We start from the raw sequence: 71,551 nt of genomic DNA on the forward strand, positions 1-71,551 counted from the left end.
TCCTCTCTCCTCCACTCCTCTCTCCTCCACTCCTCCACTCCTCTCTCTCCTCTCTCCTTCACTCCTCTCTCTCCTCCACTTCTCTCTCCTCTCTCCTTCACTCCTCTCTCCTCCACTCCTCTCTCCTCCACTCCTCTCTCCTCCACTCCTCTCTCCTCCACTCCTTCACTCCTCTCTCCTTCACTCCTCCACTCCTCTCTCTCCTCTCTCCTTTACTCCTCTCTCCTCCACTCCTCTCTCCTCCACTCCTCTCTCTCCTCTCTCCTTCACTCCTCTCTCCTTCACTCCTCTCTCCTCCACTCCTCTCTCCTCCACTCCTCTCTCCTTCACTCCTCTCTCCTCCACTCCTCTCTCCTCCACTCCTCCACTCCTCTCTCTCCTCCACTCCTCTCTCTCCTCTCTCCTTTACTCCTCTCTCCTCCACTCCTCTCTCTCCTCTCTCCTTCACTCCTCTCTCCTTCACTCCTCTCTCCTCCACTCCTCTCTCCTCCACTCCTCTCTCCTCCACTCCTCTCTCTCCTCCACTCTCCTCTCTCCTTTACGCCTCTCCCCTCCACTCCTCTCTCTCCTTCACTCCTCTCTCTCCTCCACTCCTCACTCCTTCACTCCTCTCTCCACTCCTCACTCCTCCACTCCTCTCTCCTTCACTCCTCTCTCTCCTCCACTCTCCTCTCTCCTTTACGCCTCTCTCCTCCACTCCTCTCTCCTTCACTCCTCTCTCTCCTCCACTCCTCACTCCTCCACTCCTCTCTCCTCCACTCCTCACTCCTCCACTCCTCTCTCTCCTCTCTCCTTCACTCCTCTCTCCTCCACTCCTCTCTCCTCCACTCCTCTCTCCTTCACTCCTCTCTCCTCCACTCCTCTCTCCTCCACTCCTCACTCCTCCACTCCTCTCTCCTCCACTCCTCTCTCCTCCACTCCTCTCTCTCCTCCACTCCTCTCTCCTCCACTTCTCACTCTCCTTCACTCCTCTCTCCTCCACTCCTCTCTCTCCTCCACTCTCCTCTCTCCTTTACGCCTCTCTCTCCTTCACTCCTCTCTCTCCTCCACTCCTCTCTCTCCTCCACTCTCCTCTCTCTCCTCCACTCCTCTCTCCTTTACTCCTTTCTGTATTCTACATGCTTTCCCTTTACATTAGTATGCTACCCCCATCTGAATGGTTTTTACATTAGTATGCTACCCCATCTGAATGGTTTTTACATTAGTATGCTACCCCATCTGAATGGTTTTTACATTAGTATGCTACCCCCATCTGAATGGTTTTTACATTAGTATGCTACCCCCATCTGAATGGTTTTTACATTAGTATGCTACCCCATCTGAATGGTTTTTACATTAGTATGCTACCCCATCTGAATGGTTTTTACATTAGTATGCTACCCCATCTGAATGGTTTTTACATTAGTATGCTACCCCATCTGAATGGTTTTTACATTAGTATGCTACCCCATCTGAATGGTTTTTACATTAGTATGCTACCCCATCTGAATGGTTTTTACATTAGTATGCTACCCCATCTGAATGGTTTTTACATTAGTATGCTACCCCATCTGAATGGTTTTTACATTAGTATGCTACCCCATCTGAATGGTTTTTACATTAGTATGCTACCCCATCTGAATGGTTTTTACATTAGTATGCTACCCCATCTGAATGGTTTTTACATTAGTATGCTACCCCATCTGAATGGTTTTTTCATTAGTATGCTACCCCATCTGAATGGTTTTTACATTAGTATGCTACCCCCATCTGAATGGTTTTTACATTAGTATGCTACCCCCATCTGAATGGTTTTTACATTAGTATGCTACCCCATCTGAATGGTTTTTACATTAGTATGCTACCCCATCTGAATGGTTTTTACATTAGTATGCTACTCCATCTGAATGGTTTTTACATTAGTATGCTACCCCATCTGAATGGTTTTTACATTAGTATGCTACCCCATCTGAATGGTTTTTACATTAGTATGCTACCCCATCTGAATGGTTTTTACATTAGTATGCTACCCCATCTGAATGGTTTTTACAAGATTTTATTGTGAAGCGACTGCTAGTTAGTCAAGTAAACAGAAGTGTCTGTAGGATGTCCAGTCTCAAACAGGACTGTGGATCCTCTACATCAGGATGTGCTGTGTAACCCGGGTTTCAAACACTGTAGCTACTGTGTGTCTCTGCTGTCTAATCAGACTCTTATGTCAACTGGATTGTTATGCAGCATTCAGTATCCTAGTAGTTCCTAGAACTGTTGGTTGGGACCCACTTATGGGTCACGGGAGGACTACGAATTTGTTTTGCTTCATTCATCTGCTGCTAGTTAATTCTTTAAAATTGGCCCAAAGAGCTCATTCCCACATCAATGTGTGGAATTCAGTAGCTTTATCAAGAGACTATGAGACCAGGCCTCTTCCGCTGCTACAAATCAGTCATGTATCGAGACCTGAATAGGACTCAAGTCAAAACGGGCAACAAGATTCTGTACTGGACTTTGAAGTATGTTTAAGTTTCTAAATATGTAAAGGTGAAGTGCTGTCGGGTTATGACGGGCATCTCCCTTACCTACAGCTGTGAACGGACAAGAGCATACGTTAAGAAACCCCGAGTACTGTCTGTGAACGGATAAGAGCATACGTTAAGAAACCCTGAGTACTGTCTGTGAACGGACAAGAGCATACGTTAAGAAACCCTGAGTACTGTCTGTGAACGGATAAGAGCATTCGTTAAGAAACCCTGAGTACTGTCTGTGAACAAACAAGAGCATACGTTAAGAAACCCTGAGTACTGTCTGTGAACGGATGAGACCATACGTTAAGAAACCCTGAGTACTGTCTGTGAACGGATAAGACCATACGTTAAGAAACCCTGAGTACTGTCTGTGAACGGATAAGAGCATACGTTAAGAAACCCTGAGTACTGTCTGTGAACGGATAAGAGCATACGTTAAGAAACCCTGAGTACTGTCTGTGAACGGATAAGAGCATACGTTAAGAAACCCTGAGTACTGTCTGTGAACGGATAAGAGCATACGTTAAGAAACCCTGAGTACTGTCTGTGAACGGATAAGAGCATACGTTAAGAAACCCTGAGTACTGTCTGTGAACGGATAAGAGCATACGTTAAGAAACCCTGAGTACTCTCTGTGAACGGATAAGAGCATACGTTAAGAAACCCTGAGTACTGTCTGTGAACGGATAAGAGCATACGTTAAGAAACCCTGAGTACTGTCTGTGAACGGATAAGAGCATACGTTAAGAAACCCTGAGTACTGTCTGTGAACGGATAAGACCATCCGTTGAGAAACCCTGAGTACTGTCTGCGAACGGACAAGACCATCCATTGAGAAACCCTGAGTACTGTCTGTGAACGGATAAGAGCATACGTTAAGAAACCCTGAGTACTGTCTGTGAACGGATAAGAGCATACGTTAAGAAACCCTGAGTACTGTCTGTGAACGGATAAGAGCATACGTTAAGAAACCCTGAGTACTGTCTGTGAACAGATAAGAGCATACGTTAAGAAACCCTGAGTACTGTCTGTGAACGGATAAGAGCATACGTTAAGAAACCCTGAGTACTGTCTGTGAACGGACAAGAGCATACGTTAAGAAACCCTGAGTACTGTCTGTGAACGGATAAGAGCATACGTTAAGAAACCCTGAGTACTGTCTGTGAACAGACAAGAGCATACGTTAAGAAACCCTGAGTACTGTCTGTGAACGGATGAGACCATACGTTAAGAAACCCTGAGTACTGTCTGTGAACGGATAAGAGCATACGTTAAGAAACCCTGAGTACTGTCTGTGAACGGATAAGAGCATACGTTAAGAAACCCTGAGTACTGTCTGTGAACGGATAAGAGCATACGTTAAGAAACCCTGAGTACTGTCTGTGAACGGATAAGAGCATACGTTAAGAAACCCTGAGTACTGTCTGTGAACGGACAAGACCATCCATTGAGAAACCCTGAGTACTGTCTGTGAACAGACAAGACCATCCATTGAGAAACCCTGAGTACTGTCTGTGAACGGACAAGACCATCCATTGAGAAACCCTGAGTACTGTCTGTGGGCTGGGAAGGTCTTGTCAGATTCCTCACTTCACTAGACACAGTGATGGACACCAACATTATATCCTTTCCTCAAAATCTGGTGAATGTCCAATTTATAAAAGTAATACTTCAACAGCAGGTAACACAAGTATTGGTAACTTAACCTAAATGAATACTGTGTGGACTGGGAATTTCTTGTCAGGTTCCTCATTTCACTAAGAATACTGATGACACAGACATTTTGCAGTTTTCCTAGAACTCTGGGTAATGACCAGTTCAGCCAGTAATGTGTCGAAATGTGTAAATACAGTTATTGGTAACCTAAATGAACTTAGTGAGATGCGGTTAGGGACCCTGAAAACTGTGACAAGCACTTTCCTGATCTAGTAGGCTAAACTAGGCCATTAAGTCACATCAGTATCACAGAACCTGTTTAACCAATTAGGCGTCCCTATACTGATTGACTATCTTTCTCCTGAAGCCAAGTTGTTGCTGCCTTGACAAACAAGATGTTGACGTAGCGTTGGGGAATGCAGGCTAAGAAGTCTGTCTTCTCTGGGACAATATGGGATATGGAAACCCAGAGAATGAATGAGTCTAGGTATGCAACTGTCAGCTGTTGAGTAACAATAGTCTCTCTATTGCTGAGGCAGCTACTCTGTTGGTTGAGCTACAGAGACCAGAAAGAACTCGAGGGATGGTATGAATATGGATATGAATTTCAATGAATGTTTACAACAGTGGGAAAAGAAATAGGACTCAAATTTGTGGATTTCAAATTTCCTCCGGCCTGATCTCAGTCTCTGGACATTGTTATACTTTGAATGATATTGTGTGAGCAAACCACATGACAGCGTGGACTAGACTGGACGGCCTCACGTCAGCCTATTCTGAAACCCTTCATCTTTATTCCCCACACCATCTCCGTATTGTGTAACCACAGAGAAAGAATACATTCATTGAAACAGGATACGCAGAACGCATTCTGACCTTCTCCCAAAGTGGCAGCAGACCCGGGGTTTTGTTGAGGAATAGAACACTAGAAGCCATGTGCATCTGTCACACTATTAGTTCTCAATAACACTTTTTGTTCAGCCTGTTTCCAAAGGAACCGGATAAATGTCAAATAATATCTATTATATTTGACAGACACTTGTAGTCTCTAAACGGTGTATTTAAATTATATTTCTGGGAAGTTGTCTAGGACTGTAATTTTCTAAATGGTTGAATGTCCCAATTGCACTGGAAGACAGGACAAATGGGTTCATTTCTTTCTGAGACAATCTCTACTTCATAAGGCTGACATCCAATTTGAACATGAAATTCTATTATCAAAATGTCATCAGAGATGATTGGCCCTGTCAAAAGAAGAGAATTCCACATTATCTTATAAAAACAATTCTCACATTTTATTAAAGCTTTCACATTCAACTCTTCACATGAGTGAAGTAAATACAATCTATTAGTACACTGCATTTTTACAACATTTACATCACCTTTGTCTTTTTTTATTTTTTACAAATAATACATTAGTTATTCACTTAAATATCACCCTAGTTAGCTACAGATCATCACTTGACAATCTGCTTCCAAAGTACTGGACAAAGATCTCAGGATGCCCCTTGTAGAACTGTCCCAGCAAGCGTCTCTTCTCTTTGTTAGACAGTTTGGGGTTCTCGTGGATTGTCTTCAGTAGAGCCCATAGTTCCTCTTTGGTGGTCTTCTGTTTACTCTCCACGTACGCTCTTCCATTGACTCGCCTGCAATATGTAGAGGCTGAGTGAAGAGAAAGATAGAAGGCATTACGTCTTCATTCACCACACAAAACACAGAAGGTAGGTAAAGCTTTGTCATATATTAGTACAGATAGACAGACATATAATCAAACAAAACAGACACCAAAAGCTCCCATACCTGTTAAGACTTGTGGGTCTTTCCCCTTCACAATGTTGGTCAGTCTATCGCTCACAAGTTTGTGCAACGACACTGGAATCTGAAAGGAGACGATCATATAAGTTAAACCATGTGATCAGTGCTGCATCATCTGTTTAATCTCACACACACAACTCTGTTTACAAACTGTACTCACTGTTGGAGCTCGACTCCAATATTAAAGCTATCAGAGATATGGTAGACTGGCTAGGCATTACACACTTTACACACCAAAAAAGGGTTCCAAAAGGGTTCTTCGGCTGTCCCCATAGGAGAACACTTTTTGGTTCCAGGTAGAACCCTTTCCACAGAGGGTTCTACATGGAACCCGAAAGGGTTCTACCTGGAACCAAGAAGGGTTCTTCAAAGGGTTCTCCTATGGGGACATCCAAAGAACCCCTTTAGGTTCTAGATAGCACCTTTTTTTCTAAGAGTGTTCAGATCAGTGTCTTTCATGAAGTCCTATTCAAAGTTCATCCCACTGTTTGAGTAGTAAACAGTCTATGAACAGACAGTTTGAGTAGTAAACAGTCTATGAACAGACAGTTTGAGTAGTAAACAGTCTTAACAGACAGTTTGAGTAGTAAACAGTCTAAGAACAGACAGTTTGAGTAGTAAACAGTCTATGAACAGACAGTTTGAGTAGTAAACAGTCTATGAACAGACAGTTTGAGTAGTAAACAGTCTATGAACAGACAGTTTGAGTAGTAAACAGTCTATGAACAGACAGTTTGAGTAGTAAACAGTCTATTAACAGACAGTTTGAGTAGTAAACAGTCTTAACAGACAGTTTGAGTAGTAAACAGTCTAACAGACAGTTTGAGTAATAAACAGTCTATGAACAGACAGTTTGAGTAGTAAACAGTCTATGAACAGACAGTTTGAGTAGTAAACAGTCTATGAACAGACAGTTTGAGTAGTAAACAGTCTATGAACAGACAGTTTGAGTAGTAAACAGTCTATGAACAGACAGTTTGAGTAGTAAACAGTCTATGAACAGACAGTTTGAGTAGTAAACAGTCTATGAACAGACAGTTTGAGTAGTAAACAGTCTATGAACAGACAGTTTGAGTAGTAAACAGTCTATGAACAGACAGTTTGAGTAGTAAACAGTCTATGAACAGACAGTTTGAGTAGTAAACAGTCTATGAACAGACAGTTTGAGTAGTAAACAGTCTATGAACAGGCAGTTTGAGTAGTAAACAGTCTATGAACAGGCAGTTTGAGTAGTAAACAGTCTATGAACAGACAGTTTGAGTAATAAACAGTCTATGAACAGACAGTTTGAGTAGTAAACAGTCTATTAACAGACCGTTTGAGTAGTAAACAGTCTATGAACAGACAGTTTGAGTAGTAAACAGTCTATGAACAGGCAGTTTGAGTAGTAAACAGTCTATGAACAGGCAGTTTGAGTAGTAAACAGTCTATGAACAGACAGTTTGAGTAGTAAACAGTCTATGAACAGACAGTTTGAGTAGTAAACAGTCTATGAACAGACAGTTTGAGTAGTAAACAGTCTATGAACAGACAGTTTGAGTAGTAAACAGTCTTAACAGACAGTTTGAGTAGTAAACAGTCTAACAGACAGTTTGAGTAGTAAACAGTCTATGAACAGACAGTTTGAGTAGTAAACAGTCTTAACAGACAGTTTGAGTAGTAAACAGTCTAACAGACAGTTTGAGTAGTAAACAGTCTAACAGACAGTTTGAGTAGTAAACAGTCTATGAACAGACAGTTTGAGTAGTAAACAGTCTTAACAGACAGTTTGAGTAGTAAACAGTCTATGAACAGACAGTTTGAGTAGTAAACAGTCTATGAACAGGCAGTTTGAGTAGTAAACAGTCTATGAACAGACAGTTTGAGTAGTAAACAGTCTATGAACAGACAGTTTGAGTAATAAACAGCCTATTAACAGACAGTTTGAGTAGTAAACAGTCTTAACAGACAGTTTGAGTAGTAAACAGTCTTAACAGACAGTTTGAGTAATAAACAGTCTATGAACAGGCAGTTTGAGTAGTAAACAGTCTATGAACAGACAGTTTGAGTAGTAAACAGTCTATGAACAGACAGTTTGAGTAATAAACAGCCTATTAACAGACAGTTTGAGTAGTAAACAGTCTTAACAGACAGTTTGAGTAGTAAACAGTCTTAACAGACAGTTTGAGTAATAAACAGTCTATTAACAGACAGTTTGAGTAGTAAACAGTCTATGAACAGACAGTTTGAGTAGTAAACAGTCTTAACAGACAGTTTGAGTAGTAAACAGTCTATGAACAGACAGTTTGAGTAGTAAACAGTCTATTAACAGACAGTTTGAGTAGTAAACAGTCTTAACAGACAGTTTGAGTAGTAAACAGTCTAACAGACAGTTTGAGTAATAAACAGTCTATGAACAGACAGTTTGAGTAGTAAACAGTCTATGAACAGACAGTTTGAGTAGTAAACAGTCTATGAACAGACAGTTTGAGTAGTAAACAGTCTATGAACAGACAGTTTGAGTAGTAAACAGTCTATGAACAGACAGTTTGAGTAGTAAACAGTCTATGAACAGACAGTTTGAGTAGTAAACAGTCTATGAACAGACAGTTTGAGTAGTAAACAGTCTATGAACAGACAGTTTGAGTAGTAAACAGTCTATGAACAGACAGTTTGAGTAGTAAACAGTCTATGAACAGACAGTTTGAGTAGTAAACAGTCTATGAACAGACAGTTTGAGTAGTAAACAGTCTATGAACAGGCAGTTTGAGTAGTAAACAGTCTATGAACAGGCAGTTTGAGTAGTAAACAGTCTATGAACAGACAGTTTGAGTAATAAACAGTCTATGAACAGACAGTTTGAGTAGTAAACAGTCTATTAACAGACCGTTTGAGTAGTAAACAGTCTATGAACAGACAGTTTGAGTAGTAAACAGTCTATGAACAGGCAGTTTGAGTAGTAAACAGTCTATGAACAGGCAGTTTGAGTAGTAAACAGTCTATGAACAGACAGTTTGAGTAATAAACAGTCTATGAACAGACAGTTTGAGTAGTAAACAGTCTATTAACAGACAGTTTGAGTAGTAAACAGTCTATGAACAGACAGTTTGAGTAGTAAACAGTCTTAACAGACAGTTTGAGTAGTAAACAGTCTAACAGACAGTTTGAGTAGTAAACAGTCTATGAACAGACAGTTTGAGTAGTAAACAGTCTTAACAGACAGTTTGAGTAGTAAACAGTCTAACAGACAGTTTGAGTAGTAAACAGTCTAACAGACAGTTTGAGTAGTAAACAGTCTATGAACAGACAGTTTGAGTAGTAAACAGTCTTAACAGACAGTTTGAGTAGTAAACAGTCTATGAACAGACAGTTTGAGTAGTAAACAGTCTATGAACAGGCAGTTTGAGTAGTAAACAGTCTATGAACAGACAGTTTGAGTAGTAAACAGTCTATGAACAGACAGTTTGAGTAATAAACAGCCTATTAACAGACAGTTTGAGTAGTAAACAGTCTTAACAGACAGTTTGAGTAGTAAACAGTCTTAACAGACAGTTTGAGTAATAAACAGTCTATGAACAGGCAGTTTGAGTAGTAAACAGTCTATGAACAGACAGTTTGAGTAGTAAACAGTCTATGAACAGACAGTTTGAGTAATAAACAGCCTATTAACAGACAGTTTGAGTAGTAAACAGTCTTAACAGACAGTTTGAGTAGTAAACAGTCTTAACAGACAGTTTGAGTAATAAACAGTCTATTAACAGACAGTTTGAGTAGTAAACAGTCTATGAACAGACAGTTTGAGTAGTAAACAGTCTTAACAGACAGTTTGAGTAGTAAACAGTCTTAACAGACAGTTTGAGTAGTAAACAGTCTAACAGACAGTTTGAGTAATAAACAGTCTATGAACAGACAGTTTGAGTAGTAAACAGTCTATGAACAGACAGTTTGAGTAGTAAACAGTCTATGAACAGACAGTTTGAGTAGTAAACAGTCTATTAACAGACAGTTTGAGTAGTAAACAGTCTTAACAGACAGTTTGAGTAGTAAACAGTCTAACAGACAGTTTGAGTAATAAACAGTCTATGAACAGACAGTTTGAGTAGTAAACAGTCTATGAACAGACAGTTTGAGTAGTAAACAGTCTATGAACAGACAGTTTGAGTAGTAAACAGTCTATGAACAGACAGTTTGAGTAGTAAACAGTCTATGAACAGACAGTTTGAGTAGTAAACAGTCTATGAACAGACAGTTTGAGTAGTAAACAGTCTATGAACAGACAGTTTGAGTAGTAAACAGTCTATGAACAGACAGTTTGAGTAGTAAACAGTCTATGAACAGACAGTTTGAGTAGTAAACAGTCTATGAACAGACAGTTTGAGTAGTAAACAGTCTATGAACAGGCAGTTTGAGTAGTAAACAGTCTATGAACAGGCAGTTTGAGTAGTAAACAGTCTATGAACAGACAGTTTGAGTAATAAACAGTCTATGAACAGACAGTTTGAGTAGTAAACAGTCTATTAACAGACCGTTTGAGTAGTAAACAGTCTATGAACAGACAGTTTGAGTAGTAAACAGTCTATGAACAGGCAGTTTGAGTAGTAAACAGTCTATGAACAGGCAGTTTGAGTAGTAAACAGTCTATGAACAGACAGTTTGAGTAGTAAACAGTCTATGAACAGACAGTTTGAGTAGTAAACAGTCTATGAACAGACAGTTTGAGTAGTAAACAGTCTATGAACAGACAGTTTGAGTAGTAAACAGTCTTAACAGACAGTTTGAGTAGTAAACAGTCTAACAGACAGTTTGAGTAGTAAACAGTCTATGAACAGACAGTTTGAGTAGTAAACAGTCTTAACAGACAGTTTGAGTAGTAAACAGTCTAACAGACAGTTTGAGTAGTAAACAGTCTAACAGACAGTTTGAGTAGTAAACAGTCTATGAACAGACAGTTTGAGTAGTAAACAGTCTTAACAGACAGTTTGAGTAGTAAACAGTCTATGAACAGACAGTTTGAGTAGTAAACAGTCTATGAACAGGCAGTTTGAGTAGTAAACAGTCTATGAACAGACAGTTTGAGTAGTAAACAGTCTATGAACAGACAGTTTGAGTAATAAACAGCCTATTAACAGACAGTTTGAGTAGTAAACAGTCTTAACAGACAGTTTGAGTAGTAAACAGTCTTAACAGACAGTTTGAGTAATAAACAGTCTATGAACAGGCAGTTTGAGTAGTAAACAGTCTATGAACAGACAGTTTGAGTAGTAAACAGTCTATGAACAGACAGTTTGAGTAATAAACAGCCTATTAACAGACAGTTTGAGTAGTAAACAGTCTTAACAGACAGTTTGAGTAGTAAACAGTCTTAACAGACAGTTTGAGTAATAAACAGTCTATTAACAGACAGTTTGAGTAGTAAACAGTCTATGAACAGACAGTTTGAGTAGTAAACAGTCTTAACAGACAGTTTGAGTAGTAAACAGTCTTAACAGACAGTTTGAGTAATAAACAGTCTATTAACAGACAGTTTGAGTAGTAAACAGTCTATGAACAGACAGTTTGAGTAGTAAACAGTCTTAACAGACAGTTTGAGTAGTAAACAGTCTATGAACAGACAGTTTGAGTAGTAAACAGTCAGTTTGAGTAGTAAACAGATCTATAACAGACAGTTTGAGTAGTAAACAGTCTTAACAGACAGTTTGAGTAGTAAACAGTCTAACAGACAGTTTGAGTAATAAACAGTCTATGAACAGACAGTTTGAGTAGTAAACAGTCTATGAACAGACAGTTTGAGTAGTAAACAGTCTATGAACAGACAGTTTGAGTAGTAAACAGTCTATGAACAGACAGTTTGAGTAGTAAACAGTCTATGAACAGACAGTTTGAGTAGTAAACAGTCTATGAACAGACAGTTTGAGTAGTAAACAGTCTATGAACAGACAGTTTGAGTAGTAAACAGTCTATGAACAGACAGTTTGAGTAGTAAACAGTCTATGAACAGACAGTTTGAGTAGTAAACAGTCTATGAACAGACAGTTTGAGTAGTAAACAGTCTATGAACAGACAGTTTGAGTAGTAAACAGTCTATGAACAGACAGTTTGAGTAGTAAACAGTCTATGAACAGACAGTTTGAGTAGTAAACAGTCTATGAACAGGCAGTTTGAGTAGTAAACAGTCTATGAACAGACAGTTTGAGTAATAAACAGTCTATGAACAGACAGTTTGAGTAGTAAACAGTCTATTAACAGACCAGTTTGAGTAGTAAACAGTCTATGAACAGACAGTTTGAGTAGTAAACAGTCTATGAACAGGCAGTTTGAGTAGTAAACAGTCTATGAACAGGCAGTTTGAGTAGTAAACAGTCTATGAACAGACAGTTTGAGTAATAAACAGTCTATGAACAGACACAGTTTGAGTAGTAAACAGTCTATTAACAGACAGTTTGAGTAGTAAACAGTAAACAGTCTTAGTAAACACAGACAGTTTGAGTTTGAGTAGTAAACAGTAACAGACAGTTTGAGTAGTGAACAGACAGTTTGAAAACAACACAACGTTCACAATAAACAGTCTATGAACAGACAGTTTGAGTAGTAAACAGTCTATAGTAAACAGTCTAGAACACAGTTTGAGTAGTAAAAGTTTGAGTAGTAAACAGTCTATGAACAGACAGTTTGAGTAGTAAACAGTCTTAACAGACAGTTTGAGTAGTAAACAGTCTAACAGACAGTTTGAGTAGTAAACAGTCTAACAGACAGTTTGAGTAGTAAACAGTCTATGAACAGACAGTTTGAGTAGTAAACAGTCTTAACAGACAGTTTGAGTAGTAAACAGTCTATGAACAGACAGTTTGAGTAGTAAACAGTCTATGAACAGGCAGTTTGAGTAGTAAACAGTCTATGAACAGACAGTTTGAGTAGTAAACAGTCTATGAACAGACAGTTTGAGTAATAAACAGCCTATTAACAGACAGTTTGAGTAGTAAACAGTCTTAACAGACAGTTTGAGTAGTAAACAGTCTTAACAGACAGTTTGAGTAATAAACAGTCTATGAACAGGCAGTTTGAGTAGTAAACAGTCTATGAACAGACAGTTTGAGTAGTAAACAGTCTATGAACAGACAGTTTGAGTAATAAACAGCCTATTAACAGACAGTTTGAGTAGTAAACAGTCTTAACAGACAGTTTGAGTAGTAAACAGTCTTAACAGACAGTTTGAGTAATAAACAGTCTATTAACAGACAGTTTGAGTAGTAAACAGTCTATGAACAGACAGTTTGAGTAGTAAACAGTCTTAACAGACAGTTTGAGTAGTAAACAGTCTTAACAGACAGTTTGAGTAGTAAACAGTCTAACAGACAGTTTGAGTAATAAACAGTCTATGAACAGACAGTTTGAGTAGTAAACAGTCTTAACAGACAGTTTGAGTAGTAAACAGTCTATGAACAGACAGTTTGAGTAGTAAACAGTCTATGAACAGGCAGTTTGAGTAGTAAACAGTCTATGAACAGACAGTTTGAGTAGTAAACAGTCTATGAACAGACAGTTTGAGTAATAAACAGCCTATTAACAGACAGTTTGAGTAGTAAACAGTCTTAACAGACAGTTTGAGTAGTAAACAGTCTTAACAGACAGTTTGAGTAATAAACAGTCTATTAACAGACAGTTTGAGTAGTAAACAGTCTATGAACAGACAGTTTGAGTAGTAAACAGTCTTAACAGACAGTTTGAGTAGTAAACAGTCTTAACAGACAGTTTGAGTAGTAAACAGTCTAACAGACAGTTTGAGTAATAAACAGTCTATGAACAGACAGTTTGAGTAGTAAACAGTCTATGAACAGACAGTTTGAGTAATAAACAGTCTATGAACAGACAGTTTGAGTAGTAAACAGTCTATGAACAGACAGTTTGAGTAGTAAACAGTCTATGAACAGACAGTTTGAGTAGTAAACAGTCTATGAACAGACAGTTTGAGTAGTAAACAGTCTTAACAGACAGTTTGAGTAGTAAACAGTCTAACAGACAGTTTGAGTAGTAAACAGTCTATTAACAGACTGTGTCAACAGTCTCAGCACACTGACCCAGATGTCTTTAGTCTATATAGTTCAGACAAGTGCAAAACATCATATTAATCCCCCACCTACCCACACACATGCACACACACACCCACGCCTACCTGTTCACCTATTCACACACAGTCTGATAAAAGATGAGTGCACACACACCTTAAAGACGTCACAGTGGTTTTCCACCATAAACAGCACCAGCAGGTCAACCTTCCCCTTGGCCAGTCTCATGCTGTAGACGATGGCACTAGAGAAAGATCTCTTCACCGCCATCCTGTTCTCTACCTGGAAAACAACACAACGTTCACATCTTCATACATACAGAATATAGAGAGTGGCTGCTAGATATGAACCTTGACCTCTTGGAGTAGTTTGGAAGACACAAACACACACACAAACAGTCAGGGAGGGCTATAGTAGTATATGCACACACACACACAAACAGTCAGGGAGAGCTATAGCAGTATACACACACACACACACCCCCCCCCTCACCTCTTTGTGCAGTTTGACCTCCTGCGGTTTGGCAGCGACGGCCATGAATCGCAGCAGTCTGCGTAGCTCCTCTTTACTGCGAGAGTCCTGTAGTTTCAGACACAGCTGTAGGGCCTCCAGAGCCTGCTCCCTCTTCCCATTCACTATGGACACACAGAGAGGACAGGATAGCTGTTACCGTCCCTGACAGGCTGGGAGGAATCACAGGTGTGTGAATTCATGAGAGAGGATCTTAGCCAAACTAGTTGATAAATCCAGGTGTGGCTTCAGGGTCCTCGCTGAGAGTCAGCAGAGAAATCTGCTGGCTCTCTCTCATACACCAGGCTCTTACACTGGCCCCCCCTCTCTGTCCCCAGTCATGACGTTTGGGCTTTCACGTACTGGTTTAATCAGCTGAATGAATCCCTTGCATAATACTTGTTATTAAAAAGTCTAAACCCATTTAGACAGGGGAAATGCCCTAGACCACATAGACCATGTATATGGCTGTCTTACCCAGTAGTTCAGAGATGCTGGAGTGGATGTCGAAGACGTGGTTGCTGAGTAGTGGAGGGTGCTGTGTCTCTCCGTAGTGCTGGACCAGGATCCCATACACCAGGCTCTTACACTGGCCCTGGTCCTCACCGCAGCGGGGCAGACCCCTGCTCACCTCAACCACCAAGTCATCTGGCAGGAACTCCAAACAGTCCACCGCCGCCGACAACCACTCATCAGCCCTGAGAGAGGGAGGGAGGAGATTATAAGTGATGAAGTAAATGAAACTCATCTAAAGAGGAGAGAGAAGAAGAGAGAGAGATATCAGAGAGAGATAGTGAGAGAAAGAGCGAGAGATCGGCGAGAGAGAAAGAGATCAGAGAGATGGAGAGAGAGAGAGATCAGAGAGAGATATCAGAGAGAGATAGTGAGAGAAAGAGCGAGAGATCAGCGAGAGAGAGAGATCAGAGAGAAAGACAGAAAGAGAGCTAGATCAGAGCGATAGAGAAAGAGAAGAGGAGAGGAGAGGGTATTTGGCTTATGTTTATTATCTATTTCACTTGCTTTGGCAATGTAAACATACGTTTCCCATGCCAATAAAGAGAGAGAGGGGAAAGGAGAGAGAAAGATCAGAGAGAGACAGACAGGTTTAATCAAGCTGCTCTTGACTGTCAGACAACCACAGCCCAGTGACTGCAGTCAGTTGGCCATTTGTCCCTGAGTGCCCGAGAGCCCTGGGGGCAGCATCAACACAGAGAGAGGCCCTCACTGACACGCACACAAACACCAGCTCCATTACATAACCCTGCCCTGCTGTGACAGAGGCTACGCTAGGCGTCTGGCTGCAACATGTTGAAAGGCTGGACATACAATACACACGCCAACCAAAGCTTAACAAGTCTACCGGCCATACATTTCTGCAAGTCAGATAAATATGTAGACTATGATTCACAGGGAGTGGGAGAGAATGGAGATGTCACTTTATTAGAGACAGGCCTTCTGTGATCAAAATCGTCTGCTTTATGTATAACATGAACGTTATTGAATGTGCTCAGCCAGCTTTAACTGTAGCTAGTCAGTCAATCAGCCTTATGCCTGTGAATGTCCTTTCACTGTCCTTACCCATGCCTGGAACAAACAATTACATGGAAGAGGGTGGGGAGATGAGGAAGGAAAGAGAGACGGAGAAATAGGAGTACTAGAAATAGGACTAGTAGTAGTAGTACTAACACTAGTAGTAGTAGTAGTACTACTTGCTGTCCCCAGTCCACCTGACTGTGCTGCTGCTCCTGTTTCAACTGTTCTGCCTTATTATTATTCGACCATGCTGGTCATTTATGAACATTTGAACATCTTGACCATGTTCTGTTATAATCTCCACCCGGTACAGCCAGAAGAGGACTGGCCACCCCACATAGCCTGGTTCCTCTCTAGGTTTCTTCCTAGGTTTTGGCCTTTCTAGGGAGTTTTTCCTAGCCACCGTGCTTCTACACCTGCATTGCTTGCTGTTTGGGGTTTTAGGCTGGGTTTCTGTACAGCACTTTGAGATATCAGCTGATGTACGAAGGGCTATATAAATAAATTTGATTTGATTTGATTTAGTAATAGTAGTAGTAGCAGGACTAATATTAGTACTAGAAATAGGACTAGTAGTAGTAGTAGTAGTAGTAGCAGTAGTAGGACTAATATTAGTAGTAGTAATAGTAGTAGTAGTAGCAGCAGTAGTAGGACTAATATTAGTAGTAGTAGTAGTAGTAGTAGCAGCAGTAGTAGGACTAATATTAGTAGTACTAATAGTAGTAGTAGTAGTAGGACTAAGAGTAGTAGTAGTAGGACTAATATTATTAGTAGTATGGTAGAAGTAGGACTAAAAGTAGTAGTAGTAGGACTAATATTATTAGTAGTAGTACTAATAGTAGTAGTAGTAGGACTAAGAGTAGTAGTAGTAGGACTAATATTATTAGTAGTGTAGTAGTAGTAGCAGTAGTAGGACTAATATTAGTAGTAGTAATAGTAGTAGTAGTAGCATCAGTAGTAGGACTAATATTAGTAGTAGTAGTAGTAGCAGCAGTAGTAGGACTAATATTAGTAGTACTAATAGTAGTAGTAGTAGTAGGACTAACAGTAGTAGTAGTAGGACTAATATTATTAGTAGTATGGTAGAAGTAGGACTAAAAGTAGTAGTAGTAGGACTAATATTATTAGTAGTAGTACTAATAGTAGTAGTAGTAGGACTAAGAGTAGTAGTAGTAGGACTACTATTATTAGTAGTATGGTAGAAGTAGGACTAAAAGTAGTAGTAGTAGGACTAATATTAGTAGTAGTAATAGTAGTAGTAGTAGGACTAATATTAGTACTAGAAATAGGACTAGTAGTAGTAGTAGTAGTAGCAGTAGTTGGACTAATATTAGTAATAGTAGTAGTAGTAGCAGCAGTAGTAGGACTAATATTAGTAGTAGTAGTAGTAGTAGTAGCAGCAGTAGTAGGACTAATATTAGTAGTACTAATAGTAGTAGTAGTAGTAGGACTAAGAGTAGTAGTAGTAGGACTAATATTATTATTAGTATGGTAGAAGTAGGACTAAAAGTAGTAGTAGTAGGACTAATATTATTAGTAGTAGTACTAATAGTAGTAGTAGTAGGACTAAGAGTAGTAGTAGTAGGACTAATATTATTAGTAGTATGGTAGAAGTAGGACTAAAAGTAGTAGTAGTAGGACTAATATTAGTAGTAGTAGTACTAATATTAGTAGTAGTAGTAGTAGGACTAATATTAGTAGTAGTAGTAGTAGTAGGACTAATATTAGTAGTAGTAGGACTAATAATAGCAGTAGTAGTAGTACTAATAGTAGTAGTAGTAGGACTAGTAGTAGTAGTAGTAGTAGTAGTAGGACTAGTAGTAGTAGGACTAATAATAGTAGTAGTAGTAGGACTAATATTATTAGTAGTAGTACTAATAGTAGTAGTAGTAGGGCTAAGAGTAGTAGTAGTAGTAGGACTAATATTATTAGTAGTATGGTAGAAGTAGGACTAAAAGTAGTAGTAGTAGGACTAATATTAGTAAGGGAATACCCCCCTGAATTGTACAAAAATGAATGGCAAGATATTGGCATTGGACAAACCATGTACACGATGTCCAATACCACCCAAAGCGGCGTTGATTCGTGCAAAGTATATGGCAAATGCCATATGGCAATTGCCAATTGTAACACCTCAAAAATCCAACAGGGGGCGAGTGCGCTCCACCGGGGTTTTTCATATTGGAAATGTAACCCAAGTCAACATCCAAAAGAAACATTTTTAAAATAGGATATTTTTTTCAAAAACTTTTCACCCCTTAAAAAAGTGCTTTCTGGGCCTTTTTTCGAAATTCTTTCGATTTTTTTGTCAATTACACATGTGTAAGAGCTGTATGAATATACTTTTGTCAAATTTTTTTATCAATTTTTTTTTTTTTTAATTACATGCGCATAAGGCATATGTTTTGTACATTTGCAATATGATTTCATAAGAAGTCAAAAGTCAAAAGTCAAAAATGTCAAAATTTGGTAAAAAACTTCACACATCCTTAAAAAAGTGCTTTCTGGACCGTTTTTCAAAATTCTTTCAATTTTTATGTCAATTACACATGTATAAGAACTTTATCAACATACTTTAGTCATACTTTATTATCATTTTTTTTTTTTTTTTAACTTGTGCATAGGCATATGTTTTCTCCATTTGGAATATGATTTCATAGGAAGTCAAAAGTCAAAAGTCAAAAATGTCAAAATTTTATAAAAAACTTCACACACCCTTAAAAAAGTGCTTTCTGGACCGTTTTTCAAAATTCTTTCGAATTTTGTGTCAATTACACACGTATAAGAACTGTATCAACATACTTTATTCGTATTTTATTATCATAATTTATTTTTATTTTTTTACTTGTGCATAAGGCATATGTTTTGTCCATTTGCAATATGATTTAATAGGATGTCAAAAGTCGAAAATTTGACTTTTTTTAAAAACTTTAAAAACTAAAAAAAGTGCTTTCTGGACCGTTTTTCGAAATTGTTTCGATTTTAAGACAATTAATCATGTGTAAGAAGTGTATGAATATACTTTTGTAAAATGTTATTATCATAATTTTTTTTTTTTACTTGTGCATAAGGAATATGATTTGTCCATTTGCAATATGATTTCATAGGAAGTCAAAAGTCAATTTTTTGGGGGGCCAAAATTGACTGAACTGATGAACTCGGGACGGCCGGGCAGTGATAGTTGTTCATTTCCATCACTCGTTGTGTTGATTTCATCATGTCCATTTGGTGATGTTTTTTCACTATAGAATCATATTGCAAATGCGCGTGCAACTGGTAACCGGAAAAAAAAAAATTATGATTTCATTATGTCCATTTGTTTATGTTTCCTTACTTTTTCAAAGTCACTGTGCATTTGCAATATGTTTTACCATCACGAATTTGTCATGCTCAAAATTCAAACTATACTTTGCTCAAACTATACCTTTGTCAACTTGTATTATCATAATTTGTTTTTGCTTTACTTGTGCATAAGGCATATGTTTTGTCCATTTGCAATATGATGTCATAGGAAGTCAAAAGTCAAAGTCAAAAGTAACGATTTTCCTCCGTGCAACTGGTGATCTGAAATGTGCAACTGGTGATCTGAAATGTGCAACTGGTGATCTGAAATGTGCAACTGGTAACCCAAAAATAAAAAAATGTTGTTTATGTTTCCTTACTTTTTCAAAGTCACTGTACATTTGCAATATGTTTTAATGGGCAGGTACCATCACGAATTGGTCATGCTATAAAAATCCTGCAGGAATGTGAAATTGACTAGCCCGATGAACTCGGGATGGCTTTGCAGTGATTCTGGGTCATCTCAATGGCTCGTTTGGGTTGATTTCAGAATGTCGCTTTTGGTGATGTTTTTTCACTATAGAATCATATTGCAAATGCACGTGCAACTGGTCACCCAAAAATAAACATTTTGGATTTTTTTTGTTTATGTTTCCTTACTTTTTCAAAGTCACTGTGCATTTGCAATATGTTTTTTCACTATAGAATCATATTGCAAATGCACGTGCAACTGGTCACCCAAAAATAAAAAAATGTTGTTTATGTTTCCTTACTTTTTCAAAGTCACTGTACATTTGCAATATGTTTTAATGGGCAGGTACCATCACGAATTGGTCATGCTATAAAAATCCTGCAGGAATGTGAAATTGACTAGCCCGATGAACTCGGGATGGCTTTGCAGTGATTCTGGGTCATCTCAATGGCTCGTTTGGGTTGATTTCAGAATGTCGCTTTTGGTGATGTTTTTTCACTATAGAATCATATTGCAAATGCACGTGCAACTGGTCACCCAAAAATAAAAATTTTGGATTTTTTTTGTTTATGTTTCCTTACTTTTTCAAAGTCACTGTGCATTTGCAATATGTTTCAATGGGCAGGTACCATCACGAATTGGTCATGCTATAAAAATCCTGCAGGAATGTGAAATTGACTGGCCCGATGAACTCGGGATGGCTTTGCAGTGATTCTGGTTCATCTCAATCGCTCGTTAGGGTTGATTTCAGAATGTCGCTTTTGGTGATGGTACCTCACTGTTTAAACATATTGCAAATGTACAAGAGTCAAGTGGACAAGAGTCCATCAGTCAATTAGATATCATTCTGACACCAAACTGATACAAACTGACACCAAACCCACTTTTTCCAACTCGTTTAGTAGCCAACTATTACATACTTCAGAGCTGGCCCAAAATTCACAACGCCTTGGGTTCAAACCATAAAAAAAACATAAAACATGTAGTCACGTTCTAGCTGCGGGTCCATTTCTTAAGTTATGTGTTGGCCTAGCTGAGGCGACCCCGAATCCCAAGTTTTGGCTCGATAGGTAATTTGGTGTCCGAGAAAAACCCTAATTGGTGCTGAAAATCCACTATTTTCCATGACTTGCTACGGGGTCCTTGAACGAGCTATCGGACAGAAACGTCGGGGTCCGTCTCTATGGGCCGAGCCGGTTTCAATGCACCTAGCCTTGCGTCTCTGAGACTTTTCTAAACGTCGTCATTTTCGTGATGGTCAAAATGAATTGAAGGTATTGCAAATGTACGAGGCTGTTTCTCGGTCCGAGAACCATCTAGAGCCACGTAACTCACCACGCACCATCGACCGGAGGTCTAGAACAGGTTTCTAAAGTTTCGGAACTCTAGGTCTGATGGTTCTTTTTTAGCTCGAACAAAGCTAACTATTGCAGCCACTGTCTGTCTCTACGCACCCCAATACGTCCCTCCTTCCAAGTTGTGTTTTAGTGTAATTGTTTTTTCCTTTGAATTTTTTGGGGAAAAATGACTGATTTACAGTTCATGGGGGTTGCCTAATCACACATATGAAATTTTGGAGAGATCAGACTTTTTTAACCCTTCGAAACAGCCCCTGAGACACCAATTATGGCACTTCCGGTTGGCACAGGAAGCAAATCAACACAAATCAACACATATCCTCATTGGGGTATGCTGTTACAGAATCCTGAGTTTTAAGTCCTTACGTTAAGAATTGACTGATTTACACAGGGTTGAATGCACTATGTCTGTCAAACTGCAGGCAGGGTATGGGTAAACACTTTTAGGGGCATTTTAACCACTTCCGGTTGGTCCAGGAATCTCAGAATCAACACAGGTAGACCTCATAGTGGCCTGATGGACTGGTACCGAAGACAGGTTCATACGGCATTCATAACCCATATAGACTTCAGGTTGAAATTAGGGGTGCAGGCAATGTATTCCTATGGGGAGAGATGACACTGTAATCTGTGAGATCAAAAAACACTGTTTTACTGTTAAGGGTTAATGCCACACGGTCAAGGTTAGGCTTGTACGGATCGGGAGGACCTTAGGAACATTCATGTGGTGTAATTTTTCTTCTCACCCTAACGGTTCTCTCACTGTCACTCAAAAGCAAATGACATTGTGGGGCAGGCTCCATTTTGGGCCTACTTTTCTAATGGTCGTGGCGCTTAGACCGAGCGAGCTACGGTCAAGCGGGATAGCTCGTTGAACTCAGCACAGTCAGGAGACTATGGTGATGCCATTTTTTGTGTTGATTTCAGAATGCCATTTTGGTGATGGTCCCTCTCCGTTTAAACATATTGCAAATGCACAAAAGTCAACTAGCAAGTCAGTGTCCATCAGTCAATTAGATGTCATTATGACACCAAACCCACTTTTTCCTACTCATTTAGAAGCCAACTATCACATATGTCAGAGCAGTCCCATAATTCACAGCGCCTTTAGTTTAAAACATAATAAAAAGGTAAAACACATAGTTACGTTCTAGCTGCGGGTCCAGTTCGGACATTATGTGAAGTCCTATGTGAGGCGACCCCGAATCCCGAGTTTCGGCTCGATAGGTCATTTGGCGTCCGAGAAAAACCCTAATTGGTGCTGAAAATTCACTTTTTTCCATGCCTTGCTACGGGGTCCTTGAACGAGCTATCGGACAGAAACGTTGGGGTCCGTCTCTATGGGCCGAGCCGGTTTCAATGCACCTAGCCTTGCGTCTCTGAGACTTTTCTAAACGTAGTCATTTTTGTAATGGTCAAAATGAATTGAAGGTATTGCAAATGTACGAGGCTGTTTCTCGGTCCGAGAACCGTCTAGAGCCACGTAACTCACCACGCACCATCGACCGGAGGTCTAGAACAGGTTTCTAAAGTTTCGGAGCTCTAGGTCTGACGGTTCTTTTTTAGCTCCAACAAAGCTAACTATTGCAGCCACTGTCTGTCTCTACGCACCCCAATACGTCCCTCCATCCAATTTGTGTTTTATTGTGATTTTTTTTCCTTTGATTTTTCTGGGGAAAAATGACTGATTTACAGTTCATGGGGGTTGCCTAATCACATATATGAAGTTTTGGACAGATCTGACTTTTTTAACCCTTCGAAACAGCCCCTGAGACACCATTTAAGGCACTTCCGGTTGGCACAGGAAGCTATAATTCACCACATATCCTCATTGGGGTATGCTTTTACATAATCCTGAGTTTTAAGTCTTTACGTTAAGAACTGAGTTATTTACGGAGGGTTTAGTATGTGTGTGTTATTTCAGAAAATCATAGAAAATCACAGAAATCTCGCAGAGCTCCGCAGCACACTTTAAAAAGATTCGTATGAACACCCTGCAACTGGATCTGTAACCGTTGGAGAAAAAAAACGCCTATTTGTGACCATCGCCAAGTTGTCATTGTTCCGTTTCTCTTAAATGACGATAGATAAATGGCTGGTTCTTTTTTTATTGACACCGGAGGCTCCTTGACTTTGACCTGAAGTGGAAAAATAATTTCTCTATTTCCATTTTGGACCTTTAATCCCAGAAAAACGGCCATAACTCAAAAACCGTTGAGGCCTAGACGCCATCTTGTTCGGGGCCAACTGCCCATTATGCCAAACCTACGCTCACCAAGTTTCGGCTTCGAAATATTTTCCGTTTTCGAGATAAGGCCCCGTCGTGATTCGTGATGTTTTGCCAAATTGCCATATGATTCCGTATGCCCTCTTGTGGGAATTTCCGGGATAGCGGAAAAATGGTCCAAAACTTGTTTATTTTATAAAACGGAAACCGAATGTCCGACAAAGTTCATTTGATGACTTCCCGGTAGGTCTGGCCCTACCGCACGGCCCGACGCCGACCGCGAATTTTACAAATGTTTTCGGACGTCTAGTAAGGGACCGTACATTTGCAATATGGACTTTCTCACTGATCATACACGAAATGCCGAAATGTTCCCTTAAGGTATAGGACTAATATTAGTAGTAGTAGTACTAATATTAGTAGTAGTAGTAGTAGTAGTAGGACTAATATTAGTAGTAGTAGGACTAATAATAGTAGTAGTAGTAGTACTAATAGTAGTAGTAGTAGTAGGACTAGTAGTAGTAGTAGTAGTATGACTACTAGTAGTAGTAGTAGTAGGACTAGTAGTAGTAGTAGGATGAGTAGTAGTAGTAGTATGACTACTAGTAGTAGTAGTAGTAGGACTAGTAGTAGTAGTAGGACGAGTAGTAGTAGTAGTAGGACGAGTAGTAGGACTAATAATAGTAGTAGTAGTAGGACTAATATTAGTAGTAGTAGTAGGACTAATAGTAGTAGTAGTAGTAGTAGGACTACTAGTAGTAGTAGTAGGACTAGTAGTAGTAGTAGTAGTAGGAGTAGTAGTAGTAGTATTAGTAGTAGGAATAGTAGTAGTAGGACTAGTAGTAGTAGTAGTAGGACTAATAGTAGTAGGACTAGTAGTAGTAGTAGTAGGACTAGTAGTAGTAGGACTAGTAGTAGTAGTAGTAGGACGAGTAGTAGTAGGACTAGTAGTAGTAGTAGTAGAACTAGTAGTAGTAGTAGTAGGACGACTAGTAGTAGGACTAGTAGTAGTAGTAGGACTAGTAGTAGTAGTAGTAGTAGTAGGACTAGTAGTAGTAGGACTAGTAGTAGTAGTAGTAGGACGAGTAGTAGTAGGACTAGTAGTAGTAGTAGTAGTAGGATGAGTAGTAGTAGGACTAGTAGTAGTAGTAGGACTAGTAGTAGTAGTAGTAGTAGGATGAGTAGTAGTAGGACTAGTAGTAGTAGTAGGATGAGTAGTAGGACTAGTAGCAGTAGTAGTAGTAGTAGGATGAGTAGTAGTAGGACTAGTAGTAGTAGTAGGATGAGTAGTAGTAGGACGAGTAGTAGTAGGACTAGTAGTAGTAGTAGTAGTAGGATGAGTAGTAGTAGGACTAGTAGTAGTAGTAGGACTAGTAGTAGTAGGACTAGTAGGATGAGTAGTAGTAGGACTAGTAGTAGTAGTAGTAGTAGGATGAGTAGTAGTAGGACTAGTAGTAGTAGTAGGATGAGTAGTAGTAGGACTAGTAGTAGTAGTAGTAGTAGGATGAGTAGTAGTAGGACTAGTAGTAGTAGTAGGACTAGTAGTAGTAGAACTAGTAGTAGTAGTAGTAGGAGACGTACTGTGCTTCGCTGAAGGCCTTCAGGACCTCTCTGTCCAGGTAGCTGGATGTGTAGAGCAGGTCTGGGTCACTGTCCATGCTGTGTAGAGGGGGCCTGGGCCGCTCCTCTCCCTCCAACAGACTCTCCAGAAGGGGGAGCTCTATCAGCTGTAGCAGCCTGAACACCGTCTGCTGGCGCCACACCTCGCCCACCACTGAGGAAAACAGGAAGACAAGTCACTATAACGGACACTTTACCACACATACACACCACCAAAGTAACAAGCACACACTGATAATCATTCAGGGACACATGCCAACATATATTTTCTATGGACACTTACACTCCTGTGAGAGGCCGAGGTTGATCATCTGTGGGGTGATGGTTGAGGTGATGTTGAGGTTCCCCAACACGTCCTCTAGTGATTTGTCTGTTTTGACCGGAGAGTGGCTGTTGGAGTACTGGTCCTCTTTACTGAGGACAACCATATTGAGAGAAATCAGTGGACATGATGGGGGCAATCACAGACCTGTTATTACTGGAACTCAAAGCAGCATTTAGAACATGTTCAATCACAGGTGACCAGAATATGTCTACTTAGTGAAAGATGATTTGATGAAATAGGTGGGAAAACACATTTAGCAAAACAAATACTCTCGACCAATATAGTTCCACGCTCCTCTTTGGCTTTTGATAGAATCAGTACATTTGACATTTTAAACACTGTACTTGGTGCAATCTTACTTTGCCTCAAGAGTGAGCTTGGTGTGTTTTTATATAAAACTCCTTGGGAGCACAGTTCACCTAAACGTGTGGCTCTGACATTCTATCTATCTATCTATCTCACTCACTCACTCACTCACTCACTCACTCACTCACTCACTCACTCTACTCTACTCTACTCTACTCTACTCTACTCAATTCAAGGGGCTTTATTAGCATGGGAAACATATGTTAACATTGCCAAAGCAAGTGAAGTAGATAATAAACAAAAGTGAAATAAACAATATAAATGAAGAGTAAACATTACACTCACAGAAGTTCCCAAAGAATAAAGACATGATAAATGTCATATTATCTATATATACAGTGCCTTGCAAAAGTATTCGGCCCCCTTGAACTTTGCGACCTTTTGCCACATTTCAGGCTTCAAACATAAAGATATAAAACTGTATTTTTTTGTGAAGAATCAACAACAAGTGGGACACAATCATGAAGTGGAACGCCATTTATTGGATATTTCAAACTTTTTTAACAAATCAAAAACTGAAAAATTGGACGTGCAAAATTATTCAGCCCCTTTACTTTCAGTGCAGCAAACTCTCTCCAGAAGTTCAGTGAGGATCTCTGAATGATCCAATGTTGACCTAAATGACTAATGATGATAAATACAATCCACCTGTGTGTAATCAAGTCTCCGTATAAATGCACCTGCACTGTGATAGTCTCAGAGGTCCGTTAAAAGCGCAGAGAGCATCATGAAGAACAAGGAACACACCAGGCAGGTCCGAGATACTGTTGTGAAGAAGTTTAAAGCCGGATTTGGATACAAAAAGATTTCCCAAGCTTTAAACATCCCAAGGAGCACTGTGCAAGCGATAATATTGAAATGGAAGGAGTATCAGACCACTGCAAATCTACCAAGACCTGGCCGTCCCTCTAAACTTTCAGCTCATACAAGGAGAAGACTGATCAGAGATGCAGCCAAGAGGCCCATGATCACTCTAGATGAACTGCAGAGATCTACAGCTGAGGTGGGAGACTCTGTCCATAGGACAACAATCAGTCGTATATTGCACAAATCTGGCCTTTATGGAAGAGTGGCAAGAAGAAAGCCATTTCTTAAAGATATCCATAAAAAGTGTTGTTTAAAGTTGGCCACAAGCCACCTGGGAGACACACCAAACATGTGGAAGAAGGTGCTCTGGTCAGATGAAACCAAAATTGAACTTTTTGGCAACAATGCAAAACGTTATGTTTGGCGTAAAAGCAACACTGCTCATCACACTGAACACACCATCCCCACTGTCAAACATGGTGGTGGCAGCATCATGGTTTGGGCTTGCTTTTCTTCAGCAGGGACAGGGAATATGGTTAAAATTGATGGGAAGATGGATGGAGCCAAATACAGGACCATTCTGGAAGAAAACCTGATGGAGTCTGCAAAAGACCTGAGACTGGGACGGAGATTTGTCTTCCAACAAGACAATGATCCAAAACATAAAGCAAAATCTACAATGGAATGGTTCAAAAATAAACATATCCAGGTGTTAGAATGGCCAAGTCAAAGTCCAGACCTGAATCCAATCGAGAATCTGTGGAAAGAACTGAAAACTGCTGTTCACAAATGCTCTCCATCCAACCTCACTGAGCTCGAGCTGTTTTGCAAGGAGGAATGGGAAAAAATGTCAGTCTCTCGATGTGCAAAACTGATAGAGACATACCCCAAGCGACTTACAGCTGTAATCGCAGCAAAAGGTGGCGCTACAAAGTATTAACTTAAGGGGGCTGAATAATTTTGCACGCCCAATTTTTCAGTTTTTGATTTGTTAAAAAAGTTTGAAATATCCAATAAATTTCGTTCCACTTCATGATTGTGTCCCACTTGTTGATGATTCTTCACAAAAAAATACAGTTTTATATCTTTATGTTTGAAGCCTGAAATGTGGCAAAAGGTCGCAAAGTTCAAGGGGGCCGAATACTTTCGCAAGGCACTGTATATACAGTGTTGTAATGATGCACAAATGGTTAAGGTACAAAAGGGAAAATAAATAAGCATAAATATGGGTTGTATTTACAATGGTGTTTGTTCTTCACTGGTTGCCCTTTTCTTGTGGCAACAGGTCACAAATCTTGCTGCTGTGACGGCACACTGTGGTATTTCACCCAGTAGATATGGGAGTTTATCAAAATCAGGTTAGTTTTCAATTTCTTTGTGCATCTATGTAATCTGAAGGAAATATGTGTCTCTAATACGATCATACATTCGGCAGGAGGTTAGGAAGTGCTGCTCAGTTTCCACCTAATGTTGTCGGCAGTGGGCACATAGCCTGTCTTCTCTTGAGAGCCATGTCTGCCTTCGGCTGCCTTTCGCAATAGCAAGGCTTTGCTCACTGAGTCTGTACATAGTCAAAGCTTTCCTTAAGTTTGGGTCAGTCACAGTGGCCAGGTATTCTGCCACTGTGTACTCTCTGTTTAGGGCCAAATAGCATTCTGGTTTGCTCTGTTTTTTTGTTAATTATTTTCAATGTGTCAAGTAATTATCTTTTTGTTTTCTCATGATTTGGTTGAGTCTAATTGTGTTGCTGTCCTGGGGCTCTGTGGGGTGTGTTTGTGAACAGAGCCCCAGGACCAGCTTTCTTAGGGGACTCTTCTCCAGGTTCATCTCTCTGTAGGTGATGGCTTTGTTTTGGAAGGTTTGGGAATCACTTCCTTTTAGGTGGTTGTAGAATTGAACGACTCTTTTCTGGATATTGATCATTAGCGGGTATCGGCCTAATTCTGCTCTGCATGCATTATTTGGTGTTCTACGTTGTACACAGAGGATATTTTTGCAGAATTCTGCATGCAGAGTCTCAATTTCGTGTTTGTCCCATTCTGTAAATTCTTGGTTGGTGAGCGACCTCACAACCATAAAGGGCAATGGGTTCTATAACTGATTCAAGTATTTTTTGCCAGATCCTAATTGGTATGTCCAACTTTCTGTTCCTTTTGATGGCATAGAATGCCCTTCTTGCCTTGTCTCTCAGACCGTTCACAGCTTTGTGGAAGTTACCTGTGCCGCTGATGTTTAGACCAAGATACGTATATTTTTTTGTGTGCTCCAGGGCAACGGTGTCTAGATGGAATATGTATTTGCGGTCCTGGCGACTGGACCTTTTTTAAATTAAAATTTTACCATTATTTTGGTCTTACTGAGATTTACTGTCAGGGCCCAGGTCTGACAGAATCTGTGCAGAATATCTAGGTGCTGCTGTAGGCCCTCCTTGGTTGGTGACAGAAGCACCAGATCATCAGCAAACAGTAGACATTTGACTTCATATTCTAGTAGGGTGAGGCCGGGTGCTGCAGACTTTTCTAGTGCCCTCGCCAATTCTTTGATATATATGTTGAAGAGGGTGGGGCTTAAGCGGCATCCCTGTCTCACCCCACGGCCCTGTGGAAATAAATGTGTTTTTTGCCAATTTTAACCGCACACTTGTTGTTTGTGTACATGGATTTTATAATGTTGCATGTTTTTCCCCCAACACCACTTTCCATCAATTTGTATAGCAGACCCTCTTGCCAAATTGAGTCAAAGGCTGTTTTGAAATCAACAAAGCATGAGAAGACTTTGCCTTTGTTTTGGTTTGTTTGTTTGTCAATTAAGGTGGGGTTGGACGTGGGGTGAATACGTGGTCTGTCGTACGATAATTTGGTAAAAAGCCAATTTGACATTTGCTCAGTACATTGTTTTCACTGAGTAAATGTACAAGTATGTTGTTTATAATGCAGAGGATTCTCCCAAGGTTGCTGTTGGAGCATATCCCACGGGAGTTATTGGGGTCAAATTTGTCTCCACTTTTGTGGATTGTGGTGATCAGTCCTTGGTTCCAAATATTGGGGAAGATGCCAGAGATGTTAAAGAGTTTAAATATAGCCAATTGGAATTTGTTGTCTGTATATTTGATCATTTCATTGAGAATACCATCAACCCCCAGGCGTTTTTGGGTTGGATGGTTTTTATTTTGTCCTGTAGCTCATTCAAGGTAATTGGAGAATTCAGTGGGTTCTGGTAGTCTTTAATAGCTGAGAGGTAAGATTTGTATTTGATCATGTATATGTTTTTGCTCTTTGTTATAGAGCCAACAAGATTGGATAAGTGGTTTACCCATACATCTCCATTTTGGATAGATAATTATTCTTGTTGTTGTTTGTTTAGTGTTTTACAATTTTCCCAGACGTGGTTAGAGTCTATGGATTCTTCAATTACATTGAGCTGATTTCTGATGTGCTGTTCCTCTTTTTCCGTAGTGTATTTCTGTATTGTTTTGTGATTCACCAGAGTGAAGGCGTAGACTCATGTTTTCTTGGTCTCTATGTTTTTGGTTGGACAGTTTTCTCAATTTCTTTCTTAGATTTTTGCATTCTTCATCAAATCATTTGTCATTGTTTTTGATTTTCTTTGGTTTTCTATTTGAGATTTTTAGATTTAATAAGCTGAGGTCAAATATATTGTGAAGATGTTCTACTGCTAAGTTTACACCTTCACTATTGCAGTGGAACGTTTTGTCCAGGGAGTTGTCCAAAAGGGATTACATTTGTTGTTGCCTAATTGTTTTTTGGTAGGTTTCCAAACTACATTCCTTCCATCTATAGCATTTCTTAATATTACTCAGCTCCTTTGGCTTTGATGCCTCATGATTGAGTATTGCTCTGTTCAAGTAGACTGTGATTTTGCTGTGGTCTGATAGGGGTGTCAGTGGGCTGACTGTGAACGCTCTGAGAGACTCTAGGTTGAGGTCAGTGATAAAGTAGTCTACAATACTACTGCCAAGAGATAAGCTATAGGTGTACCTACCATAGGAGTGCCCTCTCTCTAGTCTCTCTCTACCCTGTCTCTCTCTACCCACACCCACACACACACACAGTCTGCTCTCTCTCTCTACTCTCTCTCTCCACTCTTTCATCTCAGTGAAACAGATTGGAGGCAGCAGGTTTTCATGGGTACAGTCCTGAGCTGTCACTCAGGACCACTTCACATGGTTAAGGGGAGACCAGAGAGCCAGAGAGCCACCATGGCCGATGGCCATATCATATGATCATCACACCACTTCACTTCCCCTTTTGGTCTCAGTGCAGATTTCCGTCCTCTACACTTTAGTTTCCTTTAGTAATTCTTCAGAAAAAACTCTAAGTTTCATGTAGAATAGATACTTAATGTTCTACACTCTTAAAGACAGAAGAGAGACACATAGCATCCACAACACAGATTGAAAGCATTGACATCAACTCTTTATGTCTGGACCTCCCAGAATAATGACCAACGGTGCCAAATCTGCAGGCTCTGTGACAAGTTCTCTAAACCCATAATCACTTACAGAGCTCTGAGTCAAACCATACAGTCCCTGTCTCACTGCCTAACAAGGAGCTCTCTAACCGAGTGTCTAGCTGTGTGTTTGGGTAGAGAGAAAAAATACCCGTTCTTTAATACAGAGCCAAAAATCATAGGAATCATGCAAATTAGGTTTACTGGGACATTATCACAATCATCAGCAAGGAGAGCCTTGATTGGACAACTGAGAAGCACCAATCAGTGAGAGTAAGCACAAGGTCACAGAGGTCATTGGTGATACATGAGTTGAGTTTTGGGATGAAAGCCCTCATAAAAGGAATCCATTGTTAATCCGCTATTTGGGAAGGATTACGAAACATATCAACTCAGCTCAACAAAGCTTTATAAACTCAGGGGACCATACCGTTTGAGAGGTGGGCTGTAGCTGTTCCGGTGTTTGCTCGGCGAGTCGTATCCACTCTCGATGGTGATGGTGCTCGTCGAGTGCGAGCTGGTCATGGTAGTGGGACTAGACGGAAGCGGAAGCAACCGGTACAGACTACAGCTACTGTCCTCGAAGGTGGCACGCCTCTTCTCCTTATTCCCAAATACGTTGGTGCCCACCGCCTCGAACACCCGCGAATCCATCAGGGCCTGGCAGAGGCGTACGGCCTTGGAGCGAGGCACCTCGGCATCGCCGCAGAACCGTGACTGGATGACATGGGCCAGCACCACGTCCACAGCCTCTGACCCCAGGAAACAGTCATGGTAGGTCTTGAGCTTATGACGGTGGCGCTTGACCTGGATGCGCTGCTGGAGGTTGGCGATGATGCTGCTCCAGATGAAGGTGGCCCGGAACGGCTTACCGGCCATGCCCTGCTCTCCTGGGGGAGGGAATAGGAGGAGGGGGGGGGGTGAGAAAGCATGAAACTCAGTAAATTCAGCACAGATCACAGTGTTCTAAAGTCCACTCTTTAGATCTGAGTAGTAGAATTTACAGAGCTCTTCAACAGCTCAACATCTCCTTTACAGAGCTCTTCAACAGCTCAACATCTCCTTTACAGAGCTCTTCAACAGCTCAACATCTCTTTTACAGAGCTCTTCCAACAGTTCAACATCTCCTTTACAGAGCTCTTCAACAGCTCAACATCTCCTTTACAGAGCTCTTCCAACAGTTCAACATCTCCTTTACAGAGCTCTTCAACAGCTCAACATCTCCTTTATGGAGCTCTTCCAACAGTTCAACATCTCCTTTACAAAGCTCTTCCAACAGTTCAACATCTCCTTTACAGAGCTCTTCAACAGCTCAACATCTATTTTACAGAGCTCTTCCAACAGTTCAACATCTCCTTTACAGAGCTCTTCAACAGCTCAACGTCTCCTTTACAGAGCTCTTCCAAAAGTTCAACATCTCCTTTACAGAGCTCTTCAACAGCTCAACATCTCCTTTACAGAGCTCTTCAACAGCTCAACATCTCTTTTACAGAGCTCTTCCACAGTTCAACATCTCCTTTACAGAGCTCTTCCAACAGTTCAACATCTCCTTTACAGAGCTCTTCCAACAGTTCAACATCTCCTTTACAGAGCTCTTCAACAGCTCAACATCTCATTTACAGAGCTCTTCAACAGCTCACCATCTCCTTTACAGAGCTCTTCAACAGTTCAACATCTCCTTTACAGAGCGCTTCCAACAGTTCAACATCTCCAAAGTAAAGAACCTTCTAGGCCAAGAACAATAGCACACACACCAGCCTTGACATTACACTACATAGCACACACGCACACACACACACACACACACACACACACACACACACACACACACACACACACACACACACACACACACACACACACACACACACACACACACACACACACACACACACACACACACACACACACACACACACACACACACAGTGTTATGCTCTTACATGCCTTGTAATGGCACCATTGGGACTAATGTCCCTCCCCAACCGATCCCCTATAACATACAGACACTCTTCTAACACACACACACACACACACAAACAGATGTACACACCGCACCCATCCCTCTTCATCCAACTCTGATACAATGATGAGATTGTCAGCCGCATCTCCAGGGCTATCTCAGCCACAATGATGAGATTGTCAGCTCCAGGCTGATCCATCCCAGCATGCTCTTTCCTATCTAGCCACATCAACAGGGTGAGCCGTATCCCACATCACACACACACACACTGAACGTCATCAGATCGCACCAGTGTAATCTTCACATGCAGATATAATTACAGGCAGACACACAGCAACCCCCACTTTTACCTCAATACGCTGTGCATCAATGCATGGCTCTACTTCAACTGCTGGCTTATTTATCTGATGTCAGAGAAGAGGGGGGAGAGGGGAGGGGGAGAGGGGAGAGGGGAGGGGGAGAGCGGAGGGAGGAGAGAGGAGGGGGAGAGGGGAGAGGGGAGAGGGGAGGGGGAGAGGGGGAGAGGGGAGGGGGAAAGGGGCTGGTGAAGTCCTCGTTGAGATGTTGAGGGGAAGGGGAAAGGGGCTGGTGAAGTTCTCGTTGAGATGTTGAGGGGAAGGGGAAAGGGGCTGGTGAAGTTCTCGTTGAGATGTTGAGGGGAAGGGGAAAGGGGCTGGTGAAGTCCTCGTTGAGATGTTGAGGGGAAGGGGAAATGGGCTGGTGAAGTTCTCGTTGAGATGTTGAGGGGAAGGGGCTGGTGAAGTCCTCGTTGAGATGTTGAGGGGAAGGGGCTGGTGAAGTCCTCGTTGAGATGTTGAGGGGAAGGGGAAAGGGGCTGGTGAAGTCCTCGTTGAGATGTTAAGGTTAAGGGGAAAGGGGCTGGTGAAGTCCTCGTTGAGATGTTAAGGGGAAATGGGCTGGTGAAGTTCTCGTTGAGATGTTGAGGGGAAGGGGAAAGGGGCTGGTGAAGTCCTCGTTGAGATGTTGAGGGGAAGGGGAAAGGGGCTGGTGAAGTCCTCGTTGAGATGTTAAGGGGAAGGGGAAATGGGCTGGTGAAGTCCTCGTTGAGATGTTGAGGGGAAGGGGAAAGGGGCTGGTGAAGTCCTCGTTGAGATGTTGAGGGGAAGGGGAAATGGGCTGGTGAAGTTCTCGTTGAGATGTTGAGGGGAAGGGGCTGGTGAAGTCCTCGTTGAGATGTTGAGGGGAAGGGGCTGGTGAAGTCCTCGTTGAGATGTTGAGGGGAAGGGGAAAGGGGCTGGTGAAGTCCTCGTTGAGATGTTAAGGTTAAGGGGAAAGGGGCTGGTGAAGTCCTCGTTGAGATGTTAAGGGGAAATGGGCTGGTGAAGTTCTCGTTGAGATGTTGAGGGGAAGGGGAAAGGGGCTGGTGAAGTCCTCGTTGAGATGTTGAGGGGAAGGGGAAAGGGGCTGGTGAAGTCCTTGTTGAGATGTTAAGGGGAAGGGGAAATGGGCTGGTGAAGTCCTCGTTGAGATGTTAAGGGGAAGGGGAAATGGGCTGGTGAAGTCCTCGTTGAGATGTTGAGGGAAAGGGGCTGGTGAAGTCCTCGTTGAGATGTTGAGGGGAAGGGGAAAGGGGCTGGTGAAGTCCTCGTTGAGATGTTGAGGGAAAGGGGCTGGTGAAGTCCTCGTTGAGATGTTGAGGGAAAGGGGCTGGTGAAGTTCTCGTTGAGATGTTGAGGGAAAGGGGCTGGTGAAGTTCTCGTTGAGATGTTGAGGGAAATGGGCTGGTGAGGTCCTCGTTGAGATGTTGAGGGGAAGGGGAAAGGGGCTGGTGAAGTCCTCGTTGAGATGTTGAGGGGAAAGGGGCTGGTGAAGTCCTCGTTGAGATGTTGAGGGGAAGGGGCTGGTGAAGTCCTCGTTGAGATGTTGAGGGGAAGGGGAAATGGGCTGGTGAAGTTTTCGTTGAGATGTTGAGGGGAAGGGGAAATGGGCTGGTGAAGTCCTCGTTGAGATGTTGAGGGGAAGGGGAAAGGGGCTGGTGAAGTCCTCGTTGAGATGTTGAGGGGAAGGGGAAAGGGGCTGGTGAAGTCCTCGTTGAGATGTTGAGGGGAAGGGGAAAGGGGCTGGTGAAGTCCTTGTTGAGATGTTGAGGGGAAGGGGCTGGTGAAGTTCTCGTTGAGATGAACAGGAGGCACAGCTTGCCTACCCCACTGCTGTCATTGGTTTTGCTGGGGGTTGTGGAAGGGCAAGGGTGTGTGTGTGTGTGTGGGGGGGGGGGGGGGGGGGGGTTGTGGAAGGGAAAGGGTGTGTGTGTGTGTGGGGGGGTGTTGTGTTTTTTTTTGTAGGTCTGTGAGATGCTTTTATTCCTCCCCCAGTGGGAACCATTTAAAGACTGGTAAGCAAATGTTAGTGCAGTCTTCAGGAAGGAGCTGAGAAAAGAACACTGGGGACTGAACCTCTTCAATCACTTCCTCACAGCACCACTACAGACTCATATGACATCACAACCTGATACAGACCATTATGACCCCCAAACACACTGTGCCAGACGGCACCAGACGGAGTAGGATAAAGTTGCTCCTAAGATGATCTAACACCAGTTTTACATTTTCACCCTTAATGGTTAAGGTTATGATTTGAGGATGGTAATCTGATTCTAGATCTGTGTCAAAGGGCACCTCCCACCTGGAGCGTAGGTAGCAGGCAGTGAGCAGACATTCACTTTCCTTTCATTGATGTAACAAAACAGGTTCATAAGGAAGAAGGTGTGTGCTGGATGTCTCCTATCTCCATGAACCACAGGTTAATGTGTCCCATTAATGTCAAACACAGTTTCCCTCTTCGGACGGCACTGCGACAACACAATATCCTGTACCGCTTGGAAGGTTTTGCATATTACTGATGTAACCAATGAACTATGTTGTAACAGGCACCGTCCAGTCACTACAGCTGTCTGACAGCCTGCTGATAGCCTGAATAACAGCACAACTCAGGATCAAATAACAATACAAAGATCTTAGCCTGACATGGCCATCACAGCATGGTACATAACCTGACATGGCCATCACAGCATGGTACATAACCTGACATGACCATCACAGCATGGTAGATAACCTGACATGACCATCACAGCATGGTAGATAACCTGACATGACCATCACAGCATGGTAGATAACCTGACATGACCATCACAGCATGGTAGATAACCTGACATGACCATCACAGCATGGTAGATAACCTGACATGACCATCACAGCATGGTAGATAACCTGACATGACCATCACAGCATGGTAGATAACCTGACATGACCATCACAGCATGGTAGACAACCTGACATGACCATCACAGCATGGTAGATAACCTGACATGACCATCACAGCATGGTAGATAACCTGACATGACCATCACAGCATGGTAGATAACCTGACATGACCATCACAGCATGGTAGATAACCTGACATGACCATCACAGCATGGTAGATAACCTGACATGACCATCACAGCATGGTAGATAACCTGACATGACCATCACAGCATGGTAGATAACCTGACATGACCACCACAGCATGGTAGATAACCTGACATGACCATCACAGCATGGTAGATAACCTGACATGACCATCACAGCATGGTAGATAACCTGACATGACCATCACAGCATGGTAGATAACCTGACATGACCATCACAGCATGGTAGATAACCTGACATGACCATCACAGCATGGTTGATAGCTGCTTAAATGACTAACAAAGAACCCCCAGGTTGATATTGATGACAATGTAATAGCAGCCTAATGCAGGCCTGGAAAAAGACATGAGGGTGAAATACAATTACACAGGATTACAAGACATTCATTGGTTTAACACCCAGAAAACCCCATTACTGGATAAATTACTGTAAACTGCATTAGAGTGGAATCCTTCATTTTGGGTTAAGAAAGCGTTATTAGAGGGCGACCATCTGGAAAAGCCGTCTGGGGATCCTGGTACAGTAATCCGGATCTACTCAATGTCAGCATCACTCGAGTTGAGGAGTTCACGGGGTTGATGTGCGGATGAAAACAATCCTGGGAATCGGAATGGTCTGTCACCTCGGTTTGCCCGCCCCAACTGAGATTGGAGCCAGTTTGCATAGCTGTCGCCAAATATCCCACTTCCCCTCCCTCCCCCAGTCCCCAGCTCTCCTTCCCTCCTCTGGCGGGCGCGTTGCATCAGGGGGGAATTCGCTCTATTCGGTCAAGCGCAACAGAGAGCGGTGTGTTTGCACACCATGCAGGTAAATAATCCCAATGGGAACAGTATAACCGCATACTTACTCCCAAACGGAACGCGTTGATTTGTGGACTGATAGGGGAGACTATCTGCTGTAGCCGGAAGTGTACCTATTGGAAATAATTAGGCTCAGGTAGAAGACCTTGGAGTTTTACATGATTCTTTTTTTATAACCTATTAAGAAGAATATTTCGAAGAATGACAAAAAAGCAACAGGCATCAGACAGAAAGTAAACTAGGCTTGGTTCTGTGACGTTCATTCCTATACGCGCTCAGACTAGTCACAACTGATAGAGCCTGAAGGAAACTACTAACGTACATCTAAAGCCCATGCAGTTTGAATTTGAGTCTAAATACCTCTCACTGCAGATTATGCCTACAGCCTACAAGAGCTGAGAAACTGCACTGCCATAAATCATTGGAATCAGAAATACTGTTGTTCCTCCGAAGAAAAAAGACTCTGAAAGTAGCCTAATAATGTATATAGCTATGGTAATGAATTAATTATTTGAAAATATGAACTGTTAATTATTACATTCGGAAACAATATATACAATGTTGAGCAATTACAGGCTATATAGTTTAGTTGACTGGGATGTGACCCATCTAGGTTACACCTAAAAACAGAGCCATAGGTTTATAGAATACATTTCAACTATAAACCATTTGGATCTATTCAGCTCCATGGCCTAAACAGTTATGTATTGACACAAACTATAGCAAAATCAAAGCACTTTCTCTAACATTTTCTGTTAGGCTTACTGGAAAACGAAACAAAAGCTGTGACATGATTTCGTAATAAATAAATAAACATTTCAAAGTTATCAATAAGGATGAAATATTTTATTAGGCCTACCTCGTGGTTTGTGCAGCATGAAAACAGTTCCCGGAGCGCTAAACGGCTACCTCTCGTTTCCACGGTATCATTTGGCTCCTACTACTAACCTCTGTCCTCTTGCTTCTCCGAAGTCCCTTCTCGCACCACAGTGACGTAACTGCAAAGTCGACCCGAAACCGCCTCGCTCGCTATACGTTATTCAGGACGATTACAACGTTAAATACCGCCTTCACCTCCAACCTAATTTGCATGATAAGTATTGCGCTTTTTAGACATTTAGAATATGAAAAGACCGAGAATATGTTTTTAAGTGTTACATTTCCCCCTTAATCTCTCTGTCTCCCCCTCTTGGTCTCTCTCACACTTTCGCGAGCACACACACCATTCATTTTATCGGTTTCGAATTCTTTAACAGAGACCAAAGGTTTATATACTTCAGCTGTTTACATGTTCTGAATTGACATCTTACATTTAGCCTGTCACATGTAAATTACAGGGCCATGTTTGATCAGCAGTTAACCAGGCAATAAACTCTTGTTAGGCTACCTCCTAAAGAATTCCCATCAGCATGACTCAGATCTGAAAACTCTCTAAAGGTATTTCCTAGAACAGAGAAATCACAGCTATAGCTAGCTTCAGTCACATTCAACCAGTGAACCACATTCACTCCTCGTGGATATTCTTTGGTTGTGACACCATAAAGGCAATCCATTCAAATGGCAAAAGACAGAGGCAAAATCTGTGCAGAGGTTGTCTACAGTCTCCAGGCTCTGTGGTGCTCCCTCTCCCAGCCTCACCTTGTTAAACATACAGTAGAAAACCGCTGATAGCAGAGCAGCTGATAGAAAGAAACCACTATTTTTATTTGACAGCGTGTAGGGAGGAGAGTGGAGGCATGTGGAACAGTTGGATGTCAACCTGCTCTGTGTGTTTTTATAAGGCCATTTACTTCTACTGAGTGGAGAGAGAGAGAGAGACAGAGAGATCGAGAGAGTGACAGACAGACAGACAGACAGACAGACAGACAGACAGACAGACAGACAGACAGACAGAGAGAGAGAGACACAGAGAAAGAGAGAGAGAGACAGACAGACAGAGAGAGAATTGAATTGAAAGAGAGAGCAGGAGGGTGACAGATAGTTACTGAGGAGGGGAGACAGAGAGAAAGGGGTTGAAGAAAAGGAACAAAGGAAAATAAATAAGTCCTTTTTTTATTTATTCTTATTTAACCAGGAAAGTCCGTTAAGAACACGTTTTTATTTACAATGACAGCCTACCGGGGAACAGTGGGTTAACTGCCTTGTTCAGGGGCAGAACAACAGATTTTTACCGTGTCAGCTCTGGAACTCGACCAATGCTCCAACCACTAGGCTACATGCCTCTAACCACTAAACTACATGCCTCTAACCACTAGGCTACATGCCTCTAACCACTAAACTACATGCCTCTAACCACTAGGCTACATGCTTCTAACCACTAGGCTACATGCATCTAACCACTAGGCTACCTGCCTCTAACCACTAGGCTACCTGCCTCTAACCACTAGGCTACCTGCCTCTAACCACTAGGCTACCTGCCTCTAACCACTAGGCTACCTGCCTCTAACCACTAGGCTACCTGCCTCTAACCACTAGGCTACCTGCCTCTAACCACTAGGCTACATGCCTCTAACCACTAGGCTACCTGCCTCTAACCACTAGGCTACCTGCCTCTAACCACTAGGCTACATGCCTCAAACCACTAGGCTACCTGCCTCTAACCACTAGGCTACCTGCCACCCCAGGTCCTAAAGTCTTGGATTGGATTCCTAAAGCCTTGGGTTGCTGACTGAGTGATAATGACCCCTTATTCAGACCCTCCAAATCCTGTGGTAGATGGATTCATGACTACCACAGTCATGATATTGTAGCAAATTTGGGCAGTAGCCCCGACCGGGAATCGAACCCCAGTCCAACAACTGTCAACCCAACACCTTAGTCAACAGATCTGAACCTCTCAACAAGGTCACCAGGGGTTGGGTTAAGGTCCCTCCACACTTCTCTATACCAAGTCCTTCACATGCACACGTAGCTAGGTGTTGGGTTAAGGTTGATACACTATGATAGAGTCCTATAGGTGATGTGAGGTTGGAGGTCAGAGTGTATTAAGGAGGCATCGTAACAAGCTGGTTACAATGGAATTGCCTCAGCTTTGTGTTATTATGACGTCCGTAACAGATGACTGTCTCTACAGCCCACTTCATGTCCATCATTCTCCCTACAACCCTTCTATAAGCTCCTGCAGCCATGGACACCTTTATGCTGTTGACATCAACAGTTACTACTAACATGTGGGGTAGGTGCCAGGGCTGAGTGGTCACCCAAAGTGACACGTTACTGAAACAGAAGCAGCAGTCTCATGCATAAAACAGCACACACACACACACAGTGAGAGAGAGACAACTTGCACATCGTTACGACACTGTATATAGACATAATGACATTTGAAATGTCTTTATTCTTTTGGAACTTCTGTGAGTGTAACGTTTACTGTTAATTCAACCTTTGTTTATTATCTACTTCATTTGCTTTGGCAATGTTAACATATGTGTCCCATGCCAATAAAGCCCTTGAATTTAATTGAATTGAGAGTGAGGAGGGGCTGGGGACACAGATCTGAAACTTAACACCTGTGCACAGACACCCTCAGGTGGCAAAGCCTCCATAATGATGTGGCTAAACACAGCCCTTATGTTGTCTACAGTTTAGTAAACATTCATTGTGGTCGGAATCTCATGATTGTTTGGCAAATTGTCAGAGGCCACACAGACTCACTCATGCACATGCAGGAAGGCAGGCACGCACACACCCACCCACGCAGAACACACACACACAAACAACCACACACACTTCATCCAGTCTGAAAGGTATAGATCCAGTCTGAAGGGGATAGATCCAGTCTGAAGGGGATAGATCCTGTCTGAAGGGGATAGATCCAGTCTGAAGAGGATAGATCCAGTCTGAAAGGTATAGATCCAGTCTGAAGCGTATAGATCCAGTCTGACGCGTATAGATCCAGTCTGAAGGGGATAGATCTAGTCTGAAGGGGATAGATCCTGTCTGAAGGTGTTAGATACTGTCTAAAGCGTATAGATCCAGTCTGAAGGGCATAGATCTTGTCTGAAGGGGATAGATCCTGTCTGAAGGGGACAGATCCTATCTGAAGGGGATAGATCCCATCTGAAGGGGATAGATCCTGTCTGAAGGGGATAGATCCTGTCTGAAGGGGATAGATCATGTCTGAAGGGGATATATCTTGTCTGAAGGGGATAGATTCTGTCTGAAGGGGATAGCTAGTCTGAAGGGGATAGATCCTGTCTGAAGGGGATAGCTAGTCTGAAGGGGATAGATCCTGTCTGAAGAGGATAGATCCTGTCTGAAGGGGATAGATCCTGTCTGAAGGGGATAGATCCTGTCTGAAGGTGTTAGATACAGTCTAAAGCATATAGATCCAGTCTGAAGGGCATAGATCTTGTCTGAAGGGGATAAATCCTGTCTGAAGGGGATAGATCCTGTCTGAAGGGGATAGATCCTGTCTGAAGGGGATAGATCCTGTCTGAAGCGTATAGATCCAGTCTGAAGGGCATAGATCTTGTCTGAAGGGGATATATCCTGTCTGAAGGGGATAGATCCTGTCTGAAGGGGATAGCTAGTCTGAAGGGAATAGCTAGTCTGAAGGGGATAGATCCTGTCTGAAGGGGATAGATCCTGTCTGAAGGGGATAGATCTAGTCTGAAGGGGATAGATCCTGTCTGAAGGGGTTAGATCCACATACTGAGATCCTCACTGGAGAAGCCCCCATTTCTATAGAAATATAATCCATTGTCATGGAAATGATAATGCATTAAGGTGATACATTGAACTCAAGGCGTACAGTCCGTCATGAGTACTGAGAGGAAGACTGAACATTACAGGTCATCTCTCAAAGACACAATGCTGGAGAAGAATAAAGAAGGCAACTGTGGAAACCGGTCTGACAGAGGATGGTTACATTCTCTAACATTATGTGTGTGTGTGTGTGTGTGTGTGTGTGTGTGTGTGTGTGTGTGTGTGTGTGTGTGTGTGTGTGTGTGTGTGTGTGTGTGTGTGTAAGAGAGAGAGATAGAGAGACAGAGACAGAAAGTATGTGTGTGGGGGGTGCATTTGCTTGAGTCTCCTCCCTGTCCCTGTCACCTAATTTCCTAGATGATTATAGATAAATAAAAATAAATAAAAAACGTTCTAAAGAGAGAAAGAGATAAGATACATTCAGAGAGACACATCTTTAGACATTCTACAGAAGCACACATTCTGGGAGGTCACATTCAGAGGAAACAGTTCCCAGAGCAGTAACTGTTAACCCCTAACCATAAAACACAATGTAACACGCCTATAAGCAGAACAATACAGACTGCTCCACGGTGTGACTGAATACAGACCAGAGAGAATTCACATGAAAGACAAAGCTCAGGACGATGTCAAACGTTATGAATGAAATTCCACAACTCCTCTGAAAACTAACAACAGAAACCCCCAAAAAAGAGCTGACTGGAAGTCTTAAACTTCTAAAATAGGACTCAAGGCAGTGTTGGAACACTCACAAAGCATGTTCAGAACATAGAACTAAAACTCACTAAGCATGTTGACAACATAGAACTAAAACTCACTAAGCATGTTGAGAACACAGAACTAAAACTCACTAAGCATGTTGACAACATAGAACTAAAACTCACTAAGCATGTTGAGAACACAGAACTAAAACTCACTAAGCATGTTGAGAACACAGAACTAGAATGATTATATTTCTATGGATGAGATTAACTGATCACAGCTTCATTAAATAGTACCCGCAAAAGCCATTGGAACACAGGAGTGATGGTTGCTGATAATGGGCCAATGTAGATATTCCATTAAAAATCTGCCGTTTCCAGCTACAATAGTCATTTACAACATTAACAATGTCTACACTGTATTTCTGATAAATATGATATTATTTTAATGTACAAAAAATGAGCTTTTCTTTCAAAAACAAGGACATTTCTAAGTGACCCCAAACTTTTGAACAGTCGTGTACCTATATATGTATATGATATATTGTATGCTAATGAGAAACCTTTATACACACACAGGATTACCTATAACATAATCTAATAGACTAACTCACCACAAATGTGCTACTCCAAACAGCGCTATCAAGAAGGTCCAAATGTAGTTACAGGAGAATATTACACTTGAATTCAGACCTGTCTCTTTTCCGTACCGACTGTCAATGTCAAGCCTGAAGCGTGAAAACCATGCAGGTTGGCATTTATTGGGATGACTCGTGTAATGGAGGCAGCTCTGCAGAGTGGTCACTCGCTGGCACAGTCACAAAGTCATAAAATCTGATTTGAAACCTTACCCTAACCTTAACCACACTGCTAACCCTAATGATGGCTAACCATAACCTTAAATTATCACCAAAAAAGCTAATTTTAGTTATCATGAATTTTTACAATATCGGCAATTTTGACTTCGTTGCTGGCTAATCTGGCATGAAACCACTCAGTGCTGCCTCCAGGGCAAGACTCATGACAATAAATGTCAACCTGCGTAAAACATCCACATAAACTGGTTCTACTGCTCTCCTTAGCCCTGTTTATACCTGGTGCTAACATTCGTTCTATGTCCTGATCTTGTCCAAATTCTCATTGTCCCCACATTAGGCGATTAAAAGACACATTCATCCGATTGTGATCAGATCTTCCTGACCTCCGGTTCTGGATGGTCAAACCATTTAAATTATAATTATACCAACCACTAAAATCATTGACAGGAAGCACCATTGACCTAAGTCTTATGGCACCAGTAATTGCCTTAAATTCAATAAATTCATAATATTTTGAAAGAATTTCTGTCAAATATCAGGTCACAATGTGGACACAGTGGACGGATAAGACACATTTTAACACCATGTGTAGACGCAACAAAACTTGATCAGAAAGACATTGGATCATATTCATCTGATCACGAAACTCACATGTTAGCGCAAGGTGTAAACGAGGCTCTGTTCAGATGTAATTGTGTTTCTTAAACCAGCCATCAGTACCGACTGTACAAAACATTAGGAATACCTTCCCCCCAGGGGTTTTGCCCTCAGAACAGCCTCAATTCATTGGGGGCATGGACTCTACAAGGTGTCGCTCCACAGGGATGCTGGTCCATGTTGACTCCAATGCTTTCCACAGTTGTGTCAAGTTGGCTGGATGTCCTTTAGGTGGTGGACCATTCTTGATACACACAGCACACTGTTGAGCGTGAAAGACCCAGCAGCGTTGCAGTTCTTGACACACTGAAACCGGTGTGTCAAGGCACTTAAATCTTTTGGCATGCCCATTCACCCTTTGAATGGCAAACATACACAATCCATCTCTCAGTTGTCTCAAAGCTTGAAAATCCTTCTTTAACCTGTCTTCTCCCCTTCATCTACAATGATTGAAGTGGATTTAACAAGTGACATCAATAAGGGTTCATAGCTTTCACCTGGTCAGTCTATGTCATGGAAAGAGCAGGTGTTCCTAATGTTTTGTACACTCAGCGTATCATAGCTGCAAAACAGAAGACATTTCTCACACACAAACACACCTCTCCTCTCTTTCACACACCTCACGTGTACACACACATGCACACATACACCTGTGCTGAAATGTCACCAAACAGCTGTTTGGTTAATACACTTAGAGAACTAGTCCACAAGGTGAAAGCAATGTTGGCTCTCCTCTTTCAGTTCCTGTTCTGGGAAAATTAACCAACTTTATTTCCTTGACTTTCTCCTTCAAACTTATCACGCACGCAATGTCAGAGGAGAATGATTGCTTTAGGGCTGATGTGGTTATTAATTAGCTAAATGTATTTGTTTAGCGATCGTTCCCGGTTTATTGGTTAAATTCAGAGGAGGCTGGTGGGAGGAGCTATACGGGCTCATGTAATGGCTGGAATGAAACCATGTGTTTGATACCGTTCCGTTGATTCCATTCCAGCCATTACAACGAGCCCATCCTCCTATAGCTCCGCCCACCAGCCTCCTCTGGTGGATTGCAGTCTACTCCCTCATTCAGTCTGAGGACAGATTATCTAGATGGACTCACTGTTTATGACCAACATGAGTCTCTTCTCTATTAGGATACAGTGTTCCCATGACACAGTGGGTACATGGGACATCATCAGCACATCATCAGGCTGGCATCTCAATGTAAACAAATTCCCATTAGTATAGAAACCAGCTCATTCTCACCCAGGCTCAATGCATTCCACTCTGTTCATCTCCCACATATCTAACTATGTATCAATATTCATATGCTTTCCAGCTGTAGGTCTAGAACAATGGTTTGTGTTCCACAAGCCCGGCGTCTCTCCCAGTGATGCCCCCACTGGAATCCCAAACGCCCCACACCCCACCCCTGCCCAGAGGACAGGGCCCTCCTTCACAGGGTCGTGGTGGGAGAACAGGGGTGCTTTTGTCTGGGGGAGGGTACAGGGGAACATTTTCTGCATTGTGGTCGTCTGGACAGTCATATTTTATTCAACAGGCCGCTGGCTCAAGGCGGAGGCTAGGCCACAGGTCACAATGTCAGCCGTCCATTGTCAGATGGAATAGTCTGTTCCAAGACAGGGTGAGCAGCATCACAGTCTGATCTTCCTCCCTCAGTGTGTTCTCTCTCTGTAAGCTATAGAACATCTGTCACATAGTGGACACGCAGACAAAGACAGACAGACACAATATTCCCCTTTTCTCCCTCCCTGGCTCTCTCCATTTCTCTCCCTCACACACATCGTAGGGTAGGAGCAGTGCTCTCAGGTTTTAGAGGCCTTCAGTACGTAGGTGACGTAAGGAGAAGTAACTGTCCTCCACCATAGGTTACTGTGAGGCTACAACATGTTTTATGAGCAGGTTAAACACATCTCCCTGTGTGGTTATGAAAGTGAAGTGTGTTGCCAAGGGAAACCTCTCACTCTCACCTCCATAGTCAAACTCAGATCCGTTGAAGTCTGTGGTATTGAAGAGGAACTGGATGGGTACACTAAAGGTCTAAGTGTGACGATGGCTAGAGATGCCAATCACAGTGCTTTTAGGTAGTTTCCTTTCCACATTTCCATGACAGGTGAAAAGGGGAATTCTAGTCTAATAACCTTCACACTGTCGAACACAGATTTATTACAAAGGTGAGATAAGAGTTTTTATGTATGACTGGGACTGGGCCAATACAGTGTTATTCTCCATCTACCAGCCAGACCAGGAAAAACAGTCAAACATGCAGTCAAACGGACCCTTAAAAACATGCAGTCAAACTGACCCTTAAAAACATGCAGTCAAACGGACCCTTAAAAACATGCAGTCAAACTGACCCTTAAAAACATGCAGTCAAACTGACCCTTAAAAACATGCAGTCAAACTGACCCTTAAAAACATGCAGCCAAACTGACCCTTAAAAACATGCAGTCAAACTGACCCTTAAAAACATGCAGTCAAACGGACCCTTAAAAACATGCAGTCAAACTGACCCTTAAAAACATACAGTCAAACGGACCTTTAAAAACATGCAGTCAAACTGACCCTTAAAAATATGCCTTTCTTGTCAGAGATTTGGTTCTAGATGAATGTTGATTGACCGGTTAAGTGTACATTTTCAGTAAATGGAGTGGTTAAGTGTACATTTTCAGTAAATGGAGTGGTTAAGTGTGCATTTTCAGTAAATGGAGTGGTTAAGTGTGCATTTTCAGTAAATGGAGTGGTTAAGTGTACATTTTCAGTAAATGGAGTGGTTAAGTGTACATTTTCAGTAAATGGAGTGGTTAAGTGTCCATTTTCAGTAAACGGCCTGTCAGAGTACTACTGTGGTACGTGAAACATTTACCCACCATGTGCAGCTCATAATGCCAGTCTCCTGTCATATGGCCTTGTCATATCTAGACAAAAAAACACTATCTTCTTTATACGGTTTTGTCTTGAAAGGGGTAGGAGGTAAAACATTTGGTCAATTAAAACCCGCCACAATACCTAGTCATGGCTTGAATCTTGTTTTCTTAAACATGCACAGACATCTCAATGACAGCGCAGTACCTTGAAGTAAACAGACATGCACAGACATCTCAATGACAGCGCAGTACCTTGAAGTAAACAGACATGCACAGACATCTCAATGACAGCGCAGTACCTTGAAGTAAACAGACATGCACAGACATCTCAATGACAGCGCAGTACCTTGAAGTAAACAGACACGTACAGATTCATTCAACCATTTCAATGTCTATGTTTAGTAGGAAATGTATTTTCACGTCAGAAAAATAATCAGCAGCTACACTTGAAAAGAAAAAACCTATTCAAATGCGGTCTGCATAAATCTGTTCAAAATGGAGGCAAACCCTTAAAGAAAAATGACCTTAAAAACACAGAGCAGTCAATAATGTGACTTTTCTGTTTTACATTTCCACAGAGGTTGAAATAATACTGTGAAATTGTGAAAATGATGACAATGCCCTTTTAGTGTGAGAGCTGTTTGAAAAGACTGCCTGACATTTCCAACTGTTTTGGTGGGATGGAGTTTTGACCTGCTGAAATGAGTTAGACCAATAAGACTCATTCTTATTGAAACTAGGTTACACAAAGTTCCAAACCTCTCCACCAATAACAGATCGTTTCCCCTTCCCCACTCAGACCACTCCCACAGTCCTGGGAACATTCTTGATTGGTAAATTGCTCTGTGCTAAGAAGCCATTGGTTTCATTTTGACCATTTTAATTGAAAATAATCACAGTAAGGTACTTAACTGTTACCCAGAAATGATTTGATATTGAGACAAAACAGCTGCATTAGACCTTTAAGAGATATATATATATATATATATATGTAAGTATACAATATGTAATCGAAATAAACGCATAGGGAATCTTCTCTGAAAAACAATGAAAAGTGCATTTCAAGGTGTAATGAACAATAAACAATTATGACCACAATTTTCTTCTGTGAAAAATACATCTATAAGTGAGATAAAATGTACATTTGTAAAGAAAAACACAAGTATAAAGGCTGTTTTTCTGTTTTCTTCTCATTCGACCTCAGATACAGCAGTTAGGTAATAGCATTTCATTAGAATAAAAGACAAAAAGCTGTGTTAGAATTGCACCAACTCTGTTCGGATCCACAACTCGTCATGAGAAAATGACTTCTTTAAGCACAAAAGGTAAGTATCTATATTATATAAAATTCTTCCTGGAAAGAATCAATGTGACAAAACTGTTCTTTTTACAAAATGTACATTATATGTATAGAAATTTGGCGATCCATTGTGAGAAAACATGTTTTACATATAGATCTATGAATATATATTTATATAATAACCCCTGCCCCTTCATTTACTCATCAAATATCAGACTAAGGACTTGATTCAATCTGTAGTGCTGAAGATCTCAGCACGATAGAAATTTAAAAGTGATGTTCCTGTGTTTTCGCGGAAACTGCATTCACTGTAAACTCTGCATATGTCGGCTCAATCAGTATTTACCTTTAAAATGACGCCACATCGCTAATCGTCAGCGCAACCGATTGAATCGAACCCAAAAGTTTGCTGTAGGTAGTCAAGGGTCTGCTTTCTGATTGGCTGTCCTCTATTTCCTATGCTAATCTCTGCCTATCTAGTGCATGCTCATTGGTTGCGATCTTTCATGATTTGCAAAACAAATACAAAACTACATAAGAAAAATAGGTCTCTGAAAAGGTCCACTAGCAGTTTGCTAGTTACATATTTTTTACTACAAAACCCAGATTGTCCTCGTACTCTGTGGTTTCAGAAGCGTCTAGCCAATCAGGTAGTGCTGAAATGCTGGACCCTCCTCTTCTCATCATGGTGACAGCGCTGATCTCCAGACACCTCTGCTTCCTCTGGTCATCCAGTTAGTAGATTAAAACTTGCTCTCTCTCTTCACTATAGACCCCTTCCCATCTCTCAGTCTCTGTTTTAGGCAGACCTCCCCCTATCTGTCCTTCACTCTGTCTCTCTCCCTACATGCTATAGGCAGGCATCTCTATCCCTCCATCTCTGTCTGTGCTATAGGCAGGCCTCTCCCTCCAGCTCGCTCTCTCCCTCTTAGTCTATGCTATAGGCAGGCCTCTCTCCCTCCAGCTCTCTCTCTCCCTCTTAGTCTGTGCTATAGGCAGGCCTCTCTCCCTCTCTCTGTGCTATAGGCAGGCCTCTCTCCCCCTCTCTCTCTTAGTCTGTGCTATAGGCAGGTCTCTCTCCCTCCAGCTCTCTCCCCCTCTTAGTCAGTGCTAAAGGCAGGCCTCTCTCCCTCCAGCTCTCTCTCTCCCTCTTAGTCTGTGCTATAGGCAGGCCTCTCTCCCTCTCTCTGTGCTATAGGCAGGCCTCTCTCCCTCAGTCTGTGCTATAGGCAGGTCTCTCTCCCTCTTAGTCAGTGCTAAAGGCAGGCCTCTCTCCCTCCAGCTCTCTCTCTCCCTCAGTCTGTGCTATAGGCAGGCCTCTCTCCCTCTCTCTGTGCTATAGGCAGGCCTCTCTCCCTCTCTCTCTCTTAGTCTGTGCTATAGGCAGGTCTCTCTCCCTCCAGCTCTCTCCCCCTCTTAGTCAGTGCTAAAGGCAGGCCTCTCTCCCTCCAGCTCTCTCTCTCTCTCTCTCAGTCTGTGCTATAGGCAGGCCTCTCTCCCTCCAGCTCTCTCTCTCCCTCTTAGTCTGTGCTATAGGCAGGCCTCTCTCCCTCCAGCTCTCTCTCTCCCTTAGTCTGTGCTATAGGCAGGCCTCTCTCCCTCCAGCTCTCTCTCTCAGTCTGTGCTATAGGCAGGCCTCTCTCCCTCCAGCTCTCTCTCTCAGTCTGTGCTATAGGCAGGCCTCTCTCCCTCCAGCTCTCTCTCCCCCTCTTAGTCTGTGCTATAGGCAGGCCTCTCTCCCTCCAGCTCTCTCTCCCCCTCTTAGTCTGTGCTATAGGCAGGCCTCTCTCCCTCCAGCTCTTTCTCCCCCTCTTAGTCTGTGCTATAGGCAGGCCTCTCTCCCTCCAGCTCTCTCTCTCTGTCTGTGCTATAGGCAGGCCTCTCTCCCTCCAGCTCTCGCTCTCCCTCTTAGTCTGTGCTATAGGCAGGCCTCTCTCCCTCCAGCTCTCTCTCTCCCTCTTAGTCTGTGCTATAGGCAGGCCTCTCTCTTTCCAGCTCTCTCTCTCCCTCTTAGTCTGTGCTATAGGCAGGCCTGCTGCACCTGGTTGAGGAGCTCTCCGAAGCGGTCGAACAGGCCCTCCACCCAGGCTCCGTTCCTCATGCACAGCTGCACCGTCTCCTCCTGCCCCATGTCACCAGCCTGCACCCGCAATGACGCAATCTGCAACACATCAACCACAAAACAAGCCACACGTCAACCACAAAACAACCCCCACGTCAACCACACCAGCGTTTCTGTGCCAACTAAACAACCCTGGTAGCACACAACAGTTGTATGCCAATCATGGGTATCAGTTGTACAACCAAACCATGCCCAGGGCCCTCACTGGCCAGGGCCGTCACTGGCCAGGGCGTGACATATTGCCTGAAAGGCACAAGCCGCAAACAATTACACATACAGAGGGGTTGTCACTGAAGAGATAACCTAGGTTCAAGACTATTCTAAACTGAACATGACACTCAGTGGTCATTGCTGATACAGCGTCTCAGTTCTGCAGTCAAAACATCACGTTGGAGGTTTGACCGAGGGCCAACTAGACAGCTGGTTAGTTTAGACTGAGGGCAATGTGGAACAACTAGACAGCTGGTTAGGGTGTATTGTTTAGACTGAGGGCAATGTGGACCAACTAGACAGCTGGTTAGTGTGTATTGTTTAGACTGAGGGCAATGTGGACCAACTAGACAGCTGGCTAGTGTCTATTGTTTAGACTGAGGGCAATGTGGGCCAACTAGACAGCTGGTTAGGGTGTATTGTTTAGACTGAGGGCAATGTGGAACAACTAGACAGCTGGTTAGGGTGTATTGTTTAGACTGAGGGCAATGTGGGCCAACTAGACAGCTGGTTAGGGTGTATTGTTTAGACTGAGGGCAATGTGGGCCAACTAGACAGCTGATTAGTGTGTATTGTTTAGACTGAGGGCAATGTGGACCAACTAGACAGCTGGCTAGTGTGTATTGTTTAGACTGAGGGCAATGTGGAACAACTAGACAGCTGGTTAGGGTGTATTGTTTAGACTGAGGGCAATGTGGGCCAACTAGACAGCTGGTTAGGGTGTATTGTTTAGACTGAGGGCAATGTGGACCAACTAGACAGCTGGTTAGTGTGTATTGTTTAGACTGAGGGCAATGTGGACCAACTAGACAGCTGGCTAGTGTCTATTGTTTAGACTGAGGGCAATGTGGGCCAACTAGACAGCTGGTTAGGGTGTATTGTTTAGACTGAGGGCAATGTGGAACAACTAGACAGCTGGTTAGGGTGTATTGTTTAGACTGAGGGCAATGTGGGCCAACTAGACAGCTGGTTAGGGTGTATTGTTTAGACTGAGGGCAATGTGGGCCAACTAGACAGCTGATTAGTGTGTATTGTTTAGACTGAGGGCAATGTGGACCAACTAGACAGCTGGCTAGTGTGTATTGTTTAGACTGAGGGCAATGTGGAACAACTAGACAGCTGGTTAGGGTGTATTGTTTAGACTGAGGGCAATGTGGGCCAACTAGACAGCTGGTTAGGGTGTATTGTTTAGACTGAGGGCAATGTGGACCAACTAGACAGCTGGTTAGTGTGTATTGTTTAGACTGAGGGCAATGTGGAACAACTAGACAGCTGGTTAGGGTGTATTGTTTAGACTGAGGGCAATGTGGGCCAACTAGACAGCTGGTTAGTGTGTATTGTTTAGACTGAGGGCAATGTGGGCCAACTAGACAGCTGGTTAGGGTGTATTGTTTAGACTGAGGGCAATGTGGACCAACTAGACAGCTGGCTAGTGTGTATTGTTTAGACTGAGGGCAATGTGGACCAACTAGACAGCTGGTTAGGGTGTATTGTTTAGACTGAGGGCAATGTGGACCAACTAGACAGCTGGTTAGGGTGTATTGTTTAGACTGAGGGCAATGTGGACCAACTAGACAGCTGGTTAGGGTGTATTGTTTAGACTGAGGGCAATGTGGGCCAACTAGACAGCTGGTTAGGGTGTATTGTTTAGACTGAGGGCAATGTGGACCAACTAGACAGCTGGTTAGGGTGTATTGTTTAGACTGAGGGCAATGTGGAACAACTAGACAGCTGGCTAGGGTGTATTGTTTAGACTGAGGGCAATGTGGACCAACTAGACAGCTGGTTAGGGTGTATTGTTTAGACTGAGGGCAATGTGGAACAACTAGACAGCTGGCTAGTGTGTATTGTTTAGACTGAGGGCAATGTGGAACAACTAGACAGCTGGTTAGTGTGTATTGTTTAGACTGAGGGCAATGTGGACCAACTAGACAGCTGGTTAGTGTGTATTGTTTAGACTGAGGGCAATGTGGACCAACTAGACAGCTGGTTAGTGTCTATTGTTTAGACTAAGGGCAATGTGGACCAACTAGACAGCTGGTTAGGGTGTATTGTTTAGACTGAGGGCAATGTGGACCAACTAGACAGCTGGTTAGTGTGTATTGTTTAGACTGAGGGCAATGTGGAACAACTAGACAGCTGGCTAGTGTCTATTGTTTAGACTGAGGGCAATGTGGACCAACTAGACAGCTGGTTAGTGTCTATTGTTTAGACTGAGGGCAATGTGGACCAACTAGACAGCTGGTTAGTGTGTATTGTTTAGACTGAGGGCAATGTGGGCCAACTAGACAGCTGGCTAGGGTGTATTGTTTAGACTGAGGGCAATGTGGGCCAACTAGACAGCTGGTTAGGATGTATTGTTTAGACTGAGGGCAATGTGGACCAACTAGACAGCTGGTTAGGGTGTATTGTTTAGACTGAGGGCAATGTGGACCAACTAGACAGCTGGCTAGGGTGTATTGTTTAGACTGAGGGCAATGTGGAACAACTAGACAGCTGGCTAGTGTGTATTGTTTAGACTGAGGGCAATGTGGACCAACTAGACAGCTGGTTAGTGTGTATTGTTTAGACTGAGGGCAATGTGGACCAACTAGACAGCTGGTTAGTGTGTATTGTTTAGACTGAGGGCAATGTGGACCAACTAGACAGCTGGTTAGGGTGTATTTTTAGACTGAGGGCAATGTGGAACAACTAGACAGCTGGCTAGTGTCTATTGTTTAGACTGAGGGCAATGTGGACCAACTAGACAGCTGGTTAGGGTGTATTGTTTAGACTGAGGGCAATGTGGACCAACTAGACAGCTGGTTAGGGTGTATTGTTTAGACTGAGGGCAATGTGGGCCAACTAGACAGCTGGTTAGGATGTATTGTTTAGACTGAGGGCAATGTGGACCAACTAGACAGCTGGTTAGGGTGTATTGTTTAGACTGAGGGCAATGTGGACCAACTAGACAGCTGGCTAGGGTGTATTGTTTAGACTGAGGGCAATGTGGACCAACTAGACAGCTGGCTAGTGTGTATTGTTTAGACTGAGGGCAATGTGGACCAACTAGACAGCTGGTTAGTGTGTATTGTTTAGACTGAGGGCAATGTGGACCAACTAGACAGCTGGTTAGTGTGTATTGTTTAGACTGAGGGCAATGTGGACCAACTAGACAGCTGGTTAGTGTGTATTGTTTAGACTGAGGGCAATGTGGGCCAACTAGACAGCTGGTTAGGGTGTATTGTTTAGACTGAGGGCAATGTGGACCAACTAGACAGCTGGTTAGGGTGTATTGTTTAGACTGAGGGCAATGTGGACCAACTAGACAGCTGGCTAGGGTGTATTGTTTAGACTGAGGGCAATGTGGACCAACTAGACAGCTGGCTAGTGTGTATTGTTTAGACTGAGGGCAATGTGGACCAACTAGACAGCTGGTTAGTGTGTATTGTTTAGACTGAGGGCAATGTGGACCAACTAGACAGCTGGTTAGTGTGTATTGTTTAGACTGAGGGCAATGTGGACCAACTAGACAGCTGGTTAGTGTGTATTGTTTAGACTGAGGGCAATGTGGACCAACTAGACAGCTGGTTAGTGTGTATTGTTTAGACTGAGGGCAATGTGGACCAACTAGACAGCTGGTTAGTGTGTATTGTTTAGACTGAGGGCAATGTGGACCAACTAGACAGCTGGTTAGTGTGTATTGTTTAGACTGAGGGCAATGTGGACCAACTAGACAGCTGGTTAGTGTGTATTGTTTAGACCGAGGGCAATGTGGACCAACTAGACAGCTGGTTAGTGTGTATTGTTTAGACTGAGGGCAATGTGGACCAACTAGACAGCTGGCTAGGGTGTATTGTCCACAGACACACTCCTGTACATGGTCTTCTTCTTAGCATCCCTGAAATATTCCACCACAGACCCACACACAGGGCACATGCATGCCCCCACTAGGGTGACCACATTTAAAACACCCAAATGTGGGACAACGGGATGACTTTGGGGGACAGTGTAGCCTGGTGGGAGGGAGTTTTAATCTGTTGATAAAATGTGGGACATGATTGTTTGCTTGCAGGACAAAGGACCAAAATGTAGGGACATGTGGTCACACTCGGCCAATCACAGAGACACAGAGTGCTGTCTCACCTCCTCCTGACACATGAGGTATGTGTGGTACTTGTAATGCTGTAGAGAATGGTAGAGGGAGAACCACTGTGGTTTCTGCTGGTCCACTGTGTATTCCTAGAGACAGAGAGAACAGAGTTCATTACACTACATTTTCCTAAACACTCCACGCAAACTTCACAGTTTGGTCAAGTAAGCATAAAAAACTAAATGCATTCACATCCAGCAGTCACAGAAATATGTTGCATCAGAGACACAAACTGAGTGCAGGACGCCCTCTACTGGACAAAAGCAGAAAGGGCTTCTTCTTTCCCTCTGGCCTGCACTGTAAATAGCAGTGTCAACATAGAGCCTCTTCTTACCAGGGGCAGTTTGCTGGGGGACTTGGAAGGCTTCATGTTCTTCCTGTTGTAGGCCTTCCCACTGAGCCGCACCTTAAAGGCTGGAGTCTCCCCATCCTTGTTGAGCTCTGTTACCACGGAGATCTCTGGGAAGCTGTCCAGCGCCGTCTGAGGACAGAGACAATGTGAGAGGTACTCAATAAAAGGATGTTGAGGAAGGCAGAGGCCTATATTTATTTTCAGGAGAATGCTAAAACGCAAACCTTAAAGAGTTGTCCCACTCGTAGTCTGGGCAGCAGGCGTCTCCTGTTGTCCCAGATCATCCCGTCCACTCTCTTCATGTGGGGCAGCAACAGCTCATCTGAACCCCAGAAACAATGTGATCAGCTTCCTAAATTCTACAAACAACTATTCCACTCCCTTCCCCTCTCTCTCTCCCCTCAGGTATGCCAGACGTGATTACTCCTCCGTGAATACACCTGTCTCCGTCCCCTCTCTCTCTCTCCCCCGTCAGGTATGCCAGACCTGATTACTCCTCCGTGAATACACCTGTCTCCGTCCCCTCTCTCTCTCCCCTCAGGTATGCCAGACCTGATTACTCCTCCGTGAATACACCTGTCTCCGTCCCCTCTCTCTCTCCCCCTCAGGTATGCCAGACCTGATTACTCCTCCGTGAATACACCTGTCTCCGTCCCCTCTCTCTCTCCCCCTCAGGTATGCCAGACCTGATTACTCCTCCGTGAATACACCTGTCTCCGTCCCTAACCCCCCTATGGCAGTCGTTCCCAAATCTTTTTTTAAGGAACTCAGTCCGGCTTTCATGTGACTGTTGAAAGTTGTAACAGTAACAGTTGTAACAGTTTGGGAACCCTTGGAAGGGTACCAACCATCCCCCTCTCCCCCTCTGTTGGGGGTATACCCACCGTTCTCCCTCTCCAGAGCGCTCATCACGTCTGCATCCAGGGCGACGCTGATCAGCAGCTCTACAAAGCTCTTAAACGTCTCCTTCATGGTCCTGGTGTTGAGGAACCGAGAGGAAAACGGCACTGGAGGAGTGAACTCTGAGACAGAGAGAGAAAAGACAGAGGGAACGAGGGAGAGGGAAGAACAAGAGATAAAACAGCACATAACAGAGGAAGTTGCAGAGCTCCATCAAGTCATCAAACCCATGGGAATGAGCCTAAATGTAGGCTCTCTAAAGCATCAACCCTCACCATCATCTTCAGCCTCATCCTCAGGAGAGGACTCGGAAGGAGACGGAGAGTACTCCTTCCACTTCCTCCTCTTCTTGGGCGGGGGCTCTGCCTTGGTCTTGGGCTGCTTGGTGCGAGGCTTGGACTGGGACTTCTGTGATGTGGGCGTGGCGAGAGGGTCAGAGTTCACTGAGCGGGGAGGAGTCTTCAGACCGAGCAGTGTCTTCGCCTGACAGCCTCTGGAGGAGAGAATGAAGGTAGAAATGAATAAAACCAGACTCAGAATGATGAAGATGAGACAGACTGAGGTAAATAAGTAGATGAACAGATATCAGTACCTCATGGAGGACATGGGCTTGCAGCGGGGTTTGCGGTTACAGACCCGGACGTACTCCTTCTTGTTGACCGTGTCCAGGAACTTGACGTACACCCTCCTGTACATGGTCTTAGCGTCACCAAAGTAGCCCAGATACTAGAACGGATGTAGACACACACAACAGAGTGGATTCATGTTACTCTGCTTACAGAAGAATTCAAACTCTATGGGGATTTATACAAACACACTAATCATCATCTGTGAGTGTGTGTGTGTTCATGAGTAGTGTGTGTATGTGCATGCATAGGTGTGTGTGTGTCTAATCAGATGTACACCTGTCCTTACACTGTTAGTGGCTGAGAACACTCTCTTGCTGTCCCTCAGCTCAGGGACAAACTTTTGCAGCAGAGCTTTCTGGACCTTCCAGATGGCTGGGGGTTCCTGTCCGGCTGTCAATGTCACCTACACACACACACACACACACACACACACACGAGTAGAACAAGTCTCAGCATGGATCAATAGAACAAACCACAGACAGACAGAGAGAGAGAGACACAAATATGTTTTATATATCTGGACTAACTGCATTAGGGGGAAAAAAGAAAATCTCTGTGAATCTCTGCCAAGGTCTGCTTTCACACAAATCCCCTCCCACCTTCAGGCTCCCGGTGTCCTCGTTTTTGACCACAAACTCGTCCCTCTCGCGGTACATGCCCTCTCCCCCGCTGTCCGACAGTTCTTCGTCCGTCAGTCCTTCTATGGCCACGCTGGTCAGCTGGACGGCCAGCTGGCCTGGGGGCGCCGGTTTCGCCCCCTCCTGCCCCGACGACCCAGTCACCGATGATGACAAGACGGTTGTCGAGGACTCCTTCGGTGCAGCCGTCTGCTGCTCCTGGGCTTTGGAGGCTGAGTGAGGCATGCTGGGAGCCTGTTCTGGCTTCAGGGGAGAGTTGGAGAGTCTGTTGTCTGTTGATGGAGAGAAGAGAGAGGGGATAGAGGTTAGGGTATTAGATGTTAAATGTAACTACTGGAATTAACATGGGTACGAATGAATGCCCTAAGCCATATTTTCCTTGATTTATGAAAATGTTTTTGGAGATAAAAAACAAAGCGTTTTATTTAAATGGTATCCAATCAGGACACAATGCTGTCTCACACTACACTGATAACTAACAAACCAGATGACTGAATCTTAAGGGCTTGTGAGGGCAGCCCATCCATGTTTACCCGCTGTGTGTGTCCTGTCTGAGGGCTCGTCCAGGGCCGACAGGGCTGAGCTGATGCTGTTCTGGAGGGCCTGGTTCTTTCCAGCGCTGCTCTCATCCTCGTCCGAGCTGAACGATGGCAGTGTCTCCAGGTTCTTCTGGAGCTCTTCCTCCAGACGCTGCTGCTGAGAGCTCCCTGCAACCCCAAGGCCCTCATCGCCTGTCAACGGGGCTGATGGAGGTTGTATTTTCAGAGGTAGAGGCGGTATGGCGCACAGTGGCCGCTTGGACGAAGCCGAGGGCCTGCGGGAGCGACTGGGGGTCCGTACGGGGGATGAGGAGAAGTGCTGTTTGGGACCTGACTTGAGGAAGTCCAGAAAGGAGCCGATGAAGCCTGTTTTGACCTCTGGCTGTTGCTCCTCCACCTCACGGATCTTCTGTCTCATCCTCTCCTGCTGGTGGTAGCTGTCGTAGGCCGCCTCCGAGGTGGAAGGGGAGCTGGTGGGGTCGCTGCCCCGGGAGTTCTGCCTCTTGGCCTGGACTGTCTTCTTCCTTGGTTGGATGTTCTCTTCCTCTGGAACGGGTGGCTTGGCCGAAGCCTTGGAGCGCACCCTCTTTTTGGGGTTGACAAAGCCGTCAGAGGGACACTCGTCAAGGCCGTCTTCTCTCTTGATGGCTTTGGACCCTTTGGGGTTCTGCTTATTGGCCTTGCCTCTGTTGAGGTTCCCTGAGGGGTCGTACCCCAGGCCAGCCAGGTGGTACTCATTCTCAGAGTGGCCTCCGTTGGGGTTGCCATCGGCCCTGTTGCTAGGGTAAACAGACTGTCCTTTGGGTGAAATGTTGTTTGGCTCGTCTCCGGGCTTCTGTAGCAAACCTTTGTCGGCGCCCATGTCGTGCCTGAGGTCGACTACAGTGGTGTGCGAGTGTGACATTGAGTACTGTTGCCCCAGATGCCCCTCCCCTTTAGGAAACTGGTGTCCGTCTGAGGTCATAGGAGAGCCATTGAGTGTCAGGGTCATGGTGTTATGGGAGTTAGTGTTGGTGATGATGGAGGTCTGGGAAGATGAAGAGGAGAAACTAGGTGACTGGTGTCTGGTGTCCCCAGTCTGGAAATGACCCTTGGGGTCGGGCATGCCGCCCTCAGCAGCACCGGACGTGGCTTTGACAAAGTCCTGTGGCGTGACACCGCAGGCGGCTGCCGTGGCAGCCAGGATGTCATCCACGTTGGACAGGATGTTCCTCTCGTCTGCCAGCAGCATGGACTCTGGGAAGCAGATGGAGCTCAGGGCGAAATGGTGCTTGGCGTCCTGCGACTGCTGCTGATTGGTCGACTGGCTGTAAGGGTCTTTTGGCGAAGAGAGGTGCAGTATGGAGGAGTCCGTGATGGTGTTCTGTCCTACTGCCCCAGGCTGGCTCTGGCTACCATTAAGGCTAACGCTGATCAGATGATCTCCCTCCATGTGAAGGTACTGGACTTGGCCTGACCCCGGGGTCAGCTGCACCTTGGAAGGGTTGAGACCACAGTGGATGAGAGGCTGTTGGATCAGGACCATCTGCTGGTCCCGATTAGGCTCCAGTAGAACCTGAGAGTTGGGGACCCTGATGTACTGGTTCTGGGTGTGGTTCAGGGCAGACTGGGCGTTGGCCTGGTGATTTTGTTGCCGTGGCTCGGGCCGTTTGAGCAGGAGTGAGTGCTGTTTGAGCTCCTCATGGGAAGACATGAGCTGGGCGTTGGTCCTAGTCTTTGTGCCTATGAGCTGGTCTTCGGCTCGCGAGTTGCTCCGGATCACACTCTGAGTGTTGTAACGGTCATCCATTTTGGAGACTACGTAGACCACATTGTCACTGCCCCCCAGGCTGGAGGTTTCTAAAGAGACCTGCTGGAGAGCCTGGAGGTCCTCGATGGGGATCTCTCCTTCCAGTTTCAGTTTGCAGTAGGCTGGCTTTAGGTCCTGTACTGAGGATCTGCAGTTGTTCTGTAAGGCAAGGGGAGGGGCTGAAGAGAAGGGGGTGTAGCCCTGGCCCAATATTGATGTGGGTAACCTCTGGGCACTGGCGGAGGGGTAGGGGGCGCTGAGGGATTGTCCTGCGGCGTAGCTCTGAGACTGAGTGACCGAAGCCTGCCCCTGAGACAGGTAGCTCACGTTAGGGGCACCCTGAGAGTGGCTGGCAGGGGAGCTCTGAGAGGGGTTGCCCAGACACAGGCCCTGAACCTGGGCTCCGTACTGGCCCACATCCTCCTGGCTCTGCCCAGGGCTGGAGCAGTAGACCAGGGACTGACTGACAGACGCTACATTGCCTGAATGGCCAGAGAAGGAGGGCAGAGTCTTATAGAGAGAAGGCCTGAGGAGGTCTGAGGAGGAAGAGGAGTAAGCCTGGGAGGTGATGTAACTCTGAGAGTGGCTGAGAGTGGACAGCAGACTGGGTAGCGGGGCCGATGTGTATGGTTGAGTCTGTTGGCTGGCAATCACCGAACCATGCTTCAGCCCTGGCCCCTGCCCTGGGGAGGGGTAGCTCTCTGGAGATCCACCCTGTGACTGGGGTCCGCCATCTGGGGCCAGTTTGGAAGAACAGTCTTTAGTCTTGGCACCCGTGGAGGACGAGCAGTACCCAGAGGGGGAGGGGATGGAGGGGTAGGCCTGAGATTGCACACCCGTCTTAGGCTGCTGCGCACCGTTGACCCCCTGGGAGGAGTCCGTCCCCATGGAGGTGCTGCAGGGCACTGTGGTCTGCCTCGAGGGGTCCTGCTGGAAGGAGCCATCCCCCTCCCCGCTGCCTGAGCCGAGGTAGCCCTGCAGGGAATGCTGCAAGCCAGGCAGCTGCTCCGAGACAGCGTGGCTGCTGCTAGAAGGCCTCTGGTGGTGCTTGATCACACTACATTCCCGCTGGAGTGCTCTCTCGATGGAGCCCGAGAAGACGGGCACCCCGTAAGGCTGGGGGGCTGACTGGGTAGCCAAGGGCAGTAGCCCAAACTGGGGCTGCAGGAGGTGAGGGGCCGACTCCTGGGCCGAGCGATATGTGGATGACTGGGGAGGGAGGGCGGTGCCCAGGGAGGGGGTGGGGAGGCGGTCGAAGGCCAGGGAGGTAGGTAGCGTGGCCTGGCTGGGTTTAAGCTGCAGCAGGGGGTCGAGGTGGGAGGAGAGCAGGCCGTTGGTGGAGGTGCTGAAGGCGTGGTCCTGGAGGGCCAGGGAGGGGCTGGTGGCGTAGCTCCGCGAGGGGAAGGCACTAGGGTGCTGATAAGAGGAGAGGGGGGCAGGGTAGGGGAATGTGGCGCTGGTAGGAAGGGCACCGGTGAGGAACAGCTCTGTGGTGGGGTTGGCGCCTAAGTGAAAAAAAAAGAAAGATGAATAAAGATAAATCTTCGGGCAGTTCACATCCAAACAAAATACAAAATGATACAGACAAAAACAAGCCGATAACACAGCTCACACACGACAGATGAACCAAACATGAGAGAGAGAGGTAGAAAGAGAACAAGGCCAACGATGTGTAATATATGAACTGAGTGGAATGGATACAGGTCTCATTTCCCAATTGAAACCAGCCTGGTGCCTCAATTCAAAATGTCCTTTTCTTTGGAATTCATGACGCACAGAACAATTCATAAATACACAACAAATAATTCACTCAAAACCAAGTGTGTAAAATGGCAGCCATTTGGTGTGTGTATATACTGTGTGTGGCCTCACCGGTCTGCCACGTGGTGGTCCTAAAGGGGGGGAGCAGAGAGGCCCCGACAGGACCAGCCTGCTGCAGGGCTCTAGACTCCATGGCCGACAGGAAGTTCATGACAGAGGTCTCAGTAGTGTTAGTGCCTGAGTCAAACCCCCCCGACAGACCTGGGAGAGGTAGAAGAAGGGGGAGGCGGTGAAGAGAGACAGAGAACATGTCATGAGGTTACTGAGGTTATGTCTAGAAAGGATACAGATTGTGTCAAAAATGTACTTTTCGGAGCAGGTTAGGTGAATTAGGTTAAGAAACGGGTTCGCTGAAAAAATGTCAAATTTGACAAAAGTTGTATCCATCTAGACATGACCGGTTATTGATGCAGGCGCAGTAACATTCTCCTAATGGTCTTCCTCCAATAACAACACAGAGTGGCAGCCCGCTACAGTTCATTAAACAAGTCTCGTAGTCCTTCATTAAATCTTACCTGTAGGGTGATGGGTAGTGGTGTAGGTGGGCAGCTGGGTGCAGGCGTAGGTCTGCCGATGGAGGAGCTCCGACTCCAGGTGTGTGGCACCATAACTGGCACTGCGGAAAGGAACACACACACACACATATACATTAGGACACGCACATGTTGCACCTTTACTGTGCAACCTCACCATGACTGAGGCACTAAACCAGACAAGCTTATTCCACACATCAACAACACGATGTGAGCACCATCACAACAGCACACTGTGCCCCTGTCAGCCCCCTGGGCCTTGCCCTGTCACACAGAGACCCAGACGGTATTTATAGGCCCATGATGCAAGCTTACAAAAGTGTGTCAGGCACAATGGAGGCCCTTAAAAATGTGGTGCAGGACAGGTCTCATTTGATATATAAAAAATCTCTCACCCATTGATAATATTACAATTGACAGTCACATAAGAGGTTATTATTTGTTCAGCATTAGAAACAGAGTTAAACAGATTAGAAAATGATATACGTTGACAGAACTCAAACATGACACGTTATTTTTATAGAAACACTAGTATTGATTATAACAGGGTGTCAGACGAGCTCATATGAAGACTGCTGTACTAAACAGGGATCACACACAACATGAGAGCAGACACACTTGTTGTTCCCTGCTCACAGCTGAGCTACCACAGGATAACATGCAGCACTATCAACCTGCACTGTCATGAATAGTGTCAGTGTAGCTAGACAACCAGCTGGTGCTCTCTCATGCCCTTTCCACAGCCCCCCAGAGTGACACAAAGAGACTGGCATGGCCAGAGGTAAATTATTCATGTACACTGTACAGGGGAACCCAAGCAGGGTGAGGAGATTGTTACAAGTCATAACAGGGTTATGAATGAGAGCTCTGGGATATTTTTATGTCGGCCTCAGTCTTGAAACCTACAAAGGCCTAACCCACACACAGAAGTGGAGGCAGAAGAAGAACAGAGAGCGAGACGTTTTAAGAGGACAGACTACCTTATGAACCTTGGGTTATATTTGCATCCAATGAAACTTTAATTCCGCACGTTACAATTCACTGGAGCATCAAAACAGCCTTGTCAGTATAAGAACTTGAGAATGAAAGGCCCTGTACAAACAGCTAGCTAGCTACTACTTTCCATCAAAACATGTGGTAATAACAACTAGGGCCGGTACGATACAATACTCATTAGTATCTTGACAAGGAAACAAAACGCAAAGCGGATTTAACTTTTTTAGGAAAACAGTCCTAATGTTGGAAGCAAACATTATGTCATCCAGAGTCACATTTATTTATTTTACCTCTGTAGCTCACAATATTTTACATACAGCAGGTTTTTAAAGTACCAAAGAGTTGTCTGCTTCATGTTTTTATTTTCGCTATCAAAGAAATATTGTTATACTGATATCGTCACAGCGCCCCGCCCCCACCCCAAAAGACCCCAGAACGAGTCAGTCTGTTCGGCTCCATTTTGTGACCATGTGATGAACATGTCCCATTTCCTATTATTCAGATAATACGAGACGTCTCGGTGCGATGAACACAGAGCAGACTGACTGATGTTCTAGTCAGGAGACAAACGCTCAGCTGGGAGTCATCTCATCTGCTTCTCTCTCTCTGTCCTTGTGTTTCACTAACACATCCCTACTAATCTACAATAAAAGGGTGAGGGAGAGATAAGCTAGTCACAAACTAGGACCCAAGTCAAACTAAATTCTCTGAGTTGATTCTCACTGATCAGTTTGGAGGAACCAACCAAAACGCTGATTCTCACTGATCAGTTTGGAGGAACCAACCAAAACGCTGATTCTCACTGTGATCAGTTTGGAGGAACCAACCAAAACGCTGATTCTCACTGTGATCAGTTTGGAGGAACCAACCAAAACGCTGATTCTCACTGTGATCAGTTTGGAGGAACCAACCAAAACGCTGGTGCTTTCACACAGACAAGAGAAAGTGAAAAGGTCAGGAAGACATAATCGCACTCAGGGATGATGAGGAGGTGGTGATCTCCACCTCCTCCCTGAGTGGGATAGTCTATATTCTAGAGTGAATCCACCGTTCTCTCTAAAGACAGACGCTGGCCAAGTCCTTTTTCCTGGAGGTTAGAACACTCACAGGGACAATGAGCAGTTGGAGAGAGAACTCAGGAACAGGCTTCAAGCATGTTCAGTCTAGCCTACTTTCATAATGTAATGACATAGTACTAGTACGAACAGCTTCACCGTAAAAAAAAACTACAAACTGTTTTAAAACCCACCTGTCTGATATGCGACCTTCCCTGATTTAACTTACCTACCCCTAAAACTGTTCAACTAAACATGTGTTGGTGAGTAGGTTAAAACAAGATCCCACACTCCCCCCTAAGGGTGTCAATCTCAGTTTCCCTCCATAACCTGAGAAGTGACTGATCTCTAACCAGCCCCTCGCTCTCCCTTTACTTCTCCCTGTCTCCTCAGACCCTGGGGGTGGGAGGTGGAAGGAGGAGGGTGGGTGGCAGTCTGCTCCGAGGCACTGTGTGGGGCTCCACAGTTCATGTCTGGACAGAGATTCCCCACTCACACCACTAACGAGGGCTCCTCTCTTCATCCAGGTGGAAATGAGTTGAAGAGCCCAGTCTGACAAGACGAGAGACATGATTCTGTTAAATGTGTTTCAACTTAATGTCAGAAAACAGGTAGTTAGGGTTTAGGGTTTAGGGTTTAAACAGGTAGTTAGGGTTTAGGGTTTAAACAGGTTTAAACAGGTAGTTAGGGTTTAGGGTTTAAACAGGTAGTTAGGGTTTAGGGTTTAAACAGGTAGTTAGGGTTTAAACAGGTAGTTAGGGTTTAGGGTTTAGGGTTTAAACAGGTAGTTAGGGTTTAGCTAAAGACTGAACCTCAACTGTTACGGCACGGACTAACTTCACTTTGTCTCTCGCTGTGTGTCTGTACTCAGCAGATACCATAACTAGGGCAGCTGGTGTCCCACATTTTCAGCGCTATCCATTTATAAAACAGGATATTTTAACAGGCAATTCAGGTTAACTCCACACAGAGAGTGGACAAAAAAATACACATTATCAACCACACCACTGAGCCTCCCAAATATACATGTGACAAGCACGACTTTCATATTCATCATTTTGTTCAATGGTCAAATGACAGCGATGCTCTGAAGAAGTAAACATTCAGAGTTGACCACGATGTAGACGTCAGACAGCTGTCAACAAACTGTACAAAACACCAGTCTTTGTGACTTCACTTTCAGTCAAAACAGAATCCAACCAGTCAAGCTACTTCCTAAAATTTGAGACCATGTCAATGACCAGTTTATCAGCGAATTAAACACCTCGGATTTGACAACCTTGCGCGCAACAACGTATCTAGCTAGCTATGCAAATATACCCGTACATCAGTGTGATTAAGCGGACCTGTCTGGCGACTTCTTTCCTAGTTAAAGATGGTTCATTCTAAGCGATCGAATAAGTGATTGAACTATTCGACATAATTGCATTCTTGCATGTAGATAGTTAATTGTGCATATTGACAATTAACGTGCAACACAGCTACGTAGCTGATGGCGTGCTACATATTTGAGGGGTGTCCAACATTTCCAAAACACTGTTCAATGAGTGATCAGTAACTTTATATTCATATGTCAAGCCCTCGACCCAATTGTTCCATAACACGACGCGTTAACTTTAAAAGCTCGTCACATTTCTGTTTGTTGTGCTAGGCCTTCCATCACCGGAATTTTCCGTGAAAGGTGACCCGCCCTCTCCTTCATCTAATTTACCTTGGCTTTATGCTTGCGGTGCTCCGCTCATAGGCCCAGGCTACGGTCTGTGCTGGTGGAGCCAGCGGGTCTGCGAAACTGGAATTCGGGTAATTCCGGTCCATCATCCGTCGAAGGCTGGGAGTGATGCACTTCCCCGATGGCGCTTTGTGAAGCAGTAGGCACACATACGAGCGCGGCGCCGGACAAAACAATCACATTCTCCCGGAGCATAGATTACTAGGCGCCGTCAAGTTCATCTGTTTAGTCCTGAAACTTTATAACAACTTCTCTTTAGCATGAGGTTATGATGATAATCATTGTTCGTTTTCTTTAATCAAAAACTGTGCAGGCACTGCATGGTGGTTTCGTACTTGGATCAGGTCCCCATGTTGGTTTATTTCCCATGATGCACCGCCAACCCTGCTTGAGTTGGAAGAGTTCTTTCTCATAATTTACCTTCAGTATAATAATGGAGCAATATTTCTTTCTGTGAAATGTTTTTACCTGTCTGAAATGACATCTAGTCAGTCATATCACTGATCATATATTTTTTAACACGACCTTTGCACAGACTTTTTTTTTACCTTTGCACGGTCACAGAATTATGTTAGAAATCATGATATAATTTGCAGACAATTTAATGATCAAAATAATGATCGCCTTTGGTTTTGCTGCAAACATTAACACTTCACCATTCAAACATTCTTCAGAGACAAGACAATCATTAAAATGTCAATTTATGAAATGATCCTCTGACAGTTAACATGTTTCATAGACTTAAAAGTACACAATCAGTCAAACCAAGCATCATCAGCACACATACAGTAAGTACATTGTCCCATGATGTCAACCTCACCATTGACAGCATTCATAGATCTATGTGTCACTCACTATACCTCCTAATCCTTACAGAAGTCATGCTCAGATGTGAGCAGTATTAATTCAATATCCTATTTTACAAATTAATGGGTAAAGAAACAGCCCACTACTCAACAGTGTCCAGAAATAAAAACAGAATTATCCCAACCTGTGGTTGTAAAACCCTAAAAGAAAGTATACCCTGTTATGACAATTTAACAGGCACTTCATTAAATATCATGGATAGGTTTCTTCTTCATTAATGAATAGCTTCAGAAAAGAGCAAAGACTTCCTGGGACACTCATAATAGCATAGCATGTGATCCGTGCTTGACGTGGGCAGGAGCTCACCGGAACTGAGTACTGGCACCAACAATGTTCTACTGCTTCAGTTTCTGCACCGCCTATAGAATATTAGCTCAAAAGTATTGCAGAGCTCCTGCACAGGCATACATATATAAAATATAATATAAACAACAGTACAGGTAAATGAGTACCGGCACGTATAGTATTTCAGTCCAAGTCAAGCACTGAGTGTGATGTCATCAAACTCACAGTCTACTTGAGCAGTTACTACACATACAGTGAGCGCCAAAAGTATTGGAACAGTGACACATTTTGTCTATGTACTTTGGTTTTGAAATTATACGACGAGGAGGTTAAAGTGCCGACTGGGATGATATTTGTGCATCTAACTTTGTCACAAAAAATTTGTCACTGTCCCAATACTTTTAGAAGCCACTGTACATCTAATGTGATTCAGAGAATGTGGAAGTGTCAATTCTCTCAGTCTGTCCTAACACCATGCTCATATTGTGTCATTAACCAACAGGCTACAGTAGTAGGCAGACTTGTGTGTTTACCACAGGTTGGTGGCACCCTAACTGGGGCGGATGGGCTCGTGGTAATGGCTGGAGCGGAATGATATTAAACATGGTTTCCATGTGCTTGATGCTATTCCATTCACGCCGTTCCAGCTATTATTATGATCCGTCCTCCCCTCAGCAGCCGACAATGGTATATACTCAATACGGTTTCTCATGCTTCATTTTCCATTCATAAAAGCAGAGCAGTTGACAGGTTACAGTTAAACTAAGATATATCATGTCAAGTATTACCTCACTAGTTGTTATGGGTTAAAACAGGTCCAACTCAAAAGTGAGGAATAAAGTGATGAGGAATAAATCAACTTTGGCACATGCAGAAACATTTCTAAACATTTGTACAAATAGATAAATATGCTAAACATCTCGAATTGCAGGTAACGGAAGAGGTAAAGAGGTAATCAGTCACACAGATCTACAATTATCACAAGGTATTACAATCCAATAAAATCACATGTTGAACATGCACGGTAGAGAACAACCATGTCAAGTAGTAAATAGATCTAAACCTCTTTAGTAGCATTTGATGATGCTCAACATGGAGACATTCATCCAGCGAGGTCAAAGGTGCTATCGTCGAATACTTCCAGGTTGAGACCTGTGGGAAAGAAACAACAAAGTAAACATGTTGTTCACCTAACAAGGCAAGGTTAGAAAGATCCCTACTGTCTATAAACCAAAATAAAATTGTACAAAAAAATGTTTTGAAAAAGATTTTAATGTATGAACATTTTTGTAGTTATAATTCAATTCAGATAGGTAGAGCAAGTTTTGGGGGTGTGTGTAACAGTGTTGGTTGTGTCAATCTCCTTCCCACAACCTGGGCTCGAACCAGGGAGGACACTGAACACATCGACAACTGTTACCCACAAAGCATCATTACCTGTCACTCAAAAAAAGCAGTGGCCCTTGCAGAGCAAAGGACACAACCAGCTCAAGGTCGCAGAGCGAGTGATGTCACGGATTGAACACTAGTAGCCCGCACAGCTAACTAGGTAGCCATTTTACGTCGGCAACACTCACTCTTAAGCATCAGCTCTCAGAGCAGCTCACAGATCACTGCACCTGTACATAGCCCATCTGTAAATGGCCCATCCAACTACCTCATCCCCATATTCTTATTTATTTTGTATCTTTGCACCCCAGTATCTCAACTTGCACATTCATCTTCTGCACATCTATCACTCCAGTGTTTAATTGCTAAAATGTAATTACTTCGCCACTACGGCCTGTTTATTGCCTTACCTCCCTAATCTTACCTCATTTGCAAACACCGTATATAGATTTTTTCTATTGTGTTATTGACTGTGCGTTTGTTTATTCCATGTGTAACTCTGTGTTGTTGTTTGTGTCACACTGCTTTGCTTTATCTTGGCCAGGTCGCAGTTGTAAATGAGAACTTGTTCTCAACTAGCCTACCTGGTTAAATAAAGGTAAAATAATAATTTATTTTTTAAACTCCCCTTTGACCTCCTCTGCAGCAACCGGCACAATCATGTGTGTGTGTGTACATGAGCATGCGTGTGTATACCCAGGGTAAGGAGGAGGTGGGGCGTCGTGCGTTCCGGATTTGCCGATGGCGTCCTCATAGGAGGGCAGGCCTGGGGGGTCAATCTCCTCCGGCGGGGGCAGGAGCACAGGCTGCAGAGAGACCTCATCCAGTCTCCGCATGATCAGCGAGGCATTACTGCGCCTTGGACGCACCCTAACAGAGCTGGAAGAGACAGTCAGGAATGATGCAGTATCCCTTTGAAGAATGTGTGCGTATACACACACACACTTTACCCCTATCTACATATTACCTCAATTACCTCGACTAACCTGTAACACTGCACATTGACCTGCCTATATATAGCCTCGTTATTTTTTTTATTTTTTTACTTTAGTTTATTTAGCAAATATTTTCCTCAACCCTTATTTTTCTTAAAACTGCATGGTTGGTTAAGGGCTTGTAAGTAAGCATAAGTAAAGTCTACACCTGTTGTATTCGGCGCATGTGACAAATAACATTTGATCTTATTCAAACTATTGATCCAGCGACCACTATCATTCAGTCAACATAATACCCCTCATCTAACTCACCCTGCACGTGAGAGGTTATCCTTACAACTCCCCTTGCAGAAGTACCAGACCAACAGGCCGAAGATGACGATGGCCACCCCTGCCGCGATCAGACCCACAAGCAGGGCAGTCACATCCAGCCGCGATGGCCGCGTGTCCTCATCTGTGGGATCACACAAAAACAACCAACTGAAGTATTTTTGCATGTATGACACACTGCAAGATTCCTAAATATGCTGCTAACTCTCCTTAAGAGTCACAGTGTATGGTGCTTTTTTTAAACTAGACTGTAACCAGGTTTCTCTCCAGCCATCCTGTAACATTTATGGACTAATAAACCTGTCAAGGAGAAAATAAACTGGACTGCAGAACTTAAGGGCCTGAGTTGAACCGCTGGGCTATAGGCTGCATTAGGTTTTGCATTTCGTCCTCCTGATTGAGGGTGTCTTCCGCCACCCTGTACCCATCAGTGTAGTTAGAAAAGTCTGTGCGATTAGTAGTAGTACAATGGAAAATAGTTGACCTGCGACATACATGTAGATGTACTTAGTCATACTTGTCTTACCCTCGGTGTACTTTTTCCAGAAGTCATCCTGCGAAGTTACATAAAGACAACATCAGGATGTGGTCATGAGACTGGGCCTACCACTACCACTGCCTGAACCACTGCCTGAACACCATCTCAGCATCACTTACAGTCTGAGGGACATTTTCAAAGACCTCTCGTGCTTCCTCGTAGCTGCAGACTTCTTCAAAGCACTCCCTCTCCAAATTCCCAGGAGTGAAGAGCTCAAAGTCAAACCGGTTGGCCAATAGATGGCGTCCTAAGAATGCATTTGCCTGCTCCTCTTGCACGAAAACTAGGGGACTCAATCACATGAGTGGAACAAAATGATGCAAACTTTTAAACAAAATACTTTAATACCATAATTTAGGAATATAACAATTGTATTTGAAGATGTTTGGAAACTCATGTCTCACCTTCTCTTGACTGGTCCTCTGTCCCTGCGGTGTGTAATAACTTTCTCATACAAGCAAAGTTTCCACAGGGAAGCAGTTGATACAGTATGAATAAATGCAAAAGCATCGCCATTCACCTGCGGATAATGATTTGAGCATAGGTCATAGAGATTAGATAAGAAGTTACAACGTGCATTTCACAAGTTAGTGACAACAAGACACACCCAGTTTTCACCAGAAAGCTGTTCAGAAGCCTATACAGTTTCTGTTGATTACTTAGCAATTCTTTCCTTAAAAACGTGAGTTTTAATTTTACACCTTAAATTGTTCACACTGAAACGTCACTTTTTGGGCGACCCGACCAAATTCGTATATAAGTATGAATTGTAGATCTGTAATTCTCATTGAAAGCAAGTCTAATAAGCGGTAGATCTGTTCTATGTGCTTTAGTTATATGCTTCCTGTTCTTAAAAATGTCGTTTTTTAAACTCTTTTACTTTAGGTTTCGTACACCAGCTTCAAACAGCTGAAAATACAATATTTTTGGTTATGTAAATTATATTTCACAGCGGTTTAGATGATACAATGATTCTCCACACTATACTTGGCGAACTATTAGAATTTTAGCAACCAGGAAATGGCAGAGCAATTTCTACATAGTGCACCTTTAACTTTAAAACGTGTAAAATCCAAGAAGAGTGGAAGAAAACAGGCTACTGCACGAAATGAAGTTACTGAGCAGGTATGAATGACATTGATTGTTGACAGGTGAAACTGAAATGAAACCACCTACCTCGAACGTTCGCCGATAACAGCTGTGTTTGATGTTATATTTCCTTATAAAAACCCTCAGAACACGTATCGTCAATAATCAACAACACCGCATTACAAAATATTATAATTCGTTAAATCAATACAAGTAGAATATTCCAGGAAGCGCGAGGTTTCTGTTTACTCCCAACAATTTTTTTTACATTTTCTTTTACTCCCAAGAAATGTGAGCTCACCTCCTGTTCTGTAGTAGTTACCTACCTGTACAGACCTGACTAATCAAGCTTTTCACCTGGATACACTGATCTACAGTTCAGTAAAAACACAAGGTGGCACTTGAAACCACTAAACAAGAGAGAATCGGCGCAGGAGTGAAT

General features: G+C 43.5%; 3 protein-coding genes across 4 annotated transcripts; all 3 read right to left on the reverse strand.

The window, feature by feature from the left end:
- Positions 1-5,432: 5,432 nt before the first annotated feature.
- LOC139411706 (DEP domain containing 7, paralog a) lies at positions 5,433-43,304 on the reverse strand. Of its 2 annotated transcripts, none has more exons than XM_071158364.1 (9): positions 43,201-43,304; positions 31,418-31,877; positions 25,303-25,433; positions 24,981-25,173; positions 15,005-15,225; positions 14,510-14,652; positions 14,174-14,299; positions 5,961-6,039; positions 5,433-5,822 (listed from the first exon to the last, which is right to left on the reverse strand). In XM_071158364.1, the coding sequence occupies exons 2-9, from the start codon at positions 31,864-31,866 to the stop codon at positions 5,608-5,610; spliced, it is 1,557 nt and encodes a 518-aa protein (XP_071014465.1). In that variant the 5' UTR covers positions 31,867-31,877; positions 43,201-43,304; the 3' UTR covers positions 5,433-5,607. The 2 variants fall into 2 exon arrangements, with proteins under 2 accessions (XP_071014465.1, XP_071014464.1); XM_071158363.1 differs by lacking the exon at positions 43,201-43,304 and adding an exon at positions 38,038-38,147.
- A 4,022-nt stretch (positions 43,305-47,326) lies between these two features.
- On the reverse strand, positions 47,327-66,043 carry LOC139411712 (glutamine and serine rich 1). The gene is made up of 13 exons (XM_071158375.1): positions 65,659-66,043; positions 61,879-61,979; positions 61,415-61,564; positions 57,748-61,047; positions 57,176-57,486; positions 56,863-56,979; positions 56,540-56,673; positions 56,223-56,440; positions 55,932-56,069; positions 55,272-55,369; positions 55,030-55,176; positions 54,689-54,784; positions 47,327-50,392 (listed from the first exon to the last, which is right to left on the reverse strand). The coding sequence occupies exons 1-13, from the start codon at positions 65,763-65,765 to the stop codon at positions 50,252-50,254; spliced, it is 5,058 nt and encodes a 1,685-aa protein (XP_071014476.1). The 5' UTR covers positions 65,766-66,043; the 3' UTR covers positions 47,327-50,251.
- A 1,376-nt stretch (positions 66,044-67,419) lies between these two features.
- Positions 67,420-71,422, reverse strand: LOC139411720 (proline rich Gla (G-carboxyglutamic acid) 4 (transmembrane)). Its single transcript, XM_071158393.1, has 7 exons — positions 71,197-71,422; positions 70,425-70,540; positions 70,140-70,303; positions 70,009-70,036; positions 69,465-69,606; positions 68,914-69,096; positions 67,420-67,980 (listed from the first exon to the last, which is right to left on the reverse strand). Exons 2-7 carry the CDS (start codon positions 70,534-70,536, stop codon positions 67,953-67,955), a joined length of 657 nt encoding a protein of 218 aa, XP_071014494.1. The 5' UTR covers positions 70,537-70,540; positions 71,197-71,422; the 3' UTR covers positions 67,420-67,952.
- Between the last annotated feature and the right edge of the window lie 129 nt (positions 71,423-71,551).

Source organism: Oncorhynchus clarkii, chromosome 6 (genome assembly GCF_045791955.1).
Source record: "Oncorhynchus clarkii lewisi isolate Uvic-CL-2024 chromosome 6, UVic_Ocla_1.0, whole genome shotgun sequence".
Taxonomy (NCBI): Eukaryota; Metazoa; Chordata; class Actinopteri; order Salmoniformes; family Salmonidae; genus Oncorhynchus; species Oncorhynchus clarkii.

Excerpts from the sequence above, each read along its gene's own strand:
- LOC139411706 (XM_071158363.1), bottom strand. Across the intron at positions 14,653-15,004 it reads CAGCATCTCTGAACTACTGG|TGAATGGGAAGAGGGAGCAG; the intron begins GTAAGACAGCCA and ends GTGTGTCCATAG. Across the intron at positions 14,300-14,509 it reads AGGTCAAACTGCACAAAGAG|GTAGAGAACAGGATGGCGGT; the intron begins GTGAGGGGGGGG and ends GTTGTTTTCCAG.
- LOC139411712 (XM_071158375.1), bottom strand. The coding sequence starts at position 65,765 with ATGATGGACCGGAATTACCCGAATTCCAGTTTCGCAGACCCGCTGGCT. Across the intron at positions 54,785-55,029 it reads CCCCCAGCAAACTGCCCCTG|GAATACACAGTGGACCAGCA; the intron begins GTAAGAAGAGGC and ends CTCTGTCTCTAG. Across the intron at positions 50,393-54,688 it reads ACCTCATGTGTCAGGAGGAG|ATTGCGTCATTGCGGGTGCA; the intron begins GTGAGACAGCAC and ends GATGTGTTGCAG.
- LOC139411720 (XM_071158393.1), bottom strand. The coding sequence starts at position 70,536 with ATGGCGATGCTTTTGCATTTATTCATACTGTATCAACTGCTTCCCTGT. Across the intron at positions 69,607-70,008 it reads CTGGAAAAAGTACACCGAGG|ATGAGGACACGCGGCCATCG; the intron begins GTAAGACAAGTA and ends GTGATCCCACAG. Across the intron at positions 69,097-69,464 it reads GATAACCTCTCACGTGCAGG|CTCTGTTAGGGTGCGTCCAA; the intron begins GTGAGTTAGATG and ends TGTCTCTTCCAG.